We start from the raw sequence: 68,636 nt of genomic DNA, 5'->3' as shown, positions 1-68,636 counted from the left end.
TGTAATTAAGTTGGTGCAGATTGTGAGGGTAGAGGAGCCGGTAATGGAGGTTTTAAATCTTTGGGGGCATTCGAGACCTAAGTGCTACATTATTGATTTGATTATATGAAAAGTAGCTGGTGATAACAGAGGATGTGTTGGAGCTGGAGGAGGACTGACTGATGATGATGGCGGTAGTGTAGCTACTGCTGCACTGCACTGCCAGGCTGGGAGCTGCAGTGTGTGTGTGTGTGTGTGTGTGTGTGTGTGTGTGTGTGTGTGGTGTTTGTGTAAACGTGTGTGAGTGTGTGTGTGTGTGGTGGGGGTGTTTGTGTTAGTGTGTGTACGTGTGTGTGTGTGTTAGTGTGTGGTGTTTGTGTAAACGTGTGTGAGTGTGTGTGTGTGGGGGGGGGGTGTGTAAACGTGTGTGTACGTGTGTGTGTGACTCCTGTTTGTCCTCTCCCTGACGAGACTAGTTTGCATGAGGAGGTCAGAGGAAGGGGATGTTGACAGCCATATATGGTCAACACTTTGCGAGAGGGAGAGGCAGACCATAATGACAACATAATCACTCGGCAACATCCCTCAGATGCCTCAGCACGCATACATCTTCGATATAAACGGCTGTGGCCGACTTGCGGGCGATGTGCTTATCTCTCCATGTCATCCCACGGAATAACACTTTCAGATTAGACAAATAACAGTTTGCGTACGTCTTCTGCTGGTTACATCGGATTTACCGTGAAGAGAGGAATGCGTTTTGGGGGGGATTTACAGAACATCTAGGGATTTCATCATGTGAGCGGTCTTCAATGTGATCACACGATTGTGGAACACACACATAACATGTTAAGAGTGCACCAAGGAAGCAGCCGGTCTTAGCAACAGCGCGACTCGACTAGAGGTGGAACACATTAGCATGATGTATGATTGTCCGCAGACTCGGTACATTTTCATTAAACGAATAGATTTGTGGAGTCTATTAATGACCTTCTATTCTTGACCTTTTCTCTATTATCTGAAACTGCCGACCATCCATAACTCAGTTGATCTCTATCTATAAATCCTTGTTCTTTAGCTGTCATCTCCCTATCGTGACAATTAGGCTCAATACTTGACATCATGTTTGCTAAATCCTGATTAACCGAACCTAACATTTCCCTAGGATATTTGAAGAGGATTAATGAATTCAATACTTTCTATTATATTTGGGAATCGTATTGGTCTCTTCCAGAATTCCAGGTCTTAAGTACTGGAGTCAGTACTTACTGTTCGTAGCTATTAAAATGCTAATGGAAATACTGGTGTACACTTGAATGTACCCCGATATTACAGCAGGCCAATACAGAATGAGAAAAAGGTAGACTGTATGTCTTATAGAAGAACCACATTATAACTGTGTTTATGTCTATTCTAGCAGCATGTCTTTGCCCTCACAGTGAATTTTCTGTCGTTGTTTATGTGTTACACTTAAGAGTAGTAATATGATTCTAGCCAGAGCCCCCTTCAGCTCCTGAAGCATTATTTCTTACCTAAAATATGATCAGAAAGATCTAGAATGAGTACAAATCCTTCTTTATACTCTATTACCCCAACCTTACCACGAGAACAACTGTGAATAATATCGTTATTATGGTGTCAACACGGACACGAGACAGATTATTGAATGAACGCACTCATTAATAACTAATGAACAAAACGATTTGACACAGGGGATGGTCAGGACCAAGCGGCGTGAGTTAAGGACTATAGCCCCCCCGGCCTTGGGGGGGGGGGGGGGGGAAGGGGGAGACCTCCAGGGTTGAGGTCCCCCCCCTCCAAAGTAACTCGGAGCCTCGGACCTCATTTGCAACCAGACAAGCCCCATTGTAACAGCGAATAAAACATTATTGATTTCGCTAGTGGCCACGGTGCCGTGCGTCTTATTGATCAGGATCAAGCACTTATCAGTCTCCGGACCCAGAGTGTGCTGGAGTTAAGCACGGGTCTCAGGTCTTAATTACGACAGTGGCCTTTACGAGGTTCCTGGGCCTAATGATGCTACGGTAATGCTACTGCATTTGACCTTCGCTATCGGCTTTTTGGGGCGGACGGCAGGAGATCGGATTATTCTCACCCTGCCTCCAGCTTCCTGTTCAATATTTTTCGGCCCGAGCTGAGCCGGGCCGTGTCTGGGCCTGAAGAGGAATATGATTTAGCATTTTGTCCTCCACAAGCTGTTAGTCCTTCCTTGTTTACATGTGCCTTACGTGGCTCAGAAGCAGGTTAGTAGCCGGCCGTGGTCCACAGATACAGCATCTATATGCGGGTTCATTATTTTCTATTCACGTTTTATATCAAAGTGGGTGGTGTGCTATTGTGTTTTAGTGGCAAGTTGCAGAGCCAAAAGGCAATTGCACAGATGTTTATTCCAACAGAACCGCATGCTGCCCGACATACAGTACAGCTTTCGTTTGACAGCTTTTGTTTCTGAATGTAAAATGTATCTTACTGACACACTAAACACATTATAGAAGAAAACCATCTTTATCTCATGAATATGTAAATTCAGCTCCATCCGGACTCCAGACCCCTGGAAGAGCAAAGAAAACATTTCAACACAACTCATGCATGTCCAACCATTATTTGAACCGGCGAGAACATTTTAGTTCCACAGGAATGTATTACCATGCTCAAGATGTTCCTGTTGGCCTATTCAGTACGACACCAACATGTTCCGTGCCAGCATCTTCTTCTAAGCTTCACAGTGGTTTCGATGTGGGGACTTTTAGTCCTATCCGCTGGCATTGACAACGCTGAGCTACTGCTGTGTACAAGGCTGCTGGTTATAGACTGGGGTTGCTAAGAGGGAGCGTATTGTATCTCAAGGTTCTGCTGTCAATCCCTGAAACCTCCCGACCAGGTCAATCAATGGATCCTCGCTCTCCTGTCTCTCGCTCACTCTCTCCCTCCCTCCCTCGCCCGTTCTCCCTCATCCCAGATCAGTGGAGGCGAGGGGGGGGGGGGGGGGAAATCAATGGCGTAAAGTAATCACTGGGCGGATGATACAGGGGAAGGCCCGAGGCCCCCGGGCTTGGCTACCTGAGCTCCATTTCACGCCTCAGCAGCCGCGACACAAACACACACACACAGCGCTCCTGCCCGTCCTAAACCTGCCCGTCTTAAACAACACCGGCAAGCCCCCGCCGCCGTCGCTCCTCACCCCTGGTGACCACCTCCCCCCCCCCACCCCCCTCCGGAGGAAACTCCCAGAGCGCACTGCAGCACACGCTCAGAGTCTACCTGCCTACCCTGCTATTGATCCGCAGTCCTACACACGCCCCTCCCCCGCCCGACAACGCTCTCTCTCCCTCCGCACCGCGGCTCCCAAACGTCAAAAAAAACCTGCCGCTCGCCGTGACCGCCGCTCTCTCTCTTTCTTTCTCTCTCTCTCTCTCTCTCTGGCTGCTGACATCATCAGCTAATGTACAGGAGACAATCTATGCTGCATCGGGTCCATACGGCCTCTGTTCAATAATGCAACGGTTTTACGGCCCTGTCCACAAAATGGTGCAGTGAGCCATTTGACAAATTAAACAAAATGGCTCCACATAAAATGAGTCATCACCCTCTTCACTTCAGCTGTTCCTCCACACACAGTCCATGACTGCGCCGCGAGCCGTGGTGTGTCTTCGTTTGGTGTCGGGGCACTTTATCAATCTTCGGGATCATCCGGTAAGTTTCCCGATGAATCAAAATATCTTGCTCTTTCAAAGCACGCCGGCGGCACTTCACAACCCAAGTGTTGAACGTGTCCACTTTAACCGAGGGCGCTTTTGCACCAATTCCTTTCCGACACCACAACTGTAATACCAGTGCTACTGACTTTAAACAGGAACCTGTTTCACCTTTCGCTGACCTGAGAGTGGGTGGTGATGGGAGGGTTCACAGCAGGGGGGGGCCCCGTGGGAGAGCCTTTGGTGGCTGTTTGTTTAACAATTGTAAAATGCAAATGACAGCATACACACCGAAGCACTGCTGTACTAACAAAAGACCCAAAGGAGAGGTCAGCGTTGTTTACAAGGGGCCAGGGACTGAAGAAAAAGACAAGGCTTTGCCCATTGAACCCCAATGAGATGGATTTAACCGGGAGGTGAAAACAGTGCTTCCGCACGTGACGATTCAGTCCTCGGCGGAGGAGCTTTACCACGTGTCCCTGCGGTGACCCCTCGCTCAACCCCCGCCTTGTCACCCGTTTGACAGGTGACCGGCCTCTTTGATGCTCCGAGGAGTCGCCTGCTTCCTTCGCAGGAACCCTAAAGGCTCTTTCTAAGAGGGGCAGGTGCACGACAGGACGCCGTGCCTCTTTAATCTCGGGTGCCTGTCAGAACGGAGCACTTTTAATGAGCGTTTGGCCGTGCCGCTCAGACCCGAGCGGTCGTTGGCGGGCAGAGGGAGCGACAAGGCCCCTCGTCTGCAGAGAAGGGGTTGCCATCAAGGCCGTCTCCCAGGGTTGTGACGGCGGCGAGATTAGCTTCTGTGGTCGTTTCGACTTTTTTTCCCTGGGCTTTGGCAGAACATGTTCCCCGAGCAGCTCAGGGTCACCCTGATCTCTGAAGATTCTCCTCCTCCTCCTCCTCTTTCCTCCTTCGTTCTCCCCTTGTCTCTCTGTGGTTTTTGGGGGGGGGGGATGTTATCTTTTCACTCTCCTCCCACTCACTGCTGTTCCCTGAAGCTGTCTGAGGATGAACAACTCATTGTTTTTGTCCTTGTGCTGTTTCCCAAAACGCTATGACTAGTCTGGGGTGTTGAATGACTTCCTGCAGAGGCCACCTTTCAAAAATGAGGACCCATCGAGGCCAGACCAATGCTGACTTGAAGACAACCACCCTCTGAACCAAGGCCGTAATCATAATACATATTGGGGGGGACACATGCCCCCAATATGAAATTATCATTAAAACAATTAGTTCGTCCCCTCCAATGTTGACTCCATGGCTACGGCCTTGCTCTGAACACTTGGCTTGTGTTTGACACGCTTTGTTTTCCTATCTGGAGCCAAGCTTTCCACGCAATTTATGTCGGTCGGTGCACTAAGCATGATGAGATATTTCAGTGTCTGTGCACAAAACTCCATGACCCTCACTCGTGGGTGAAACACCAGACTCGAGCGCATCTGTACGTGTGCGCTCAAAATGGCGTGATCGGTTTGAGAAGCTTTCGTCCCATTTCCAACAGAGAGACGTGCACGACTGGCCGTCGTCAGTCGCCCGCGCCTCATCTGTTTACACAAACTTACGTCTCTCTCCCTCTTTATTGCGAGCATGCACCTGCGCCCGCGCGTTCCACAAATCAAGAGCGCCTTCAGATGCGATGAGAGTCGTTTCTCCACGGGGGGACTGAGTGATTGAGGAGAAGGCATGTTGCTCCTCGCGAGGGCTCTAAAATTGATGTGCCCTTTCGGCTCCGTCGGGGGTGACCTTAAAAATCGGAAAAACTCCCGACGAGACACACAACCACCGTCTCCGCGGCGGATCAATCTCAATGCTCTCCTCAGCCTCCATCTGCAGCGTTCAAACACTCAAACACAAAACAACACACGTGCTCCAGGCCATTGTAATCACGGGTAATCTGGAAAACCGGTGTGATGCTATCATTAATAAGAGTATAGCTACATGAAGAGTCCACTTTTTTCAGATTGTGTGCTGCTTCATGCTAGTCAACCCCTGGCGGTTTCCTGGAAGGTTTGAATAAGCTATGTGTTCCTGTGTTGCAGTGTCACCTCACAGAAACAGGTCTGATGTAGCCAGCAGGCTATTAGATAAGAAAAATAGGCGGCAGCACCACATGTTCACAGCAGTTAAACGCAAAAGGCCACTGCCGAGATTGACGAGCAATGGGACATTGCAATGTGCAATTATTCCTCGGAAGGAGCAAGGGAAAAAAGTATTTGGGGAAATGGAATCTCTTTCCAGCCATTTCTCTCTCCGGAAAGGAGGCAATGAAATCCTTTATCTACTACGTGCCCAAGAATAATTATCTTTTTTTTCCCCCCTCTCCTCGGCCTTGAGTTGCGTTGTTACTCGATAATTACCGTGGTCCCTGAAGGATTCTCATTAGGGTGCTGACCTTGAGGAGCCGCATGCACCATTGACATCTTAACTAAAGACCGGAACACACTCGCAGAATGCTCACGCAGGGACACTCCGATCACAGTGTCCGCTGCGAGCCAACTGGAGCGGAAAAGCCAGTGGAAGTTCAGGAAGCGCGGATGGAGAAAAAAGAAAGGAAAGAAAAAAACTTGGTTTGTGATGAGGTGCTGCAAGGGCAAGATGTCTTCAACATCCCCACACCCAACCCCCCACCCACCCACCCACCCCCGAGCCCGTTTCCACCATCTCCACCCTGACAGTCTCTGACCTCCATCTACCCCCCCCCCCCTCCCCGGCCCCCTCGCTGCCCGTCTCCCGCGCTCCGGTCCTGCAGCCCTCCTCCACCTGTTCCCCCCCCCCCCTCCCCGGGCGCGGCGGGGGCTGAGTAATTCTCGCCGTGATACCTCCTCCTGACCTTTCATTACACCTGAAGGAAGGAGGGGGGGATGTTTCTCCCTTCTCCTGGCGTCACTCCCCATTGGCCGTGACGGCTCCCAGTGCATTGCGGGGGCCCTTGCCTGCCTGCCCCTTTTACTTCAGCGCTGGGGGTGCGTGTGTGTGTGCGTGTGGGATCCTTTGCTGTCACAGTACAGAGCATCAGGCTTGACCCCCTCCAGGTTGACAGCCGACAGACCTGCTATTTGTTGGCTGTAACACCTCTGAGGAAGATGTCACGGGGCATCAGGACAGACCATCGTCTAGCCTCCTGGCCCTGAAGACTCTCTCAGCCTGCATCGCCGCCGGATACAGTGGCAGCCAGATGCTTCACACCTATACGCCCCATAATATAATGAACTCCGTTTGGACAGTCAAGTCGATGGCTCATTTGTTTACGACAAAGACGTTGGATCACGTGAAAGAAATCCCGCCCAGCCAGAGTTCACGGTGCCAAAAATCATCGTGTCTCTGTCTGGATTCTGCAACCACCGTGTTGACTATTTCAACAGTTTATTGCGCTCCGGTGTAACATTCTTTGGGAAGTGTTTTGATTCCGTCGTGACTGAAAACGTGACTGTCTCCAAGCTGCAGGTTAAGCTGTATCTTTTTAGCTAAATAACCAATCACCCACAGCCAAGATGGAAGCACACAGGAGACTCTCTCTCTCTATCCCTCTCTCCCTCCCTCCCTCTCTCTCTTTCTCTCTCTCTCTCTCTAGTGTATACATACACAGAGAGAGAAAGAGAGAGAGCAAATGAGAGAACGTGAGAGAGAGAGAGAGAGACTTGCTCGCCAACTAGTAACATCCCAACATTGTTGGGGGGGGGGGGGGGGATTGACACGACCGTGGCCGGGGCTGTATATGTGTCACAGTCATAAAAAAGGCAGCAGTGTTTAATTCGAGGCGCTGTGTACCCTACCCGTCCCCCTCCCCTCTCAAAGCCTCTTTTCTGCAGCTTTTCCTAATTTACACCGAGCCAGAAGAATGGATAATTGCTGACCAGAAAACAGGTTTATTTTGCTATCCTATTAAAACATACATGGTGACAATGTTGTCCTCTGTGTGCTGTGTGCTGTGAGTGTGATCACAGAAGCGACTCTAATGCTGTCGGCTTGACACATCTGAATACGCACGCAGGGGTGGGAATCTCAAAATTAGAACTGGGATCACATTGGTGGCATAACAAACGGCACTTTGTTTTTTTTAGGACGGAATTGGGATCCATACCCCCTCTTGCTCAGGAGTCATAATGTCCTCCTGGTCCCTCAGTGACAGACCCTTTGTCAGTGATGGAGGCTTTGTAGATATTCCTGTGCCTGGGGAATTAGAATTTATTTTTTGATTATTCGAAACAATGGGACTCAAGCTGAGACTGAAATGGGTCACAAATGGATTATGAATTTTTTTGTTTGTTTATTTCCTGACACTACTTTCATTTGCTAATTTTAGACGTGGTAAGTGTTTCATTATTCGTCGAATCTGTGACAAACCAGGGGTGTCGTTGTTAAGCTTCAATAAACTAGGTTGCTTTGTCTCGAAACGAGACCACACACTGATGTTCCGGGATATGTCACTCTGACTTGAAGGAGAGCGCTAACCTTGCCGTCGATGTCAACACTTACTGACTGTCTGAGCTTACGATAGGTATGCCATGTGCGTTAATGAGGAAAACATCTCAGACCCACTGCATGGTAACACCTTGCGATGAAGTCAGTCACGGTGTCGCTTTAACTAGCCATAAGTGATACGCTGAAGGCCTAATAAACGTATTAATAATGACGGCTTCGGGGATCAAATGTGTTCTTTTCCAGAAATGTTATGCTTTTACGTTGAAGCGCACACACACTTGGGTATACACGAAGGAATAATGCATCCACAAGAAGTGGCGAACGAGCGAAGGAGCACAAGCATGAAGGTGCTTAGTCATCCTGGCCGATACAGGAAGTACTTTTACAGCCCTCGCAAACACCCACACCGTGTGAGAGTATCCGGGCTGTCGCCACGGCGGTTGGAATTGAAAGGGTACTTCATGACCCCTGGGGTCACAAAGGGTCAAAGGTCACTCTGGGGCCGACAGGGAAAACGGCTGAACGCCATACGTAGGCATGGGGCTGAAACGCACATACAGGCACGCGCCAAAACAAACTCACGACGAAATACGACCCCAATATTTGTTCTCATAACTCCCAACACGCCCATAAGCACATTTCCATGATACAAATCCAGCGATGTTCCCATGTACGGTAGCACCGGTTTAACGGTTAGGTGTCAGGATATGTTGTGCAAATTGGCTCAAGATTCTTGTGAGAAGGAGTTCTGATGGGCCTCTTCTCCTTTGCAGTGTTCCTTGGAGGTGGAAAGGTCGATGTGTCCCTGAGGACTAGGGGGAGGGGCAGGGAGGGTGCCACGGCGACGGGGATTGACATTCAGAGGGGGGGGGAATGACATTGAGTGTGCCACTCGCATGCCCTGTGGCAATGCACTGCGTGGAGGCAATGTCAGTGTGATCTGACTTTGCCTCTCTCACACACACACACACACACACGTTACTGTCAATCACCTCTCACGTCAACTGCCAGTTAACAAGACGCGCCATCTTCCAGATGTACGCATGCAATGTCTCCCACAGGGCAGATTTAGCCGGGAGACGTCGGGCGCAATTCCTTTGTTGCGTTGTTCGCCTCGAGATAGCTAACATCTGGGAGAAATCTCGCTTTGTAACACAGTTATAAAGAAGCTAACCGTTAATGTAAAAAAATAGGTACATCATTTATTTATTTTTATCTGTGTGAAGCCACACCACAACAGTGTCAAGGGAACACATGCAGAAGTGGTTGCTTTCAGATCAAGTTAGGCTCTTCCTGTATGTCTAAAACAAGATATTCCGCATATGGTTTGGCAGAACTGGAGGGGGAAATAAATGTGGATGCCAAATCCTAATGTGTAAAACCAGTTAAAGCAGTTATTGTGCAACTGACATGTATAGCCATATATTTAAGACAATATGGAAACACATTACATAGAAAAATAAGTTACAACAGTTATGGGATGCTTTTCCCATCCCCGATAACCTTACAATGTCAACAAAACACAAAATCCAATTATCTTATTCATACATGGAACAATGACCTTTGACTCAACATTCAAATGGTCAATTCCAATATAACTCATACACCAGAGAAACTGTAAGAAATTGTTTTTTCCCCCTCCAAACCAGAGCTTATCTAAACTGGGGACTATATTTTACAAGATATCTGTATTGTGTCCTACATAAGTCATCTGAACTACAACTCCCAAGGAGAGAGGAGATCAGATACTGGGGTCTAGCGTCAAGGACAGAGAAGCCATTTAGAGGTGGCATTTCAGTCACCGCAGCAGACACTGCCAATCTATCTTTCTTCCACTCCTCTCCTTCCATCCCTCTCTCTTCCCTGCCATTTCAGGCGTTTACTCTCTCTCTCTATCTCCCCCCCTTTTACCTCTCGCTCTCTTTCCACATTTTTTCCCTCTATTCCACCATCCCCCTCTTCCTGTGACTTGCTGACGAGGCAGCTGGGAGGAAGCTGTGTAATAAAAGGAAGAGCTAATGAAAGGTCACCCGGGGTCACCGTGCTCACATACCTCCACTGGACAAGGGGATGAGAGGTCGGCCAACTCCAGAGGGACAAACTGTTTCACTTTTTTTGACTAGAGGGCGTCAAACATTCAAAAGGTCACAAGTAAGGGCACGGGGCTGTGACCCCTGGGTTCAGATTCTGAGCAACCTTGGGGTCAGAGGTCGAGTCAGGAATGCTGGGTAAAGGAGAGGTTGGGGGTTGGGTCAAAGGTGTGGTCTCCATCCTGTCTGGCTGAAGGCTGCTGTGTTAATGAAGGTTTTACTTTGTTTTTGGTAAGAGGCAGGGCTAGGCTTACCTGCGGCAGTGCTCATTACTCAGAATCAAAAATACGCATAAAGGGACTAATGTGATTTTGATTCCGTATAAAAGGAATGAATAAAATATGGAGAGAATCAATACATACCATTAATTCAACTCATACCATCAATTCATAAAGTGTAGTTCAGTCAAATGTAAATGATGAAGTGGGATTTTCAAGTGAAAAAGGGAAATCGCCTGCAGGTCAGTTTACCATTGCTTTGGAGACTCTTGTGGGGATCGACCACACTGGAACATTCAAGCCCCTGACTGAGAACGCTGTACCACACTGAGGTGAACACAAACTGTAGAATAAGTCAAGACAAAAAAAACGATCTCTGCTTCAAAACTCGCTCATTTCCTAACCAATTTACCGTGGGGCTGACTGTAGCGTGCAGTCGATTGAATTGAGAATGACAGAAGAAATGAGTAGCTACTGCAACTAATTCATCTCACTCGGGAGAAGTGAGATCCCTGTGACACAGCGGAGTCGATGCTGGTGTGAGACTGCCACCATCAGGAGAGCAGTCAAACTGAGCTCACAACCACAACACGCTCTGGCACCTCTGAGCCTGTTACGATGACTGCATCCCGACTGGCACGTGAACGTCACAAAGCACACTGTGACGACACACAGCAGGAAAGAGGTGACCTACTTCTAGCCGTTCACTGTACATCCCGTCATCGTTAATCCAGTACTTCTCCGGTGGGGAGAGTTTTAAGACCGAGTATCATGATTGCAGGACAGGAAACCCCCCCGTAGAGGGCACTGCTGTGCAACCGCAAACTTCAACCCTGCCACCATCTAAATGTCACCTTTTTTCCTCAGGCTATTTCAGTCAAATGTGTTAGAGACGGGGTGAAATCAGTACACGTGCAAAGCGACACCAAGAGGCATATGACACCTGGGAAAAGTACAAACTTTCCTGTCATTCCTTTTTTCATTGGCCAGTTGATTGGATCTCTGCTGCTGTCGGTTAAAGCACTGACCTTCTCCAATTTTCCCGCCTAACTGCACAGCTACCCCTGAGCTTTCTGAATCAACCACGGCAGAAAAACAACAAAACAGACGGCATACTAGACCATTACACTCCATGTAGACCTATTGTGAAAACCAGGTCTGCAATCCTGTCAAGGCGTTTAATCTGATAGAGGGATTAAATATGCTGCTGTGTGTATTAACGAGGCTACTAACCGTATTAAGGTTAATTGGGCCTGTCACAACGAAGACAAACCCATCAAAATGGAGTCCGTATCCATTCAAGATGAACACGAACCGTGACTAGAAGAGTACCTTTGTGTGTTTCTGCGTACGACTGACAGGGCCCATCTCAAAGCGTATTGCAGTGTGGAGACACTGCAGCTCCGTGTGTCTACGAGTGAGAATGATGACAAAGGACTTTGAGTCTTGCTCCAGCAGAAACCTAATCTAAATCACCCCCCCCCCCCCACACACACACACACACACCCACCCACCCCCCCTCCCGGGCTGTGAGAGCCTAGCGTGAAGGCCAGGGCGCAGACAGACATGCAACACTGAGAGAATCCTCCACACATCCTCTAAACGGCTCAAATGGAGCTGCATGTCGTGGCGGTTGGAGAGCCGTTTCTCACAGCACGCACACCTGACGCGGGGGGGGGGAGGGGGGGGAAGCGCGACCGGCAGTTTGTCGCAACCTTCAAACGTTGACAACAAGCCCCGCCGATAGTTTCGCGTTTGACAAACAGATCCCGCACCGTGCCTTTGCGGCGGCCACTGTAGCGAGGTGCACCTTTCCAAACTAAAGAGGGTGCCACGAAAGGCAGAGCCTTTTGATCGGGTTTAAGCCTGCTTTTAAATGCGGCCCATGGACATTGTTCCAAGAAGAAATTCTGTGTGAATGTCACATCCACCCAGACAAATGACAAAGCCCACTGAGGCCAGGCCTCGTCTGGAGAGCAGCGTTCCAGCAGACTAGAGTCACCAGACACCTCAGTCACCTGGCAATTGTCACGGCTGGTGGTCAACAAGAAAACAAAGGTCTACCAACGGCACAGCACTACAGTAGATGCAGGACAATTGGATATATGAGTCAATGTGTTTTGCTAGTACCTATCTTTGGTAAAGGTTGCCCGAAAACCGTCGTTATAAATGTATGTCGTGAGACAAAAAAAAAAGCAACAACTACAATGCAATATCTGGGTGTTGTGGTAGGCGGTATTCATGTTGACTGTTGGTCTAAATCTTTCAGACTTGACCTAGTTCTGTAGCGGAGCCGCTATGACAGCAGGTTAAGAAACGTGAGGTAAGACGAGGAAACAATGCAGGAACAGAGGAGTCAGGCGAATGAGGGGCCTAATCCTCCTCTCGCTCCTCTGCCCTGTCTCGACACGCGCCAGGACAAGACAACAGACTGGCTAACAGACCGGAACGTTCTGACAAAATCACATCTGTGGAAGGAGAAGGTGCGCTAGACGGTGTGCGCAGGGCAGAGAAGGGAGGAATGGGAAGGGGAGGAGGGGGGCGGGGGGGGGGGGGGGGGGGGGACATATAGAGGACTAAGCCTCACTTCAATTATAACAATAACACTGTTATTATCTGAATCCCCCTCACTGGCATCCCTGCTTAAGCCACAGGAGAGCCCTGGGAATCCAAACCCATGTGAGTCATCTGTCCATGGAATGACAAAGAAATCACATCGGTATAATACCCACATTTGTATTTATATATTGAATGGATTTGTTTTGCCAAAATATGGGCCCAATATGGCAAGTAATCTGAGAAATTGCTTCTCTGAAAATAGGTCAATGGGTCTGTAAATCCCGCAAGAGTTGGACTCTTACTTTGAATGGAGTCCCCTTAAACTGAAGGTGTTCATGAAAGTAATACATTTCAAAATTACATATAATTTGATGATTAAATTGATGGCAGAATTAAAAAAAAGGTTTTTGGTGTGCCTGGTAAAGGTTTTTCATGTCAACTTCAGAACACTTTCAAGGTCTGGAAGAATATATGTACGTACATCAAGTCACACTACTACAATTTCTCCTTATTTCTACATTGAATTGTAAATCTCACTTTGACTTCGCAGTTCGTATTGCACATCTAATGAAACATTCACAAAGATAAGGGACAGAAATGTGCATCTCCCACGAGCAACTCATTCCTTCACCCAATCATAATGATGACAGGGTGAGGGACAATGATAACAGCACCCCCATAACAAAAAGAGCTTGAGAGGTTTGTTTGTTTTGTCGTCGTGTGCAGCCCCTGCTGGGAGTGTGATTACGGGTAGTTGTGTGAGAGAGGCGTCTTGGACAGTAAACGCTCGCTGCAGCTATTGTATTATGTGAGGGTTTTAAACTGGAATTAAGCTGAGGCCGTAGCAGCCTATTGAGCCGGGGAGCCTGTGTGTGCATGTGCCTCGGGTGGGCGTGTGCGAACGCGTGTTTGCGTGTTTGTGTGCCGTGAGTGTTCACACCACGCACACGGTCTATTGTCTGTCGCCGGAGATGGCAGAGTAAGGGACAGCGTGGAACATGAATTTCTTCTGCTTCTCACTGGTAAGACACAACCTCTTTAAAATGGGATTGTCTATTTCCATGTTTGACGCAGTCAACCGGACAACTTTTGCAAGTCAGTTCGTGAAGTCAGCCTGCCAGCGTTCCCAGGGGTGTCGATTGGAGGCTGTCGGGCTGAGCAGGGTCAGACTGGACACTTAAATGCTGTTGACAGCTCTCTGAAATGGAATCTTCCAGAAGAGAGACATGAAAGGGATTTACCTTTCACTTTGGTTGAACTTCAAAAAGTTAGCAAGAAATGCTGGCATTGTGTGTTTCTCATGTTGCATTACATTTTAGTGGACAGAAACAATGACATGAAAGAATGAACTAAAATCGATATTATATCAGTTTATTAGTAGAACTGTTAGTGTAAGACGTGATGAGGGTTGTGTATGATGTAGAGACTGAGTTTTAAGCAAATGCCTATTTGCCAAACTATCTTTCTTTGAGGCAAGCTGGGGGTATCATACAAAAGTGACTCATATTCAAGAAAAACTGCAGAATCTAAATGAAACAGCTCAGTAAAAAGGGGACACGGAGATATGGTAATATATCATTTTTTATATTATTATATTCTTTCATGGATGAACGTTTGTGCCTCTGAGCTCCTTGGAGCAGAATACATATCGCCAGGTTACGCACAGCAGAGAGCAACACGTTCTATTCATGGATTAAGACAAAATCACGCTGGGTCAAGAATAATCCCCAATGTTCGCAGTGTGAAGTGAGAGGAATGCGACTGCATGTGTCTGTTCCCTAGACATTAGAACTGTGTCACAGCACAGGAGAGAGCACTAAATTCAGTCAAGGCCAGCACTATGGTTTCCAGGACAACCAAGTCAGGACAACCGAGACATAAGTGAAAAAATTAATGTCACTCTTAAGGAGTTTCCATACGGTCACAGAATGTAACTACGGAACACACAGCCACTAATTCATGTGTCAGCGACAGCCCATGGCACCAAAACAGCTCAAGGGGTCAAAGGGCAACTCCCACACTTGAGCAGCGTCTGGGTGATCTGATGAGATGGTCCATAAACTCACCCAGAGATGTGATGGCCTGGCTTTGATCTGGAAACGATACGACTGTCCTCTAGAGAGTTCTAGAGGAGCAGGAGCGATCAGTATCATCACCTGTTCTGTTGTCTGTGACAGGGATTTATGGAATTTATGTCTCGGTTTTATTTCCTCCACAACTTTACTTTATTCACTGTAGGTTAACTCTGGCAATGCAAGACACTGGATAGTGTTGCGGACTAGCTGAGTTGTGTGGTCTAATCCAGTCAAGTCTGTACCGATAAGGTTTCAAGACTTATCTCAAAAAACACATGTTCCAACAACATGCAACCCACTCAAGGACTGGAGGCAAAATCAGACTCGACTAGAACAGCTGCTTGTTCTACATTGTCCCCAAGCAGATGGTTTTAGAGAAAAATAAGCTTAGCCATTTAAAGATTCAAATCATCTACCATCCAACAGGGCAACGACAGCTCGTACAATCAGAACCGGAACATTCCCAGAGCCTTTGTGAGCTTGAAGTGTAACCTCTGCTAACGCTACTGTTCCCAATTCAGGAGGGCTCCACCGACAGCCTGTACGAACCCAATCAAGGCAGGTCTCTCATCAGGGACTTGATCCCCACCCGCACCAGAAGTCCATCTCTCCCGAGGAACAAGGAGAAGTGGCGAGGCTCCGATCCCGACCTCTCCTCGGTGAGTAACACGACTTTGTCGCACGGCCAAGCAACCACTGGCGAGGAGTCTTCCCCTGGTGACCTGGAACTGGAGACGGCCGGGATTCCTCAGGTCAGGGGATGGGTGCACCGGCGTGTTCCGTAAGCCGTACGTCCAGAAACCTCAGAGGGAACCGCTGAAGCTTTTCATTCGCAGGAGTTACTGTATGAGCCTCACAGTGTATTGTTTAGCTCTTCAGTCTTTCTCAAAGAGGTCCCCGTCATTCGCACCGTCGTGTAAACTGTAAACGATTAGCATTTCTGAACATGCTCCACCTTTTGAAGTGCATAGACCCTGACGCTGTGTTGATGTCTAATATTTCTCGGTGTCTCCCAGGAACAGCCTCAGGCACACCCAGCTCATTCAAGGAAGAAAAAGACAAGGTAGGGGAGCTTCCTGATTCATCTGATGAACTTGGTCCTGTCCCCTGTTTCAAATCAAACTGAGGGCTTACACTTCAAAATACTCGGATGCTGAGTTGTAATCCTGCGGATGACAACTTACTGTAAGAAGGCGCTCTCAACATGGTCACTATCACCACACCTGTGATTAGGGTGTTCCCTCTCAAAGCGTTTGCCTTAAAGTGTATTTTGGATGAAGTAGCCTCCGTTAACTATAGCTTTCTGATGTTCCACTGAAGGTTTTCAAGATGTGCCTTTTTTTTCTCTCCTAAGATCAACAAACAAAACTCGTGAAAAAAACCCTGTTCATCTACTGTAGGTGGAAATCTGTTTCATCTAGTGCAGTAGTCTAGCCGTGCTAAAGAGTGGTTGGATTATTGTGCATTAAGTGTTGTATGTTGCGGTTTTGCAAGACGTGCAGGGGATTGGGATTAGATTGATAGGAACCAGAGTTAGGATTTAATCACTCCTTTGACCCGTATTCTTAACTTGCGGTTAGTCAGAGCCAATGTTAGTGAGCGCGGCCTTTGTTTCGTCACGCATTTGAAAAACGGGAAGATTTCTGACGGCCCTGTTGGTTTTAGTAATTTTATACAGAACACTGAAAACCTGGTTCCTAGAACAAATTCGGCAAAGTGTGAATACTGGGAAGAGCCCAAAGTGTACAGTTTGTGAAACAATTGGGTCATAACAAAGTGTATTAAAAGAGAGCTAACGCTTGCTGTGTGTGTGAGTGACTATAGTATCATTTGTGATGTGAGAAACCATGTCAGACATTTCAATGATTTAGCTGTTTGAAAGTAATTTTGAGGGTATTTGCATGTGAGAAGATGTCGGAAAAATTAAGAATGTAGCATTTTATACTGATTACAGAAGACAACCTTTGTCTGATTGTTTCTGTGTCATAACAGGTCACACGTACCAACATCAACACTGGAGAATGAAACAAGAGGTTTGTAATTAAATAAATCAGTTTAGTGTCTGTATAGTGTTTTACACAACAATAAACCAAATATCATTTGTCTGTTTGATTTGATCTGGCTTTTTTTTGTTTTTTTTCTCGCCTTGTTACTGATACGAATCCATTAATGGAATCTTTCTCTCTGCTAAACCCTCTGTTGCAGAGAACACAGACAGAGATCCTCTCTACTGGCAGACATCCAGAGACAAGAGAGATTCTGTTTTCAACCATAACAATCACAACGAAGGTACAAACATGTGTCCAGTACATGGCTGGATAAACAAAACATGTTAGCTAAAGCGGAAAATTGTCATCAAATCCGAAATGGTGTGGCAAATGTGTGTTCTTTTCCCAAGGCAGCAATGAATAAAGCGACTATGTTTATGTGTTATTAACGATGTTATGTAAAGTGATGTAACAGTGATACTCTAAATGATACGATATAATTTGCCCTACATTGGCGCAGCAAAGCTGCAAAGCAACGGCAAAGCTGCATACCAAGCGATTGAAACTAATTTTCGAGGTAGAAAAGTGTGTCTGAACTCGACTCTGTCTGGCCAGAGGCGGGCACAGTCTCCTGCCAGAGCTTCGTGCCATCTGCTGAACACAGAGAGGAGCAGCTGAACCTGGGGAGAAGACAACAACACCCTTTAACACAGGTAGGCTACGACTGGGCACATCGACGTCATCAAATCGATTCAAATGAATGTATTTCTATTTCTATTTGACAGATGGTTCAAATGGTTAGGCATTTCCTAAAACAGCACTCTTGCCTCCATTACCTTGATAAACACTTTTGGGTCAACGTCATGTAGCCACAATCCTGATGTACTGTCAGTGTTCATCATGAGTGACACAGCGTGGCCCTGTACAAGTGGCCCAGAAACTGGGTGCCATAAGAGTGTGTACAACGGCAGTCTGTTTTCTAACTGGTGCTTTGTCTGTGAAGGGAGTCAACTTTGAAGCATGGAAACCAAACTACGAGCACAGTGACTGCAATCGGCAAGATCTGGTGAGTGACATATACCATCAGAATCTCCCAGGATCTCTGAGCTGTCAGTGAGAAACGGACAAATGTTTCCTATCTTATCTTCTTTCAAACCACTTCAAGAATCTCACAATTCGCCTAGCACAAGGGTTACAGTGATCTTTTCGGGATATCTAATCTTTGCCAGTCCCGTGGTGACCAAAAGCAAGATAGCTTTGAGCTATCCCAATTTGGGTCTATCGTGCATGTAGCTTAGCATTCCTTTACAATGGTAGCACGCACCGCTAACTACAGAGGTCCACATGACCGTGTGTGATTCAGTACAGATGGCAGAGTGCGGCTTTGGTAATCCCTCATCCCCAGTACCCGTCATCTCACGTGGGTCTGTGTGGATCCACTGTGAGTGTCTGGGATCTGGAGGGATGAAGTGTACAAATTCCCCCTCATCCACAGTACGCACCCACCAGTCACACCAAGGCCGTAATCATAATACATATTGGGGGACACACATCCCCCCCCAATATTCAAATCTGGTCAAAATGTCCCCCCCAATATATTGATATAAAAATATAAATGTGCTATGCTAAAACAGGCAACCATGCACGCTGTCCGAAATTATAATAATTTAAAAAAACAAATCCCCCCCAATGTTGACTCCATAGCTACAGCCTTGAGTCACACTAACCTCCAAGATCTGTTTTGACCTCTATCTATTGTACTGGGCCAGTCACCACGGTGACGCCTGCTTTGGACTAAATCGGAACGTTTTGGGACAAATTGACATTGGCTTCACATTTCTAATGACCTGTGCTATGAATTGTTGCAAATAGCAACCATTTCTAATCATGTGGTACTGGCCTACAAGCTTTCTTAAAGGGTTCGCCTCACTTGTTGGCCCTTGAAGAAGCACATGAGGTGAAACAAGGTCATGAATTTAGCTTGGAAGTGTGCATGGAGGCTTTATTAGAGACACTTCATTCTGTGTATCTGTTAGAACATGGAATCAATTCCTTAATTAACTGACAGAGCCGTGGCCTTGCAGCAAATCGGTCACCCAGCAACCATAGGACCACCGAGTCGGCGTCTAACTTGTGCTAAGCTAAAGCTACAGAGAGAAAAAAAAAACCCAGGGTAAACATGTTCGTTGGGTACAAGCCGTAGTGCTTTCTACTGTATCACTTCAGCAAGCTACTCAGTCTTCGCATGACGTGAATATTAACCGTGGTGCCTGATGTGGCTGAACGACCGTGGGTTGTGTTGCAGACCGGGGAAGTGGAGGAGGAACTGAAGGGGACGTTGAAGAGGATACAGAGGCTGGTGAAAGTGAAGAGGGGCAGCGGTGCGGAGGAGGGGAAGACCTCGGACAGCAGTGGTGGGTAAACATCAAGACACCGAAGGCACGATTCGTTTGGGGAATTCTTGTGTGCGGTATGAATCGAAAAAACCCATCCTCCGTTCCCCTTGCTCAGGTCATTTGGCAGACAACGTCTTCACAGAGGACAGCCCGGTCATAACCTGCATTGGGCTGAGTAAGAAGACAGACAAGAAGCCGGTCAAGGCGGCCTCGTTGCCGCGGCGGCAGCCGGCCCAGGGGAGCAGAGGAGGAGCCGGAGAAGGAGAGTGGTCCTTAGGGGCTCACGCCCACCGCTGGAGCCCCACCGAAGTCCCTGCGCCCTGGGACCCCCCGTACCATACCTGCCCCCGTCTCCGGGTGGAGCACCGGGTCCATGGTTTGGACTTTACTCTGCCTCGGGCCACAGACTGGGAGCGCTTCGAGAGCCTGGTGCAGGAGCTGGACGGCAAACAGGCCGAGCTGGCCCCGCCTCCCCGGGTCATCCGCTCCATCACCGACGTGGACATCTCCGACTCCATGGTGAGGTGAAACGGGAGGGGTTGACGAAACAATTTGTTTTTTTGAACAGCATCACGTTTCCGAACACAACATCACCTGGTCTCTCCTGCCAATGAAAGAGGTCCCTGCTTCCATAATGTTCAAACGGCCGTGTAGCAGATTATCAAAGGGAAGCCCACAATGATCACTGAGATGAATCTAAGCAGGGGACCAGTACGCAGCAGTCCATTGCTTCTGCACAGTTTCATCTTTATCAATGCTCACTCCGATTATGATTTCACACAATAAAGATAGTGCAGACAAGCTCCTGACCAATTTTAGAGAGGGCTTTGGCATGAACAGGCCTAGCATGGTATTTCCACAACAACAGAGAAGTAGTAAGTGCATTAAAACTGAAAAACAAGGTGACATAACTCACTATATTTAATATGCTCCGTTTTATTTAAAACCATTTTTGATAACATTTCATTTTATCTTTATTGAAGCGAATGAAAAAGGGGCAGTATGACATAATCCACAGCTCAAAACACTATATCCAGAACGGCAGAAGATTAGAGAAACTGTCTAGTATGTCTGCCTGGCAAATACAGACGGGAGTGTTTTTGTCTGCCTTAAAAATAAACACAGATAACATTCCCGGCTGAGTTATCACAACACATCCGAACCCATTTGAATCCGTAATCTCTCTTCTCGCCCAGCGTTCCAGCGGCTACGGGAGACTCACCGGCCCGACGCTACACGCATCGCCGACGAAGCCGAAATACGGAGGGACGCTGGTATGCGGAGCGCCCGTACCACGACGTGAAACTCCGAATGACATTTTCGAATTCATTCGATTCGTGAATGCATCGTAATTCCTCGGGAGGAATGCGTTGACGTGTTCCTCGTGTGCTTGCAGTCTGCAGGGAGAGAACACGTGGGGAGTGGACAGACCAGTCCAGGGAGTTTGGGGAGGAGGATTAAAGCCGTTTCCCACACCGTGTGCGAGAGGACGGGGAAGAGTCACGTCACAGCCCTGTCCGGAGAAACGGTCAGTGACAAAGACGACAGCAAACTCTTTATCACCTCCCGTACACAAAACACGACAGGCCGTTGAACGAATAGTGGAGCTTTATCCCAGAACAGCCTGACGCCTCATCCTAACAATAAGATGCTCAGGCCACCCAAGGTGACAGACAGAGAGAAGGGGGATTAAAAATTTGACAAGCGAGTTTACGACGCTCGAGAGCTTTAAGCCCAGAGACCTACATGCACGAGCCCAAAAGAGACGGAGCCCACGTCTACGTCTTGTCACCCTATGATCTGTTTACCAAGCTGTTCATGTGTCTGAAAAGAGACAGCTCTGGTGTCGTACCGCAACAGGAGGTGGAAAGCCTCCTATTACGAAGCACACAGGAGCAGGTATAGAGAGATTAGATCCACCTTAGCTATAAATGGCAAGGAAGCTCCCCCCGGATTAAAGACTTTGCTTGGCAGAAGAGCTCCGTGCCCCGGCATGAACCGGGAAGCTGAGCTCCTTCGGCCCGCGAGGAAATCAAACAAGGAGCAGCTTAGGGGTCCCGCCGCAGCCTCCTGATTGGTTTTAGGCTCTCCTCGCTCGCCCTCCCGCGACGGAAGTCGAGCGAGGAGGTGAACGGGAAAGGGTAAGCAACTAAAGTAGGTTTGTTTTTGTTCCCCTCAGGGACGGAGCGGGGAAACGGAGAGGAGCGAGGGAGGCCGAGGAGGGGCCGACGGGGGTCGGTCGTTCGGGAGCGGACGCCGGACGTCCAGTAACTCCCTGGGAAGCCTGTACAGTCTCAACAGCGGGCAGAGCTCCTCCAGTAAGCGGCCGCGGCGTCGAGCCAACGCACCCTCCCGCTCCATCTCCACACTCTCCTTTTATCGTTACGCAACTTTGGTTTATGGACAGAGGTCGACGTTGACACCGGCCATGCCTGCCAGATAGCTAAGCAATTACGCTGATGGCACCTTCGTCCCAAATATAGTTGTGGTGGCCTGGATGGCGGGTTTGGATTGGACACATGAACCCTTCAGTGTGTTGCTGCCCTTAAATGACTCTCTCTCTCCTTCTCTCGTCTGTGCCTACGACTGATACAAGGTGAATGAATGAACCTGATGACGGTGAGCCATGCTCTTTGTGTGCTGTTATACAGGTGGAGTCACCAGTGGGTCGGATGGCTTCAGTAACAGAGACAGCCTCAGACTGGACGAGGACCATCCCTACCCTGGCCAGTTCTGTGGTAGAGCCAGGGTCCACACGGATTTTGTCCCCAGTCCATACGACACCGAATCCCTCAAACTCAAGGTAATCTAGCGGGCGTGGGTTCTCGACAATGCAAGGGTCCTGTTTGTGTTGATAAATGAGAGTTATCATGTGACATTTTTCTGCTTTCCATTAAAGGTAGGCGACACGATTGACATCATCAGCAAGCCCCCCATGGGAATCTGGACTGGCATACTAAACGGCAAACTGGGTAACTTCAAATTCGTGTATGTGGACGTCCTGGTGGACAAGGAGCCCGAGCTTCCCAGGAAAATGAGACCACCGAGGAGAAACCCGCCACCCCAGCCAAGAACTTTACATGAACTCTTGACACGCCTTAACCTGGAGGTACCCTCTCTTTTCCCCACACACGCACGTTTTTTACACATACGGGACTGTGCAAAAGTCTTAGGCACAAATAAAAGATCATTCAAGTATTATAATTTAAATATTTCTGTCAGCATATGGAAGAAAACATGTCAAGAATCTTCGGTGCCCAATACTTTTGCCCAGTACTGTACGTCACTTCTGATTTGGAACCAGGAAAATACTCAGGAAAAAACCAACACCATTGTTCAAAACACCTGACACCCAAAACATTGGTCTGTTCTGGGGACTGAAGTAGAGTATTTTTTTGGGTGTTGTAGGAGTACGTCTCCCCTCTACTCCTGAATGGCTACCACACCGTCGAGGACCTGCGACAGCTGAGAGACGAGCACCTGATGGAGCTCAACGTGACTGATCTGGAACACAGGCATCGCCTGCTGGCTGCCTTCCACTGCCTCGAAGAGCCCCAATGTGAGGAAACGTGGGAATTACTGGGCCTCCGAAGCATCCTAGGGGCTTCTGGCGGAAGCCGCGTTAAAAGTAACCGCAGATGTGATGGAGGATGAGTGAACAGGAGTGTCCATAACGTGGTCGGTTTTGACAGTGCATCGTGTCAGACTGTATCCTAACTCTTCCAGGTTGCGCGGTCACAGTGGAAGGGTTACATTTACATTTAGTCATTTAGCAGACGCTCTTATCCAGAGCGACTTACAGTAAGTACAGGGACATTCCCCCCCGAGGCAAGTAGGGTGAAGTGCCTCGCCCAAGGATACAATGTCATTTTGCACGGCCGGGAATCGAACCGGCAACCTTCTGATTACTAGCCCGATTCCCTAACCGCTCTGCCACCTGACTCAAAACCATGCACTGGCCACCAGCACCAGACCAGCCCCCCGAGGAAACATTCCTTGGCAGCTGCTGCTGCAGCTGCTGCTGCTGCTGCAGCTGCTGCTGCTGCTGCTGCTGCTGCACCACGCCAAGGTTAACCCCTCCTCTTCCTCTCCTCCTTGCAGGGAACGATCAGAAGGGAGGCGGGGCTAACCAGGAGGCTGGCTCTCCCACGGCGAGCATCACGACCAACCTGAAAGACCATCCCAGGGACTCCGGTTGCTACATGCCGTCCGACTGCTGCGACGCCGAGCGGACCGAACTGCCATCCGGTTATCCTTCCCTGACCGTCTCCTAATGATCGGTTACTTCACTTAATATACGTCCATCCTTTGACGATGCGTTTTTACAGTGCAGCACAGCCCAGTAGTTTTAGGCTACGTGTAGCTGAAGGCGAAAAATTGTTTCATCTTGTTTCAAGACTGTTGAAGGTGTGTTCTTTGTGGTGAAGTGTCACTGTCTACCTCTGCTGTTCCTTTGTTAAGCAATATCCGTTTACATGGTGAAGTGAATATGTACAACGTAAACTGAGTCAGTGAGTGACTGTATATGTTGGAAATATACAGTAGTAAAAAGGAATTTACAACTTTATCTCACTTGGATTTAAAGGATACAATTATTCTTTTTTACCTTTGTTAACTATAGATTTAGTTCATTGCTGGTTAATTCGTTTTTCAACAGTAATCCTTAATGTTAAGTCATACCACAATCATACCTCAATCTGGCAAACAGAATAGGCTACTTCATTGAAAACCAACACATGTTTTTGCAATCTTTATTTCCAAATTGTCTTGACATTAAAATCCAAATAAGCAACCATAAAAAGGGATGCCTACAGGCATGCACACAGGTGCCACGTTCCTTGGCCCCACTTTCCTAAAACGAGTTTTTATCCACCATTTGCATTTGCACTTGACTTTACCTGGTTATATTTTCGCCGCGGAGGTGAGATTGATTGCCTTCAAGACAAGGGGTGGAAACTGCACTTTGGGACATAAATGTCAAGTTGAGTTGTGTCTACTGTCTCGTCAGCCCAAAACAAAATGTCAAAAGAAACACATTATTTAAAATCATAATATGGTATTAAAAAAAAAAGCTTGACAATCATGATACTGTACAGAGAAACATATACATTTTCATCATGGGGAAACATTCACTGTTTTCATTCAAGTTGAGCTATGTGCCATATACTGTATGATAACCTTCTAGACACTATAAGACACAGCCCATATATTTATATCGAATTAATTTTCTACCCAATCATAAACTAAGTGAAAAAGGCAGCCATGTGAATTTTTGGGAAAACAAAAATACCTTAAGTGAACCAACAATGGCATGCCAGTAAAGTGGCAGAGGAAATTTGACTAAAACATCGACTAAAGCAAATACACCTGAACTCATTTAAGCACTGATGTCCTAACCTGATAAACTTCACAGCAAGAACAGAGGAAGTTCACTCAACCGTAAATATCCGAATTCTCACATTGATAGGAGAGCTCACACCTCAGAATGAGAGTGAATTTATATACCGTACGATTCAGAACTCCAAACCATGAAAATCCTCTCAGAGGGAAAATGTCAAATAAAAAGTAAAACGACCCATATTTACAACAATGTACAGCAGCATCTTCCCCTCGACTTTAAGAAAACGAAAGAAGGAAACAGTCGTGGAAAAGAACAACCGATCGCTTCAAACACAGAGATCACGCCACCGGAGAATGACAAAACATTGGAGAACTATGAAATCTCAAAAACACTCCCCCCCCCCACCCAGTCTTCCAGTCTTTTGCACGGATGCAACAGTATCCGAGTTTTCAGTGGGTGATACCTCCCTGAGAGTAGCTGGCGTAACCGTTCTGTGGGAACAGAGACAACTCCTCGGCGCTCCCCACCCCGTTGTTGATTTCTGGAGAAAGAAAAAAAAAAAGAGGGAGAATAAAACAAAACAAACCCAACCGTCACTCCTTCCCCCCTTTTCCCGCTTGCGGCCGCTCCGGGGGCACACCTGAGAAAATGAGTTTCTCCTTCATGACGTTGACGTCGCGGCTGGGCCGGCGCGCCACGGCGCTCAGCATGATCTGCTCCGGGTTGTAGCTCTGCATGCCGCTCATCCTCCACCTGCCCCCGCCGCGGCACCCCGGGAGAAACCAGAAAGACACGTCACGACACGGGCGGCTAGCGAGAACCCCTCCGAGAGAGGGCAAACAAGAGGGCGGCTGTCTCAAAACCGCGTCGGGGGGGGGGGGGGGGGGGGGCGAACTACATTTACACGGAAACGCCGACGGGCGGCGAGAAAACACAACAAAAAAGAGGGGGAGGACACCCGAGGGATGCGGTTTCGGAGGAGAATGGGAAAGAGCTAGCGTGTGACACACAGAACAAGGACTCGGAGGAGGATGGGGGGGGCGGGGGGGGGGGACGACGACACGGGAGGACTGAGAAGGGGCAGCACTGTGGGCCGGTTACCTGATAACGTGATAGCTGGCAGATGCCAAGTGGCATGCAGACCAGGCAGAGCAGAGGACACAGAGAAAAAAAAACGAGACAGAGAGAGAGAGTAGGCAGGTGAGACAGCAAGGAGGACAAGAGAGACGGGGGGGAAGAGAGAGGAGGAGAGGAACGGTCGGTTTAGAAGCAGGCTGGACGGCAGGAAGCTCGGCCAAGGCCCGGAGGAAGGCGTTTCAACAGCATGAGCCCTAACGAACAGCTCGCACAGACAGACCACACAGACTAGACCAGACACCTGCCATTACACTGTGTTCCAATCATCGTTAGACAGGAGTGAGGACTACGCCCAGCATCAATCGAGAAAGCATATTTCAATTTCAAATGATATCACGTGTGCGTGGTGCTGAAAGAGTACTTACTTTTGAAAAATAAAAACTCCTATGACTACCGCGACGGACACCAGGTCGGACGTCATCCAGATCAAGGAGTACACACCCGGACTCTGCAACGAAAACAGACACGGTCAACACCAGCAGCCGCCACTAGGTGTCAGCGTCACCCCGGCAGTCAGACCCAACAGCCAGGCTGCGGCCGCGCACACCAGAGCCAGATGCTGACTCGTCGGGAATCCGAGCCGCCTGGTCTCACGCCGAGTCCCCTAGCTCTCCGGCCGCGACCTTCATCTTGTACTTAAGGTTGTTCCTTGCTGCGCCCAGGTCTGCTGCTCGACCCTGCTGAGGGGGAGGGGATGAGGGGGAGGAGTGAAGGGGCTTACCATGATCCAGACGGGGTAAGGCACCTTCCGGAGGACCTGGGGCACGTCCGTGGAGACGGAGGACACCCCGCTGCACCACAGCACCGAGTAGAGCCACGGCTCGTTCACCGGGTACACCGTCACGCTCATGTTGTTGGCCAGGTACTTCCTGGAGGGGGGGGGGGACAAAACGAGAGGGGGGGCGGGGTTTGGGGGAGAGCGAGTTCAGACGGGGGCTCTCGGTCGCGAGCCGCGGTCGGCCTCGAGGCGCGGTCGCCCTCGAGGCCGACGGCTTTTTTTCCGGGGGCGACTAGAGCCGCTCTCCACCCCTGGCTCGCTTCATATCGCAGCCCCTCGCTTCGCCCACGCGTAAAGAGGCCCTCGACGGGTTCCGAACGAAAACGGGCAACTTTCATTCGATTTTTTGCTTGCGTGGGTCAATCCGACCACATCCTCATTGTAAAATTTGACACTTCAAAACAATAACCTGACTCCCTGAATCCATGATCAGGCTGGGCGGGGGGGGGGGGGGGGGTGACTGGACTCTTACTGGATGTCTTTGTAGCTGGCCTGGCTGTAGTGCAGAGTCAGGCTGCTAATGCCCCTGTGTCGGAGCTCCTCCACGGACGCCTTCTCCAGGGACGTCTGCTGCAGGCCTCGCACCCTCCCCCGGTCCGTGTCGGGCGTCCACGTCACCTGAGGAAGCACAGCCGGCACTGGAGTCACTTTCTAGCGGTTTGTGTCTTTTGTTTTTGCACTTTTTGAAGTTGCTAACAACCACCCCAAAAGTGAAAAGTCGCGATGACGACTGTCGGTGTAACAAGCCTGGTCTTAACCCCTGTGTGACCTTCGGGTCATTGTGACCCTTCAGTCATTGTGACCCACCGTCGTGTTGTGACAACTTTACCTCATACGACAATAAAGTGAAGCATTTTCTTTGAAACGTCGCGCTGACTCACTTTATTTTTGTAATCGGTAAAGTTGCCGCAACACGACGGTGGGTAACAATGACCCCGTAGGCAGCGCAAGGGTTAAGGAACGTTTCTCCTCACCCTCTTCTGAGAGATGCCCGACCTCTGGACGGCCCACAGAGTGTCCATGATCCAGGTCTTGTAGTGCGGGTGTTCTGGGGGCGGGCGGCGCAGGTTGAGCAGGGCGGAGCGGTTGGCCCGGCCAGCCAGGCGGAGCATCTCCACCAGACTGCACACCGTCTGGTTCCCTATCCTGGTGCGGTCCCTCTCCGTCAGAGACCGGGCCGTCCAGTAGGGGTCGCTCTGGAGCGGGAGGAGAGGAGAGGAGAGGGAAGGAGAGGAAAGGAGAGGAGAGGTGAAAGGAGAAGAGAGGAGAGGAAAGGAGAGGAAAGGAGAGGATTCATAGACTGATAGACATGAAGCATTTATCCCAAAAGTGTATTGCTTTTGAAAACACAAAAACGGTCTGGAAGACCCCTTCAGCAGTCCCCGAGTTTTAAGATTCCGCGCGTGAAGAGTGGAACCCTCCTTAGAATTCCCTCAAAACGCCACAAACGCGCCACGCCGACAAAGAGAGAGATCGAGAAAAACACCCGGAAGAGAGGGAACGAAGAGAAGAGGTACCTTCAGAAACCACTTGCCGGCGTTGAGGGAGCGAATCTCTGTCCAGTTGAAGAAAGAGGCGTCGTCCAGCTGCCTGAGGGGGAAGACCTTTCCCACGTCGGTGGTCCGTCTCAGGGTGTCGTCGCGCATCAGGAAGGGCACGCCGTCCACGCTGGACAAACGGGACACCAACAGGACAACACGTCAGCTCTCACGGCTCGGTACCCCGTCTCAGAAGTCAGAGTCAGGTTTTCTCAAATGTGTTCAATCACTGTAAGCTTTTGCGTTAGGTGGAGTGGAATATTGTAACTTCCCCCCACCCACAGCGTCTACAGTACACAGGCATTCCGTATAATCACCACAAATACATTTGTAGAAAGTGCCAGTGATGAATACTGTAATCTTGCTTTGAACAAAAGAAACTACCTAAAATAATGATATAAGGTGGACTTTGACAAGGACATCTATTTTTATCCAAATATTCGTCATTTGGATATCATACATCTACTCACATAGGGAGGCAGGATTAATCAGTTAAAGTTGGCTTCCTAACCTATAACATGCTGACTGTGGAATGGCTTTTCTATGGGGAACTCATTAATCCAGGACCTTTGGGCAAAGGAATCGCAGTAGGGAAGCTCTGTTGGCTGCTGTTCCAGCTAACTTTACAGTACAGTCAGCGCCTCGAATTCAATCCAACGGTTGCATTTTAATAATGGACCGTTGGACTCAATTCCTCCCATCGCCTGTGTTGCCAGTAAACACGAAAACAAGAGCCTGTTAGCGGGTGGGTGTCCTGTGGCACAGTAACGCCTCCACCACAACGCTGCCCCGCCTCGCTGGGACTGAACGGGCGTGAGGTGGGTCGAGCTGCTCACCTGACGGTCACGTCCGCCTCCAAGGAGCTGACGCCCTGCTGCAGCGCCTTGTTGAACGACATGAGCGTGTTCTCTGGAGCCAGCTGGAGGAGACAGACAACAGGAGGGAGAGAGAGAGAGAGAGAGAGAGAGAGAGAGAGAGAGAGAGAGAGAGAGAGAGAGAGAGAGAGAGAGAGAGAGAGAGAGAGAGAGAGAGAGAGAGAGAGAGAGAGAGAGAGAGAGAGAGAGAGAGAGAGAGAGAGAGGGACAGAGGAGAGAGAGAGGGAGGGAGGGACAGAGAGAAAGAGGGAGGGAGGGGAGAGGGAGGGAGGGAGAGACAGAGAGAAAGAGAGAGAGACAAAGAAAAAGAGAGAGACAGAGAGAAACAGAGAGAGGGAGAGAGAGAGAGCGATGGTGAGAGAGGGAAGGGGCACAACCGTTTGAACGATGACAGTACAGCACTGTATGCGAGCGCTGCTCTGTGGAGACCTGATGACCGTAGCTCATAAAAAAACAAGTAGGTCAAATCCAAGTTTTCCGGACGTCAATGGTGCAATCAACGGGGGCTTGTTGCTTCTGCATCTGCCCACATGGAACCTCGGATAAAGCTATTGATTGGTTTACAAACATGACCTCACAAGTTAGCCACAGGAACAAACTGAAACCATTCATTGGAGGGCATCTGGCTGTGCCATAACTTCAACGGAGCTGAACGTGTCAGTGTTCATTGAACACCAGATGTGTTCATTTCGCTCGAGTGTTTAAAAAGGTCCGTTCACATGAGATGGGGTTAAATGAACACTGTAAAACGTGCTGATAGATATTGACACCGGTGCAAAGTTCAGTGTAACACATCCTTTTTAATGCTTAGAAGGGCTTTCTTTGTTATTAGGATGAAGGCCTTCGGGGAGGAAGTTCTCTACTCTCCTGTCAGAAAGGTCCCTTAGCTTCCCCACAGCGGGGATCAACACCTTAACATGTCTTGACAAGTCAGAGGTAAAAGAAGAGTGTGTGTGTGTGTACGGTGTGTGTGTGTATGTGTACGGTGTGTGTGTGTGTGTATGTGTGTATGTGTGTGTGTGTGTGTGTACAGTGTGTGTGTGCGCGCAGCGATTGCGGAGGCCAGGTACACACCCTGGGTTGGCCACTATGCGTGTAGATAATGTGTTTGTTTACGAGAAAAGTTTGTCTGGACTGAGTGTCTCTCGACCAGGACGCGAGTCCTCGTTTTTATCTATGGATTGAGTCCAATCCGCCACACGTGAGATATAAGGTCAAAGATCTGTGTCCTGAGGCGTGACACGCGGCACACTTGTTATCGAGCCTTTACGATCTGTTGTGTCCTATTGTGTGTTCCTGTCCCGTCCTTATCTGACACGGCCCGCCCTCTTTCCACTCTGTTTTTCGTCGGAGGGTGAGCCCCGCCCAGCCTCAACACGATTGGGCGGGGGGGGGGGGGGAGCTACGACTCACCATGGGGGCCCCCCGTCGGCCAATGACGTCGGGCCGCGGTTTGAGGCCGCCGCGGTCCATGACGCAGGGGAAGGAGAAGGTGAGGGGCGCCGTGTAGAGCGCCAGCAGGACGCCCAGGTACACCAGCAGCACGGCCGTCTGCAGCCCTGGGGAGGGACGAGCAGGGCGGTCAGTCAGACCAGCAGGCGGGCAGAACGACACAGGCGGACCAGCAGTTCTTGGGGCAGGTCCCCAGGAGTCGTTCTACGTTGTGATTCTACACCACAATAGAGGCAGTACGTTCACAGAGCATGTCCGGACACACTTACTGGATCTCTCTGTGCGGATCACATGACCGGCGACAAGCCAGCTCAACGCTGTCATTGCTGCCAGAGCTCCTATATGCAGGAACGGCCCTGTGGACTGAGGAACAAGCAAAGTCAAGTCAAGTATAACTTTCATTTGTCCTTACAAAGGACAAATAAATACCAAAAACATTACAAACAGCAATACAGTATCACAATCCACACACTTCCAGAGAGAACTCATGTACTCTATCTTTTACTACTTCTACTACACGACTACTACTAAAGTTACACTTAAACTAACAAAGCAAACTAAGCGAGGTCCAGTTGAAAAAGGTCGCCGCGCAGGGTAAAGAGAGGCCGACCTGTAAGGAGATGAGGACGATGTCCCACTCGTTGCCCCAGATGTCATCGATGGAGACCACGCCAGAGATGGTGGTGAGGAGGGCAGCCACCACACCAATCTGGGGTGACAACACACACACACACACGGTGACAGAGATCCTACGGTACTGATCCTCCAGAACTCCCTGGACGATCGGTCATCGTCACGACTCCTTGGCGCTCATAAATCATCCGGGCTCAATACGGAATTCAATTGAGTTGGTTTGAGTTTGTTCGGAGGAGGTGTACCTTGTGGATCCAATAGAGATTTAGCTGCTGCCCCAGGGAAATGTGAAAAAGCGCCAAGATCTGCAAGATAAATAGAGCAGCGGTCATTGCACGCAGGTTCTCATCGAGACAAAGCGTGACAATGTGTCGATGTGCTGGTGTGTAAAGAAAGATGCGTATTAACATGAATATGTGTCATGTGTGCAAGGGCAAGAGTTAGGGAAAGGGTCTAGGTTAGTGTTAGCTTCACGTGAGATAAGCGTTTACAGGCAATAAGGCCCTAACAAGATGCTTGTTTAGCCTTAATATTTGTTAATAAGACTTACTAACTTCCCAAGGCCATATCACATATTAACTGAGTCTTATTACCAGCACCTGAATGGAAAGTTTTACCAACTCACCATCAGGAATGTAATGTAGCTGAACCCCACGGCGGTGGAGGCGAGGATAGGCACCGTGCCATCTCTCCATTCCCCCGAGCGGTTGTACAATAACCTGCAGAACAGGGGAGGAAACGAAAGGGGGTGGGGGGGGGGGGGGTGGGGGGGATTAGGTTAGAAAGACGCCAGGCTCCAGGCCCTTCGGAGGACACTCAAAACGAAACGCATTCCGTTCGCACTGCCTCGTCCCACGCCAACGGGGGACGCGAAGGCTCCGACACATAAAGGCCAGCGTTGCCGGGGCGACTCTGGGTCCTGTCGTCTGGCTCCCTCACCAGTTGAACTCGTTGTAGTCATTGTGCGCCTCCAGCCAGAAGTACGACCAGAACAGGAGCAGGAAGAAGCAGATGCAGAGGAGGAAGAACCAGGCACGCTCCCACTGAAAGACACAACACAAACAAGAGTGAGAGACAACGCAGAAAAGACACAAACAGTAACACCTCGACCACCCACCCCCCCCAAAAAAACGATGCATTTAGCAGGCCAACACACACAAGAACCCAAGAACCAGAAGACCACAGTTCTACCAGAGCCTGTTCACACCTGCGCTGTGACCAGGGCCTTGACTCCCTCGAGCAAAGGCAGACTAGTGCGCAAGAGTGGAGGTCTGTACAGAGAACAAGGACACTTCCTCCCTCGGTCACTAACAGGATTAGAGTTAAGACCGGTCGGCGCGCAGGATCTGTTGACCACTGATCAGCTCGGCTGACCATGATGCGTCTCCACATGCACCTGTTACTCATCCCCCCCAGGCCCGGGGGGGGGTGAGGCTCGAGCGAGCCTGGCGCCCGGCGGAGAGGGCAGGTTAACTTCCACTCTGTCCCCCTCAGAAATATTGTCTTGGATTCGACCCTCCTTCACGTCCGCATGCGTTAGCATAACCAGGTGACCTGAGCGTGTGCTGGTCATGTGATCAGCCTGGTTGATACACGGCCCCCAGAACCCGCTACACAAGGAGGATTTCGCTCACACTTGAGTTCATGTGGTCGAGGGGAAGACTGGTGGATGTACCAATTGGAACAGGGGCAAAACCACGTGGGAATCGTAGTCCCACGAACATCCCACGTCATCAAGCCTACGAGAAGGTCTATCTTGATTAAGTCTAGAGATCAGCGGAAGGCCAGAAGGTCACAGCTGAGAGTGAGGTCACAGCTGAGAGTGAGGTCACAGCTGAGAGTGAGGTCACAGCTGAGAGTGAGGTCACAGCAGAGAGTGAGGTCACAGCAGAGAGTGAGGTCACAGCAGAGAGTGAGGTCACAGCAGAGAGTGAGGTCACGGCAGAGAGTGAGGTCACAGCTGAGTGTGAGGTCACAGCAGAGAGTGAGGTCACAGCTGAGAGTGAGGTCACAGCAGCCCACCAGAGAGAGGAGGCTCTGTGGAGAGGTGAACAAGGAGAACATGGATCAAGCTACTGAGTTGGGTTCTCTACTTAGGGTTTCAGGTCGGTGATACATTAAGGGATGAGAGCGTTAATTCCCTTAAATTGCACTGCAAACAGTCCACCACTGAGTAGCTCAACACTCTGTGGCACTACTGAATAGAAAACCCATTTTGTATCAAGACAGATTAAATAAAAGGATCCCGAAACAGTTTAAAATGACTTCCCTGCTTTTAATGATGGGTTTTATTGCTTCTATTCTGAAATCCTTTCAATGGAAAATGACTGAATTCATAATAAAGCATACTCTGAAGTGCCGGTGAAGATTGCCAAAAGAGAATGTATTACGTCCGAGCACTTATTCAGTCCCTTTGTGAGGTCTGAGGTTCTTTTTGAAGGCCTTTCCACCCAGTGCACACAGCAGGACAGTCACCTGGAGACGACAAGTCATTAACTTCCGGAAGTTTCATGACGTCTAAGAGGTTCCACCAGAGCGGTAGGAGAGCGACTGACCAGACTCCCGCTTCCCGCCTCCGCCGTCTCCATCTAATAATAACACGCCTGTGAAGAGCCGGAGGATTCTGAAGAGATCCGCTGACTCATCACTGCCTGTAAACCTCTTCTGTCACACGTGTTAGAGACAGATGACACAACATAATTTGTGGCTAGTTCTGAGCAGGTGCACTGAGGTGTAGTTAAGGCTGTAGTACGATACTATTTCCGGAAACGCATGGTAAAGATGTTGGAAAAATATGAAACACGTACATGTAGTTACCACATATTGTACTCAGTTACAAGACAATTTTGTTTTTAGGTTTAGTTTAGGTAGACATGTACAAAAGCCTAGAATTGTACAATCGTACACCTGCAAAACCTTGTTCATAGTGTGAGTTTCCAGAAGCTCTCTTAGCAGCAGAGCAACACTGTAATCTGTTTCGAAGAACACTAAGCTCTTCAGCAAAGATACACAAACAGAACAGGTCAATTTAGGACTGGGGGTGATGTAGTAAGCATGCCACGGCCAATCGCAAAACCCCTTTCTGCAGCCAATCGCAAAACCCCTTTCTGCAACCAGTGAAGCTTTCAGATCTTTGATTTAAATGGCTAACAATCCAGGCAAAGACAAATTGACACTTCATTATGGTCAACACACTTTGCTTTGATAAACACAATTTTCTTTATAAATAAGTTACTATAGAAGGTGTTGGCTAACTGTATTTTCATACTTAATAGTAGATTATTTGTTTACCATACCTAAATGCTGTACTTTGGTACAGTTACAAACCTGTGGTAAATAAGTTATTAATAGCACAATAGGACATTATTTTGAAAACCAAGGTCAATCATTTGTCAAGTTTTTACAAATTTACAAATAATAAAATCCATATACAGTATATAAAAACACCTTCTTAATAAATGATTTCCATTGCAGTTACAAAAAAGCGTTTCCCAACAATTAAACGATACGTTTGTGTGTGTGCACTTGAATCCTTTCAGTGTGAAAGCAACTGGGGTGATGTAGGTCGGCTGTGGAAAGTATGTGTGTGTGTGTGTGTGTGTATATGTGTGTGTGTGTGTGTGTGTATATGTGTGTGTGTGTGTGTGTGTGTGTGCGCTCAGGTTGTGTGAGTGTGTGCCCTCTGCTGCTTTGTTAATGGAGTGAGGGAGACCAGCTGTGTGCTTGTCCTGTTCCTCTGGGTCAGCACATCATTAGTGCCCAGCTCACACATTCTGTAAGAGGCCTAATTTATGGCCAATCTATGGGCTCTTTGTATGGAAAAGACTAGAACAGCAGTTTGGACCTATAGTCCAGAGAAGAGCACATCAAACTCAAATGAAAGAGAGAAAACATCCACCAGTCTTAAATTAGTGGGAATAAAAAAATACCTGTTCAGGTATTAGTTACTACAAGAACAAAGTGTCCTTCAGGCGTTCCTGCCTCCCCCCCCCCGTTCTGCCTTCCCATCTCCTCTTCCTCCCCTCCTTTCCTCCCTCCCTCCTCTCCTCTCCCCGCTCCTCTCCTCCCTCCCTCCTCTCCTCTCCCCGCTCCTCTCCTCCCTCCCTCCTCTCCTCTCCCCGCTCCTCTCCTCCCTCCCTCCTCTCCTCTCCCCGCTCCTCTCCTCCCTCCCTCCTCTCCTCTCCCCGCTCCTCTCCTCCCTCCCTCCTCTCCTCTCCCCGCTCCTCTCCTCCCTCCCTCCCTCCCTCCTCTCCTCTCCCCGCTCCTCTCCTCCCTCCCTGTCCCCTTCACGTTCCACCTCCCCTCCTTCCCTCCTCTCCTCTCCTCTCCTCTCCTTCCCTCCTCTCCTCTCCTCCCTCCCTCCCTCCCTCCCTCCCTCCACGCTCCACCTCTCCTCCCCCCTCCTCCCCCAGCCTCCCCCCCTGACTCTCTGTCCTCTTGAACTTGGCCTCGCGATTCGTCGAGTCACAAATCCGGAATCCGGACAGACACACACACAAACACAAAAACAAACAGTCACCCAATTAAAGTGGCAGGATTCTTTTTTTGTACTATTTGCCTGTGGTGCGATCTGTGGGATCTGGGATTGCCTGACCGATTTATCTCTCCCTCCCGGGATTCAGACGGATGGAAAAAGGTTGAATTATTCCTGAGGATGTGATCAGGTTTCATGTTGCCGGCTCATCGCCTCTGCTCTGTCTCCTGAATTCTTAGCACATCCTGGTTTGCACACAATGTACTGAAGTTCATACTGTGACACAGTATGGATGCATGGCACATTCTAGAAATGTTGACAACTTATCTGAACTCTGTCTCTGAGAAATCTTCTGGTTTACCACACAGACCTCGAGCCCTATCACTCCGTCAGTCTACTTTTGTCACGGTTCTACCCCTACCGGTGTCATGTCTCCCTGCCTTTGTTGTGCTTACAAACAATGCACCATATACGATCCAATCTCACTGCGGCCTCCACAGAAACCCAGCCCGTACTCTAACAACCGTTTCACACGCTGACATACATCAACTCACATCTAGGCTGCAGTTTAAATAAGAGATCTGCTCTCACTCTAGTTTCCCCATTTGTTTAAGCGGCAGCATTTGACCCGAGTGAAAGAAAAAAAACTGTCTTTAACAACTCAGCAAATGACCTTACTGGAATGTATTACAAATGTAAGACGACAGCTAAGCTGCCTCAGTCTGAATCCAGGTGTGAGGTAAGGTGTGAGGTGAGGTGTGAGGTGAGGTGTGAGGTGGGGTTCGTCTTCCGCAGAGTGAAACCAACCCAGCCTGGCACGAGAACAGAAGACTCCGATTTGATTGTGTCATTTTTTGGGGTGCCCCCCCGTGAAAAAAACCTCTTCGATCCGCATTCATCTCACCTTAGTGCTGTCGTCATGGGAACGCTGGTAGCGTTTCCAGCGGCACCCGTAGATCCCAGTGACGAAGGAGAGACAGAGCTGCTTCTCGTATACCTGGGTTGGTGCTAAGGGTTGGTGCTTCACCATGCTCCCTCAGCGCCTCGGGTCGCCCACCAGCACACTAGCATCCCACGCTGGACCAGGAACCCTGCTGGAGAGAGGGGGGGGGGGGGGGGGGGCGGGACACACACACACGTTCACAAAATCACGCTCGGAGAACATCGTCACGGGGACGCTGGAAACCTCCCCAACTGGAAGATACCAGAAACGTCCTCACCGTGGAAGACACTCGAAAACGTCCTCAAATGGAGATACTGGAAACGTCAAGCACAAGCTGTTAGCATACCGGGGAGTCTCCCGAATAGAAAATAACTGAAAATGTTTGAAGTTGGTTGCCAGAATACAACATCGTACTGTCTGTCTTTCGTATGTGACTCACAAAGGGAAAATCCCGGGGACAAAACACTGCATTTCTCCCCATGTTCTCCCACCCACGAGTCCCTGTACACAAACAATTCCACACACCTGGCGGCCAAACATCAAAGCTAATTTCATTCATTCATTCATTTCAAGGCCTTTAAAACACGGTGGAAGTGGGACAGTCCCTTCACCTTCCCTCCTCCTCTGGTGTGTCCGAATGGGAGTTGAACTTGTGTGACCTTACAATCAGCTTTAGCCAGCTGTATCTCTAAAAAGCTAGCCATTTATTGGCACGGGTGTGCATCTAAACCGAGGAGTTCGTTTAGAAAATTCAACTACAATGGCTATACAAAGACAGGTGAAGAAAGTCTATCCTATCTGCTAAGACCTGTTCTACGAGCAACATAATCTGTGACTGGAATCTAACTATTCATAGACAATACTAGTGAAGTTGCTTTCATTTAAAGCCAATTAAAGAAATTGTGCATTTCTTTCCTCAGGTTGATGTCCTAGACATTGTCCAGACAATCCTCCTTTACACAATAGGTAAGTCTAGATGTTACATTTTACATTTAGTCATTTTAGCAGACGCTCTTATCCAGAGCGACTTACAGTAAGTACAGGGACATTCCCCCTGAGGCAAGTAGGGTGAAGTGCCTTGCCCAAGGACACAACGTCGTTTGGCACGGCCGGGAATCGAACTGGCAACCTTCAGATTACTAGCCCGATTCCCTAACCGCTCAGCCACCTGACTCCGACATGGTCAGTAGATGACGTGTTTGTGGCTTTGGTCTGCTATCTCCTGGAAACACAGAGCCACTGGCCTCATGTCTGCCTATTCAGTCACAACAGGTCTATAACACATGTCCTGCACATGTCTGTCAAACCCAGATAAGCCTCCGCGATTTACTGTCCACCAACTACCACTCCCCACAGGACAAGGAAAGTAAGTTGTGCTGGCTTGGGTGATGCCAAATACAAGTGTTTTATAGAGAGAAACTTCGGTCGACAGTATGTTCTCACCGAGGTCCAGGTTCACAACAAGGCATCCTTCATGAATGTCATATGTCGACGTGTATATGTCCTATGCCTTTTCACATCGGATTCGGATTAGTCCCATTCATTCTGTCAGCGTGAACCAGATAAGCCTAGAAATATTGATTCGTCTTTTTCATAAAACGACGCTCGGGGCTGTCAATTGTCCCTCAGTGAATAAATACTGTCATGGAAAAGGACAAAAAGCAATGATGGACATGGGCCCATTTCCTGGACCGTCTTGTCTAGACAAAAGCGAGTGGAGAATGTCCATCATATCTCCAAACACGCAGGCAGACGCTAGGGACAGACAGGAAGTATAAACGCAAGTGACTGGCTGCTGCTGAACGGTTACCTTAGAGTTAGAGTTGGTGTTCAGCTACTGGATACCGCAGTTTCCATAACTACCGTAGCTACCTGTCATATTTGTACAGATTTAGCCCAATGTCATATTTGTACAGATTTAGCCCGGACAAAAGCAATGAGACGGGCATCTTGTCTCCAAAACAGGCATGGTTTGAACAACAACCTGCTGTTGTTGGGAAATAACTTGCGGTCTAAATCTATATCGCAGCACGCATAGGACACAGACAGGAACTGTTTCAGCAACAACAAACAGATAAGTGTCTGGTTGTGCATTGTTCTCCTGGTCTGGGGGAAACTCCCCAGACTAGGGGAGAGGTTTCCCCCCGACAGGAGCCTGGAACACTGATCTCTGCGGCCAGCCAGCTCATCCACGTCCTGGACGAGCCCCCTAGGAGATGGGTCAATCAGGGCCACCCAGGTCAGTCTATTGACAAACCGTGGCAGTTCAGAACAAGCAATCTGATGACATGCGAAATGTTTGTCCTGCACAGCTGGGCTGTTGGCTGGGGAGGTTCAATAGAATATAGTCGTTGAGATGAGACACAATAGTCTTCATTTGGCCCTCTGAATAGATGTCAGCTCGACAAAAGCAAAGGTGACTTTGCGAAAGGGTTGCAGTGACAGCAAAGAGCGACATCGTTTTCCATTTTTCAATTTACTCTTTTCAGATTTCACATTTGCCACCAATAACAGAGGCACTACTGGCTGAGTTTAAACGTAGCATTGTCTTAAAAGAACTGTGGTTCTGAAGAACTAGGAAGAAGTGTAAATGTTAATTGACAAAAGGCCCATAGGGCAAACGACTAAAGAAACCACACAACACAAATTACACCACCAATCAAGTGTATTCCTAAACATACCCAACTCCTAATTATTCTGGGACAGTATGAAATACTTAATGACTGTAAGACATGAAGGTAGCAAAACCAGCATCACTTTTAAACATATGCAACAATGACAAATATCATTCAGGGACAAAAACCCTTTTATAAATTCTATGCCATAGGTATGTTCTCTATAAATCAACATGACTGTCACTTCATGGCACGACTGAGCTCATTTTTATGTGTTCACCTGTTGAGGCAGATCTGCCTAGCTGTCTTCAGTGAAACCAACAGCCACTGTTTCAACAACATCCTTCCAACGAGGAATAGATTCTGAGGAGAGGGGGGCCACCCAAAATGGCCTAAACGTCCTTTGAGACATTCCCTTTAAATAACCTCCCCTGCTGATTTGGGCCTGATCTGTCCATGACCTGAGGGCTTGAACTGGAGGGAGAAGATTTCCTGTGGGTGTCATCTGACCTCTCCATGAGGGACGGGTCTTAACGGTCTCAAAAGGCTTCCTCTCCGGTTCACTCCATTCCTTCTAACTCAGTGGTTCTTAGATGTTTCCCTGCTCCAACACACCTGATTCAAATGAACGGTCGTTAGCAGGCTTCTGCATAACTAGATAACGACCCATTCATTTGAATAAGGTGTGTTGGAGCAGGGAAACATCTAAAACATGCAGGACAGGGGATACTTGAGGAGCAGGGTTGAGAACCACTGTTCTAACTGATGAGATGTAGGCTAACAGGTCAGAGTGCCACCCATGTCTTCGGCTTCACCTGTCTAGTGAAAGCTAGTGAGTGTGACAAACAAGTAGGGCTTTTTCATTTGGGAGCGTCTATCTTTTTCTAATAATAATAATACGCTACAAGTACCGTACACAACAATGTGGTACAAGATTTAATAAACGCCTAACACTGAACAGTTTTCTGTTCTGAATGACGCCTCAACCACCTGAGGGAGCATCTCTCGCTAATCTGCTATGGACTAGCGAGAGATGGCCTTCTCAGTGTCCATTGCATTGTAGTTGAGTGTTGGCAGTGTCATTCGAGTTTTTCAGCCCCACTGTTATTCATAGAATAATCCACAGAGTCTCTGCCATGTATCTCTAAAATTAGCCTTTTATATCGGTCAGTGTCACTTATTTCCAGGCTGTTCCATCATTTATTCCTTCATAAAAGATGTATTGCGCATGCATTATTCAGCTCTTGATTCCTCGTCAAGCCACAATAGGACTTTTATTAGCCACAGTGTTCTCATTAGCCTTGTGTCAGAGAGTGTAAAATGAGGAGACCAACGATGATGACAGCCATTGTTGAACCCCCGAACAGTCCACTGGGCTTGCTTGCTGTGTGACTTCCTGATGAGAAATGGCTAGATGAGGTGCTTCTGTTAGGGAGCCTGTCAACCCGCTCTGTTCCGGCATTTTCTACGCAATTTGTTCTCCATTAAGAATGATTGAGTCCAGACAGATAATGAGTTAGTGACTCACACTTTTAAGGCAGGGCAGGATGAAAAATAATTTCTTTTTTTTACTGTACTTACCAGCATGTCACTAAGCGAATAAACGCAAAAATGTAAATATAACACGAAAGGGCAAGAACATTATGTGAAATCCCTTCAATTTGATGATTATAGGGTATTTAGCCTATTGTATTTGCTACATTTTCCAACCATCTCTTTTTTTCCTAATGTGATATTCAGAGCTGCTAAATTATGGGTCATGGATGTGGAGGTCAGTCTGGATAGTTGTGTCTCTGCCAGATAGTTGCTCTGGGTTACTCAGACAGAATGCAATTATTTCACCATGTTCAGTAATTGCAGATGCCACACATTCAACAGGGCTTCATTATGGTGACAGTAAATCATTCCCCTTCAGTTCCTTTTATGGCGCAGAGTTTGTGTAAAACACATATATGTGTTTTACACAAACTCATATATATCATTCAATATCAACTGAACTCAATATCATTTTCACAGAACTACTTTGTTGTTCATGCAACCAAGCCCAACTTGAGACCGATAACTAAAGTCATTTCTCGACCGACAGGAACTTGTTGCCATGGTGAGCAGTTGCCTTCCCTACCATCTCTCGCAAAGAACATAGCAGTCAACAGGAGATCTATTGATCAATCTCCCTAACGAGCCATAAAATGACTCGTTTCTTGGCTTCCCTTACATGTCCTCTAATAGTTTAGAACACGGAGGATTGTTGTCGCGAAATCTATTTCCCACATCAAAACTATTTTTGCCGAACTGCACATTCAATAATGGATTTTGCATTTAAAATGACGATGATGAGGATGTGACAGAGAACTCTATTTAACTACGGCTAATCCAAATGTTTGAAGTTACAGAGCTCATTAGACAGTTGAGAAACGTAACTGTTTAAAACTCCATCAAACTGATCCAGGTAAACCCAGTAAGTGACAGATGCAGACAACTACACATATTATATCAGAGTTAAAATGATGAACTGCGCACAAACGTAAACACTCACCTTCCCTCCACGACTGTATCTCTTCTGATCAAGATATACAAGTAGTCGCTTACAGTGACTGTTATAGTCCCATGTTACCAACACAATATTGTTGTTGTTTCTTCAGAGTAGAGAATTCCGTGAGTTCAAATGAATCAGCAAAGTTTGTAGTCTTTGGTAGAGTGTCCCCGAAAACCATCTAATAAACATCCTATAAAACAAAACACACAACCGTACAGAAATAGATTTCCGCTGTTACAATATCGAAGGTATTATTTTTTAAACAGCGGCAAAAATTCTCATAGCTCGCCGATGGTTTACACACGGAATTAGAATGAACCCTAATCCCGACAGACACGGTGTGGGTGGAGCTGTCTTGAATCTCACCACACTGGTTAGTCGCTGCAGAGGGCGTTCAGTTCTGACTCAAGTGATTGACAAGGCCTATACCTTTGACGTCCTAAAAATTAGTCAAATAATCCATAACCAAGGTCTTGTCGTTTAACATAATTTTCAGTGGGGACGTTTATTTGACTAACTCAGTAAGCAAGTGTATTTTCCCTAAATGTTATTTTGCAAATCCTTTCACACGTAGGAACACACACACACCCTCCCACACACACACACACACACACTATTCCATTGCCTAATAATATTTAACCCTTTTCACATTTACCATGCCCACATATGCTTTTAGGGAGGAATTAAGTGGATGACACATCCGAGGGCCACTGATCTCCCACCCTTACACCCAGCTATCAGACAGTGAGCCGACACACCGGCTACCGGCATCTTGGAGGTGATCTATTCTCGGATGCACAGTCAGAGATTAACTACTGGCTTGGGAGAGGATTGCGTCAGGTCTCCTAATCTTGTGCAACCCAGCAGTGAAGCACATTTTCTACAACAAGGCTAACTAGAAAGATCAGAATCAGCTTTATTCGTAAGTTTGCACAAACAAGGACTTGACTATGGCAGGAAAGGTGCGTACGGTTAACATGCAAGAGTTGTAAAAGGGTTAGGGTGAGGGTGAGGGTTAGGGCTAGTGTTGGCTTCTCTCAAGCGCTCTGATTCGGATAAACTGTGTGTTTAAAACACTATTGGTGGCCACCAGACATTAAGATGTTGTTACATCTCAACTAAGAGAAGACACTCCCAGCCGTGATGCTCAATTTACAACGCCTCTCAAGCAACCCATTCTTGGGAGAGACTGTAAAAGTGACTGTAAAAGTGAGGTGTTTCAGCGTGTGTGGGTGTTTATCAATGAGATCATTGGACTTTCAGAGAGTTACAAATCACTGTAAAGCGTCACTATCAATGAAAATCTTTACTGACAGTATAAAACATGAAACTGTCCTTGTCAAAACATCACCCAAGACTATCGTGCATGCAGAGCTCACCAGTAAACTCAGTCCTCTGTAGAATACACAAACACCAGCAGCCCCTGGTGGGGAATTAGCCTCTCCACGCTCAAATGGATTAACAAACATATCCGGGATCAGCTTGTCCTCCTTCAAAATCCCCCAACTCCTAACTGAATCAATCACAATCTGACCCCAGGTCAGATCTTCAATTTAACGTCACACCTGTTGCCATCAATCTTTCATCCACCAGAGGGCGCCATTGCCTTTCACCGACCGGCTAAAGAGCATTTAGTGTGTATCTGCATGGAGGGGGCGGGGGGGGGGGAGAAGTAGACATGTGTTATTATAGATAGATTAATGGGATACTGAAAGTTGTGCCAGAGGAGTAATTTACGTAACTGAAACCAGATGTCATGTCCAATTTTTTTTCCCACGGATATTGGATTTTTCCTCTCGTGTTCTCCTTTCCACAAACCATGACCTCCCAAGTCTCCACCCATTGCTTATTATCATGGTCTGGAGTTAAAACCAGGGAAGGCACTGACCGGAAGTGACACGCACATCCTGTTTATTGTCTCTTTGTTCTTACTATATTTTAACATGTGTCCACACTGCTTTTTTTGCTGTTGATTTATGAATACTGCTACTCGACATTATTGTCAACACATTATAATCCACCAAGCTGAAAAATCCTACTGACAAAGACTGTCCCTGTCAGGTAGTGGACTCCTGTTCTGCTGTGAACTCTACTATGACCGTGAGATGTCACATGGCAGTCAAACAATCAGGGCATTCAAAGACCAGCCTGCCTTAAGATGTTATCACACTCCACAAAGGGAGTCATTACCATCATCTAATACATTTTTCGACTTGACAATAAGTCAATCTGTAATGAGTAACCGAAAGCCTCAGTTTAGGAAAACCATTAACGTTTCTAATCAGTTTTTGACCAGCTGTTACATGCAAAGCCCGTCCGACACTGCCTGAATGCTTAGATGAAGCAAATGGTTATGTGATAATAAGCACACTAATGCATGTAGCCAATGGCTGTCCTTGGTGTGTTCATGTTGCCGTGGGTCAACACAACAGGGCGTTGTAAAACGTTCACGCTGGTTCTCCATCGAAGCTAGGGTTTAGCCCATCTAATGTGACCTCGTTTAAAATGCCACGTTGTAAATCCCGAGGCACAGTCCTGAACTTGTGTTGACGCAGACCACCTCTCAGATGCTACGATACTGACTCAGCGTTCCTTCTCTCTCTCTGTGCAGAGTAGGGAGTCAGATGGCTGAGCGGTTAGGGAGTCGGGCTATTAATCAGAAGGTTGCCCGTTTGATTCCCGGACGTCCCAATGACGTTGTGTCCTTGGGCAAGGCACTTCACCCTACTTGCCTCTGGGGAATGTCCCTGTACTTACTGTAAGGCGCTCTGGATAAGAGCGTCTGCTAAATTACTAAATGTAATGTAAATGTAGAAGAGAGATAACCAGCGTGGAACCCAGGATTATTTCCCCCCAAAACTGGCATTCAGTGAACAATACACTTCTCCAGCCGGTTACACCTCCCTCCCCCCACCCTTCTTGCAGTTCGGAAAAGGTTTCGGATTCACCTCCAGTAAATACTTGTCAAGTATTCTATTCTACTGAATGGTGTGCCATTCCATCCAGCACAATTTGCATGTAAGTTAATGAATGGCTACCCGGACATTCTCAGTGTCTTCAGGGCAGTCTGTGAGTCCAGGCTTTAGGACCCTGCGAGAGCAGTTCTGTTCCAGTAAGGGGACACCAGTGGGAGGATCAAGCCGGCTCACTGGGCATGAAAATCCCTGCAAGTTTGAGGAATTCTCCTTTCTCAAAGTTTTGTGTTTTACCCTACACAGTTTTCTAGACCATCTCAAGGATTTGTCAATCGAGGAGATTCTCAGATTGAATAAAAAGCAGTTGGCCGAGCCGTATAAGGTAAGGATGTTGTGAGGGGGAAAGAGAGGGAAGAGGGGGAGGGTGGATTCACTGGGCAGTATTAATTGCAGTAAAACTGATGGGCAGGAATGTGTGGAGTCCCTCCATTTTAGACAGACACAGAAGCCATGAATTTGAGAATGACAACACAAAATGTCTCTTTTATTTACAATGTGTGTGCATGTACGTGTTTTCTGTGTTAGACGTGTTGTAGGCTCAAAAGTGTCAGAAAGGAAACCATTTACTCACAAAGAAAATGGTTGACTTGAACCTATCATCGTTGTATAGTTGGACAACACAATCGATAAAATGATGGATTAGATGACCAAGAATGGTTCTTCTGCTCAGCAATTGTTCCTTTTCCTCACCCCAAGTGACGGTCACACCCTGTAGGAGCCTATTTCTTTCATTCATTGTAACTTTATGATCATTTGGAAATATTCATAGGATCAAGCATTATTTGTAATACAACCTTAAATTTCACACATATTCCATTTTACAGCATTTACAAAAAAAAGATTTCTTCCTTCAACTTCCTGTGGAAATCCTGATAGGACAAAGCCATGTCCAATGAATGCATTTTCTTGTGTTCATACGTGACAGGATGTCTCCTGGTCATGACATATAAGGGCATGTTGCCCTGCAACTTATTTAACAGTGCTAAACCAAACAAACTCCCTCAAATAGGTAGGAGACGTGAGAAAAAAGAGGGACCTAGAAATATGAATCTTCGTGCTTGTCGACAGGCATTTATGCCTTGGGGGGTCGCATTCCATCCTTTTGTTTAGACTTCATGCTAAGCTTTGTGCTTGTTTCTGCTTGTCTGCTATGTCACCTCCAAGGACATAATCCTCCAGTAGATAACCTCACAAAACACACCTCATCAAATCGAATAAGTAGATTTAGCGACAATTTCATTGACCGATCACCCTCGTTGATGCTGATAAACGAACCCTTAAGGCGGATTTGGCATGGATGTGTTTAACAGCTGCTGACGTGGCTCTTACGCAAGAGCGTGCCTTGAAGTCTGCTTGGCGGGTTTTCCCTGCCGTTGGCATCCTCTGCTCCTCCAAGAATCCAAGTCTATAATTACATTACACATCGCACAATATAAACTGTATACCCCTAGCATGAACTTCCAGCTCCGAAATCCACACAGAGATGGCTTGAATTGCTTTGAGGGAGCTATTCGGAGTACGGGTCACTGCTAATAAGTTGGAACAGGCCAGGAACAGCGCTTTCAAAGAAACTTGTCTTTGCCTTTCATCTTAACGTCATGAGCCCCTTTTTAGACGCTCAAGATTTCTGACGATGCTTGTCTCCGTGTCTCTTCTTCAGGTCTCTACACATCCAAGCAGCACCATGTGGATGACAAAAGTGCTCGCTGTGGCCTTGCTGGCCACCGTAGCTTCCGCCGCCACTGCCGTCCCGGCCGACAAGGTCCTCAGTAACCACGCCACCATTTTGGCCGACAACAGTGCCAAACTGGCCTTCAACCTCTACCAAAACATGGCCAAGGAGAAGGGTCTGGAGAACATCCTCATCTCCCCAGTGGTGGTGGCCTCATCCCTGGGCCTGGTGGCCCTCGGGGGCAAAGCCTCCACGGCCTCGCAGGTCAAGACCGTCCTGAGCGCCGAGAAGGTGAAGGACGAGCAGCTGCACGCGGGTCTGGCCGAGCTCCTGAAGGAGGTGAGCGACCCCGAGACGCGCAACGTCACCTGGACGATCAGCAACCGCCTCTACGGGCCCAGCTCGGTCAACTTCGCCGCCGACTTCGTCAAGAGCAGCAAGAAGCACTACAACTGCGACCACTCCAAGATCAACTTCCGGGACAAGAAAAGCGCCGTGAGCTCTATCAACGAGTGGGCGGCCAAGTCCACCGACGGCAAACTGCCCGAGGTCACCAAGGAGGTGGAGAAGACCGACGGAGCGATGATCGTCAACGCCATTTTCTTCAAACGTATTTACACATCAACACCCACACGTTGAACATACTCATATTCCCTACCATGTCGCCAACCTTCTTCAATTTTGTCGTCTAATCCCCAAAACCCATGTTCCTTCCTGGTGTGAACAGCCCATTGGAATGAGCAGTTCCATCATTCGATGGTGGACAACCGCGGCTTCCTGGTGTCTCGCTCTTTCACTGTGGCGGTTCCCATGATGCATCGCACAGGTAGTATACCCCTCCGGCAGCTGAAGTCAGAACAACCTAACATTTTAAATTCGATGCAGGATAACAGTTTAGTTTGAGGAGTCAGGTGGCTGACCGGTTAGGGAAGCGGGCTAATAATCAGAAGGTTGCCAGTTCGATTCCCGTCAAATCAATGTCCCTGTACTTACTGTAAGTCGCTCTGGATAAGAGCGTCTGCTAAATGACTAAATGTAAATGTTATTTCCAGGTATGTACGGTTACTACGATGACAAAGTCAACAAGCTGTACGTCCTGAGCATGCCTCTGGCTCACAAGAAGTCCAGCCTGGTGTTCTTCATGCCCTACCATGTGGAGGCCTTGGACAGGCTTGAAAAACTGCTGAACAAGAAGCAGCTGGACGTCTGGATGGGGAAGCTGGTGGAGACGGCCGTGGCAGTGTCACTGCCCAAAGTCAACATGGAAGTGAGCCACAACCTGCAGGTAAACACGAAGGGTCCCAATCGACTAGCTAAAACAATCACAACATAGCTTTTTATTTGATGGAAGTGAGGAATAAATAAAATATAAAGGGAGTTCAAATGTCAAATGAAGGAGCTAGAAAGATACACAGGTTTTATATATATATGTAATTGGACTATAATTTGAATTTATATAATTTATATATACTATTTATATATTTGACTAATATTCAGACTTTTTTCATTTGTAGAAACACCTTGGAGAGCTGGGTTTGACTGAGGCTGTGGACAAAAGCAAGGCAGACCTGTCCAACATCTCCGGGAAGAAGGACCTGTACCTGGCCAACCTGTTCCACGCTTCTGCCATGGAGTGGGGCACGGACGGCAACCCCATAGACCACAGCATCTTCAGCTCTGAGAAGTTGAAGAATCCCAAACTCTTCTACGTGGACCATCCCTTTATCTTCCTGGTGAAGGACAACCGGACCAATTCCATCCTCTTCCTCGGCCGAATGGTTCGGCCCAAGGGCGAAAAGATGAGAGATGAGTTGTAACCTCGCGACTTGAGTCTTAGGTTGGCTGTTCACGGAGAACGTGAGCCGGTTCGATTGTGTTGGTGTGTTTGTGCATTTTCTGTGCAAATAGAGGAAGAAAGGTGGGAAATAGTTGTACGTCTTATACCTTACAACGCATTCCTTTTGATCATCAATATGCCAAGATTCTTGTCTGTTGTTCACAAAGCATGATTCAGAGATGTTGTTAAGACCAAAGCATTGTGTGTTATAAACATCAACATTATCTTGGACATGTTGGGTGAAGGTGGCACATTTGACAATTTCCTGTCAGATCACAGAATGGACTGCATACTTACATTAAGTATGACCTCCCAGAATATTGCCATAGATGTCAAATCTGCTTTTCTCTCAGGTTCTTCTTTCCTGTGTCTTTCTTTGCCATGCTTTCTGTGTCCATTCTTCATTTGTTCGATTTAAGTAATACGTTGTGAAGTTGGTTCTTGTGATATCTTTAATGTTTAAAGCTCAACGTATTTGTCGCAATCTTGTTGCAAGCTAATCTGGTGCTATTGTCCACTTGCTCATGTGAAGCACATTCCTCGCCAGTATAGAGGCCCCATGTCTGTCTGGCTAGTTACTGACCCACACCGAAAGCATTGCTCTGCACTAGCTAACCCATATCTACATAAGTGGCCTTATTCTGTGGAGGGCTTTTGACAAATCAGATGTCTTTAACACTGTGTCTGAACCTATTTTGCCACCCAACATTTTTTTCTAAGAACAACGGTATGGTATGAGATTGTTACACATTTTCTCCTTTTCTAATAAAATGGTAAAACTATAAAGAATCTTTTGGGATTTAATTATATTTTTAGTAGTGGTTGTAGTAGCGCTGCCAAATGTTCCATACACGGCACTGATGGACCAAACTATCTCAAGAAATGAATGACACGAGGGAGAAATGCTGCATTCAGCCCTTCTGGACAGCATACAGTCAAGTCATGGGTGACATTGGGTGGATGAGCTGATATGATTTTCCAGCTGAATTTTAGCTCTGAGTTCAAATGTGTTTCAACAGAGAAATTCATGTTATTATATATTATACTTTACTTGAAACCATGAGCTGTCGATGCCTTCGCAGTTTTCTTGTGATGTCATAGGCATCTGTTTTGCATGTCTGGTGTCCAATACTGCCTCCTGCTGGTGAACTCTTGACAGATGGCCACTGCAACTGTTAGGTCTGAGTGAAATAGAACCAAATAACCTCCTCTACAAATTAAGTGTTTAAATAGAAGGTTACATAAAAAATTTCATTTGATAAAGCAACTTAGAGACTTTCTGGGAATATCCGTTAATTACCTAAAAATTGGTCAATTTTGTCCATGACACTATAAAGTAGCATCTCGAGTTTACAATCAAGTCTTTCAGACTGCCACACTAACGCTCACCCCAACCCAGAATCACAATGTGAAACCAAACCTTTTTGTTTTTGCCAAAAGGTTTTGTTTATTTAATCAAAATAACAAAAAATAATTTGTTTTGTCAAAATATTGTAGGAACACGTGGACTTCCTAGAATGGACTGAAATAATATGTTGCCTGGGCAACTACAAGAGTTCTTTGTTTTGTATGATGTGTACACTCTGGATTTTTCTCTCACAACCACCTAGAATAAAACAACCTCACACCCATTATAGTGTTTGTAATGTTAGTCTTGTAAAAAATGGTCACACAAATTCTCACAAGCAATCAACAGTTCAATAAGAAATGTTGATTGGTTTCCCGCTCTTAAAAGAGACATTTGCTTCATGTTGATAACAACCACAGCGTGTGTGTGAGCAGTGACGCCGGAGGCCCCGCCCTCCCTGTATAAATACAGTGTGGCTCGCCTCATCTCTCCAGTCTTATTGGTCAGCTGGTCCTCGAGGTTTGGTGGACATGCTTCCACCCTGCGTAGTTTGGTTGCATTCCGTATCACGCACAATGAAATAGGTGAGTTTGACTAGTTCTGTCTTTGTGCCCGTGTATTCCTCTCTGAGGTTGCTAGGTGATGAGGAGGGAGAGGCAGGGATTGTTTACCTTAAATGTGGAATGGGAATGCAATGCTGGTAAGGTGTTTTGTGTTTGTATACGTACGCACACAAATGTGCAAGGTCGTGTGAATGCATTCGATGAGAGCTGGACGTGTCCAGTGCAGACCATTATGTGGTGTCGCATGTGGGGTCGGTGTGGATGCGTTTGTGTCGGTGTAAGAAAAAAAGCGTGTGCGCGCGCGCGTGTGTAAGTGCGTCCGTGCCCTGTTCTCCGGTTGCACTGTAACACAAGCTCCATCTGTTCACCCGGGATGAGATGGGGTTACCATGGAGACAGGCTCAGCACTGTTTCCCTGGGCTCTCTCGCCAGTGCCTCTCTCCAGCCCACTCTTAAAGAAATAAAACCACATATGCGCCATGTGAACATTTGTAAATATAGTAGATCGTATGTAATACATTTGGCATATATAATACTCATATTTCAGTCAAATGCTGTAACATTTGAATCCCCCCATGTGTAAACTGATCGTTATCTTTTCTTTCCTCCCCTCCTTTTGTTCTCTGAATGCTGTTTGCCTCCACGCTCTCCTCTCTCTCCTTCCACCTGTTTTGTGTTGTGTCGTAGTCATGCGCCCCCATCCCAGACCGCAGACCAAAAGAGCTCTGCCCACCATCAGGGAGGGCTATGAGGAGCTGGTCCATGATATGAACCAGGCCAACAGCCTTCACACCCCTACTCAGCCCCAGGCCCAGCCCCAGTTCCATCCTTTGTCAACACAGGACTACTTCCGGTCCATTTGCCAGCTGGCCTGCCCAGCATTTGGCCAGAGTGTGCCTGACTTAGACATTCTAACAGTAGGCTTTCTCGACTCGCTCGGGCCTTGCCTCCGACTCCACAGACCCAGAGAGACAACGCCGTCCCCACGACAGCCCCTGTTCCAAACAGCCACTGTGCCGTTGCAAGACGAGGGTCCAAGCCAGGATTGCAGGGCCCAGAGAGAGAGCAGAAACCAGGGGAGATTGGCCTCGAGCCTGGGGGAAAGCCCCACCGCAACCAGGCTCCATGTACCTGACCCCTTGGAGGTTCTCTACGGTCATGGGGATGCACTCGCTGCCCGGCGTTCTCCCCAGAGGCGGTGGAGGGACGCCCCCCCGCTTGGAAGCGAGGCGCAGTCCAGGCTTCGAGCCGAAAGCTTCCCCACCATGACCTGCTCCTCTTCTCAGACCCAGCGCAAGAGTAGCTGCCCTGAACTCTGCCTCAAGGACACACCTCCATTAGAAGGACGCCCCATGGAAGAGCGTCGTGATACTGCCGTGCCAACGCTTTCCTGGAAGCCCCAAGGGCAGCCAGAGAGTGCCCCTTGCAGTGGGAATGGGATGAGCATCCGTGCCCGAACACACACACATGCTGTTCCACTGGATCGCTGAGGGGTTGCAATGTGTGTCAAGAGGCCAGATTCAGGGCTGCATGCTGCCCACCACTGCCAAGATTTAAACCGTGTTCAAACTGAGGGAGGGGGCAATCAGTTTAGAGGACCCTTCATTAAGAAATGACCTTGGGGGGGGTCGTGTGACCTTAGTTACCCGTCATCCTACCCATCATCCACCTTGAAGACGACCCTCCAGGACCTCCAATATGATTCAAACACTGGATGGAAAAGTACAACATTTTGTGACAAAGCCATGCAAAATAAGGTTTGGGTCAGTTCTGTGTCAATCCAGTCATTTTAGTGTGAAATGTTATGAAATGTGAAAGCAGCTGGATTGATTTGAAACAAACAAAAAAAGATTATCAATGTAAAACATGTATACGTAAATGGTGGTTTAGAAATTTGAGGTCAGGTGACAGAGTGTGCCTATATATTTGTGTATTTATAATTTTAACAGGTTAACCTGAAACCTGACACACTGCACAGGAATGTACAGTTAGGTCCATAAATATTTGGACATTGACACAATTTATCATTTTGGCTCTGTATACCACCACAATGGATTTGAAATGAAACAATCAAGATGTGCTTTAAGTGCAGACTTTCAGCTTTAATTTCAGGGTATTTACATCCAAATCAGGTGAACGGTGTAGGAATTACAACACATTTTATATGTGCCCCCCCCCCCCTTTTAAGGGACCAAAAATAATTGGACAAACTAACATAATCATACATCTAATTGTCACTTTTAATACTTGGTTGCAAATCCTTTGCAGTCAATGACAGCCTGAAGTCTGGAACCCATAGACATCACCAGATGCTGGGTTTCGTCCCTGGTGATGCTCTACCAGGCCTCTACTGCAACTGTCTTCAGTTCCTACTTGTTCTTGGGGCATTTTCCCTTCAGTTTTGTCTTTAGCAAGTGAAATGCATGCTCAATTGGATTTAGGTCAGGTAATTGACTTGGCCATTGCAGAACATTACACTTCTTTGCCTTAAAAAACTCTTTGGTTGCTTTCGCAGTATGCTTCGGGTCATTGTCCATCTGCACTGTGAAGCGCCGTCCTATGAGTTCTGAAGCATTTGGCTGAATCTGAGCAGATAATATTGCCAGAAACACTTCAGAATTCATCCTACTGCTTTTGTCAGCAGTCACATCATCGATAAATACAAGGGAACCAGTTCCATTGGCAGCCATACATGCCCACGCCATAACACTACCTCCACCATGCTTCACTGATGAGGTGGTATGCTTTGGATCATGAGCAGTTCCTTCCCTTCTCCATACTCTTCTCTTCCCATCATTCTGGTACAAGTTGATCTTGGTCTCATCTGTCCATAGGATGTTGTTCCAGAACTGTACAGGGTCTTTTAGATGTTTTTTGGCAAACTCTAATCTGGTCTTCCTGTTTTTGAGACTGACCAATGGTTTACATCTTGTGGTGAACCCTCTATTTACTCTGGTGAAGTCTTCTCTCAATTTTTGACTTTGACACAGATACGCCTACCTCCTGGAGAGTGTTCTTGATCTGGCCAACTGTTGTGAAGGGGTTTTTCTTCACCAGGGAAAGAATTCTTCTGTCATCCACCACAGTTGTTTTCCGTGGTCTTCCGAGTCTTTTGGTGTTGCTGAGCTCACCAGTGCGTTCTTTCTTTTTAAGAATGTACCAAACAGTTGATTTGGCCACACCTAATGTTTTTGCTCTCTCTCTGATAGGTTTGTTTTGATTTTTCAGCCTAACGATGGCTTGCTTCACTGATGGTGACAGCTCTTTGGACTTCATATTGAGAGTTGACAGCAACAGATTCCAAACACAAATACCATACTTGAAATGAACTATAGACCTTTTATCTGCTCCTTGTCAATGAAATAACGAACTCCCATGAGGGAATAACATACACCTGGTCATGGAACAGCTGAGCAGCCAATTGTCCAATTACTTTTGGTCCCTTAAAAAGGGGGGGGGACACATATAAAATGTATTGTAATTCCTACACCGTTCACCTGATTTGGATGTAAATACCCTGAAATTAAATCTGAAAGTCTGCACTTAAAGCACATCTTGATTGTTTCATTTCAAATCCATTGTGGTGGTATACAGAGCCAAAATGATGAAAATTGTGTCAATGTCCAAATATTTATGGACCTAACTGTATAATGCTCCAAAGGACAATATGTATGTACCAATAAATGTAATATCATTACATTTACATATAGTATTAAAGTAGACATTGAAGTGATTAGGCTACATTATTGTGTGTCTGCATAAAGTGTTGCGCAGCAATGTGGAAGTGTGCAGGATGAGCAAACCTTGTTCCACCTATGTGAAGGGTAATGTGGAGTGTGCTAAAAGCTATGTGACATTCATATCAAAGTATTCATTTATATAAAAAATGTCGATAATTACGTATGTGTGACATATTTGTCAATGACCTTTTGATTGTATCTTGTGCAGGACAATGATAATCACTTCATTGGAAGTGTCATAAAGGGTTGATAAGAGTGATATCATCCTGTACTTCTTTAAAATTTATTACTTTACTTTATTAAAAGTTAATTAATACATTATTTATTCATTTTATTCCTTTATTTATTTAGTAATAAACATTATTTAGTTGATTAATTGGCTCGCGCGATTGCTTTTGGTGCTTCTGGTTGCCAGGTTTCTCGTTGCAGTGACATAGGGGGCGACTGGAAATAACCTGGCAACCCCAGCCGTCCACCACCACCATACCAAAACATAATGGGTGCTATGTGGATCAGTTGTTCTGAAACCTCTCAGACTAACATTATATCTTTCGTGTGCCTCTGTCTTTATCTTTCGTGAACATGACAATATAACGAGGCATTGGAGCGTTTGATAAGGTAAGTACAATCAAAATGGACTTAAAATGGACGGTGTTTGTTTCTATTCAATCTATTCAAGTTCCAGTGATGCCCGGAATCAACCGGAATTGTTAGCTTTTACTAGCCTAGCCAGGTTCAAAATGAACCCAGTGGTAGCTAACACCGTTGCTAACTATATGGCAATCAGACAATCTTAATTTTTTGGAGGTGAATTGCGAACAATTGTAATTTTTTTTTATAGAACCATGAGCAACAGAAGCATCTCGCCTGTTAACTTAATCTAGCTCGCTCGTATTTATATTACATAAACGTGTGCAGCAACGCGAGTCTGTAATCCTGGCTTGACTGAAACGCGGAGCACTGCTACAACACACTACTAGTGTCACTAGTGCCTTGGTTTTTTTGGCGACATATTTGCATAGCTACAGCTTGACAATCATCATATGTGAATGAATTTGTGCCCATAACGATCATTATTTGTGTTCTGTTGTGAGTGTTAATGCTGAAATACTAATGACTGTGCTTGCCGATCATTGACATCACCGCCACCACCAGCACCTCACAGCTGCATAATGAATGATACCGCAGGGACCAATGATTCCCTAGCAGCAGCACCCCTGTGCAGAGAAGCAAATGACGTGAAAGTCATACAAGCCCCGTAGTTACCCATCAGAGGAGGGGTCATGAAGCGTCAGTCAATGAAGAGATAAGCCTGTCACATCCACGGCTTCCAGTTCCTCTCCAGCTATCTATACAATGCCTCGTCAGCAGCAGACCAGTCTGTCTGATAGCGAGCTAGTGCAATTTAGCAGAGAGCAGCCTCCAACCATTTCCGCCTGTTCCTCCGACCTCAGCATAGTAAACGCTGCTCTTTCAGTCCATCTCAGGAACACATGCTTGTTAAGAGATACCTAGCTTAGTCCGTAGCTCGTGACAGCAACAGGTGACACATTATAGTGACCTTGAATCCCACTAATAGAATAGATCTATTGTTGGAGCAGTGTGTGTGTGTGTACTAGTGATGTGTGGTAAATAGCCTACATGTACCAGCCTACAATGCAGGCAAGAGCCATCATCAAGTGCTGGCTGTTAAACACCTGTTGGCCTTCATACCTGAAATTGTAGATGTGCTACACATACATTCTTTGTGTTTCCCAACTTTACACTGGTTCAAGGTAATATTGTGGGGTAGTCGAGCAAATTGGAATGACTAGCCCCTGCCTAATGCCCAGGGGCACAAGTCGAAAACGATCTGATCTAAGCAACATTAGAGCCAATATTAGCTAAGACGTTTGAATTACATTCAGATTCTACAACTTTTGGCTACTTTTCAGAACCAGCCAGGGAGTGTGTGCGTTAAGGACATTCGACACCACAGCCACAGCCAGGTGCTTTTCTGTCGAGGAAGTTACTCAGTGACTCGCTTCTGTGGCGTCACCTGAACTGACTTGTTTCGACCGCGGTTCCCTGTCCTTAGGACGAACTCAGCCCAGCTCCATTCCTGTGAGCCTGACTGATCATTAATCAGCCTGCTCAGTCAGAGCACTGTTCGCGTCCAGAGATTATCGCATACCTCCTTTTGCGACAGCTTGATACTTTTGCCAAAACTGACAAAGTAGAGTATGGGGTTGGATTCAATTCTAATTGGACAGTATACAGAGTATTTATTGAAGAACTAACATCAGTTGTCATAGTACCGGTCGTAAAAGCCTAATGTGTGGATTTTGCTACATGACAACCAATGTCAGCTCGGCTACTCAATACATTTACAGCTAACATTCTTGGGTTTCCAATGTATCAATTTATACTTTTCGCACCCAGACGTTGCACCTGAAATGAAGAACGATTGTGTATTTATTTATATTTTTATCATATCATATTCTTATCCTCTCTGAAGGTCCAGTCCTCACCTGGCTTGGTTGACCAGATCGTATTCCATCTCCAAATTTCAGCTTTAACAAAACCTACCCTCTAGAATCATGTCTGGGCCAGGAGATCTACCTGGTAAGTAGTGTGTTGGGTGCTGGACCAGGAATCCAACACCGTGTCGTTACAAATCAGGAATGGTGCTTCTTGTCTGGAGAGCCGTCTGGAGAGCTGTTGGTATGTTCTTGTCCCAGCCCTGGAGTCTGGGATGGGGATGGGAGGCATGTCTCTGCCTATCGGCATGACCCGGCGAGCCCTCAGCTACGACGACAACCTGGAGGCCCCCATGTCCCCCCCGCCCTCGGACATCAACATCAACAACCTGTGGAGAAGGCCGGTAATCCCTGATAGAAAGTTCCAGCAGCTGGCTGAGGTAACACACACACACACACACACAAACACACTCGCTCATTCAGGGGTGACGTTCAGGATTTGTGTGAACCTCAGTTGTGTGCCCTGCCTCAGGAGGACGAGTCTGGAGGCAGCAAGACCCACACTGCCTCGTTCACCGCCGGCTCCGCCAAGCCCCATGTCCCGGTAGTGAAGGCCAAGGCCTCCTCCATCATCATGAACTCCCTCATGACCAGTAAGAACCCACCGCTCACCCCAAACTGACCCCCATATCTTCCCGCGTCGCTGTCTACATGCCTGTGTATCCTTATGGCTGACTCTGTCTCTCTCCCCCCCCCCCCTAAGAACACACTCAGGACCACATGTACAAATTTGAGCAGAAGGCAGGGCTAACTGACTCAAGCTACACCCCCCACAAGGGGCTGACCGCCGAGGAGACTCGCTACCACCAGCGAATGCCGGACTCCCTCCAAGTAAGTCACAACGAGCCCCATCGAGTTGCCGCGGCAGCAAATCAGTGACATTCCTTCGCGGGCCAGATAGCGCCATCGAACGGGTGAGTCACGCGTTCACGGGTGTTGGTTTGTCCACGCAGAAACTGAACGTCCAGAGTGCGGAAGCGAAGGACGACAAATCGACGTTGTCGGCTCAGTCGACCCCTTCCGGAACGCCCCAGACCTCCCCCAAAAACACACGCAGGTAATGCAGCCATCGCCGCTCTGCCCAGACCTGTGTTCAACCGTATAAAACCAATGTGCCGGCCAGCAGGCCATCCCTTTTCGTGTCAAGTATGGTGGATGTATGAACGGCCAAGCTAAATATGAAACCGCCGTGCCCAACCCGTACACTTTGTACTTCCCAGCGATACGCACTTTTATCTATATGATTGATTGGTGAATGATTGCAACACCTCACGAAGCTGACTTGTGTTTGTGTGCATGTTATTCGTGTCCTGTGCGTGCGTATGACAGGGGCTGGTTTAACAGCCAGGGGTCGACAGCGTCCCTCACCGGCTCTGACCTGAGCGTGAGCTCCAGCAGCAGCCTGGACATGGGCCCCGTCGAGGCCGGGGGAGCCGTGGAGCGCTGGGGCGCGTTCGGGCCGCGGCCCGGCGTCCAGAAGCCACCGCTCGACCCGAGCACGGAGCCAGGCTCCGGCGGCGCAGGTAAGCTCTCAGGGAGGTTTCGATGGCGGTATTTAAGAGGGAGCAAATTCCCCTCAGGGTTTTCGTTTGTTTGGTCGTGCTTGGAGAACTTCCTAATTGGAGAACCGATGTAGTCATGTAGCCGAATCGTCTCATCTTCGATGTGCAGGCTGTAGCTGTTTTGATAAAATAAGAAGATGCTTTTACCAATACTAGTATGTCGTGCTACACTGTGTGTTACTGCTTTGTATCGTGTTTCTATAAGGAATTTTGCCTTGGGAGACCTATAGTTTCAGTACTTTATTTGTTTTTCTTGTGAGGAAGAAAGTCTTATCTCTCTGGTGACTGATTATCTGTCCTCTTGTTATGAGCCGTTGGTGTCAAGGTACACAGATAAACCAGGCAGCGTTGCCTAAACTTGGCATCTCGTTCATTGATGCACTAAAACCTTCAAGTGCCCCTGTTTATGAGATAGTCACATTTTTACAGTATTGCACATGCTTTCAGACAAATACAAATATATATACTCCAAAATAAAATGCAAAATGAGCTTCCTCTTATAGATACGACTTTAATAGGAAGTCAATTCAGAAGTCATATACTTGCTGTAGGACCAATCTTGATTTCCACCCACCTGGTCTATGCAGTGGACCAAAAAAAGGCATGTGCATTCCAGAGAGGTCAAATGTTCTCTCTCCTCCAGGGGGATTTGCCCTGCAGGCGTACCGTGGTGCCCAGAAGCCCACCCCCATGGAGGTCATGAAAGCCCAGGCCACGCGATTGGCCGAAGACCCCGCCAGTAACAAAGCCCCGCCCAAGATGGAAATCCCCAGCATGGATGGACGGAGGCAGGGCGGCCGGCCGGCCAAACTCAAGCATCGAGACATCAACATTCTTACGCCTTCCGGCTTCTGAGACACCATGCACTCCCATATTTCTAACACACACACACACACTCTCACTCACACACACACACACAGATGCATAAACACACATTATAGGGATAGTGTTTTATCCTAGATGACAGCTCAGGGAGAACCTCACTCTGGAGGGTTGAGTGGTTTGCTGGTCTTACCCTTTTCCAGTTCCTGTGCTACCTGTTCACTCCCTTTCTCTCCCCCAGTGATCCTCTGTGTCCTTGGAGACAAACGGAAAATGTTTTTTGTTTGTTTTGTTTTTGTTCTCCTTCCTTTGCACTAAAATGTGTTTTATAGATTCGGTAATGATAGTGTGATCAAATACATGTGCTGGTGCCATGTCTTTTGTTGTTTCTTGTATTTGCTTTTCACCTCAGTGTTTTATTTGCCTTTTTTTGTTGTTGTCGAGATTCAAAGGTTTTGTGTTTCTGTGTCATTTCTGTTAAACGTTTGAAAGTTCTGATGGTGCAAAAATCCTGTTTTTCAGTTGATTCAGTTATTCCATTCTGTATTCTATTTCTATTTTGATCCTGAAAAGGAAAAGGAGGGGGAAAAAACACACTGGAATTTTTACATCACTCCGTATTCTTCAAATTAGTGTTTGCTGCTTGGAAATGTGTCCTTGTTTGATTTCATTAGCTGTCATCGATTGCTGTCATTCCCCAAATGTACTTTTTGTGATCAGAAATGTCACCAACATGATGGTCCCTTCATTCAGTCTCGTTTTGGTATTTGTCTGTACCAAAAAGATCAAACTTATAATGTTATGTATTTAATATTGTGGTGATTGTTGTTCACCCTCAATGAAGTGTACTGTTATTCTCATTCCTCTTGTATGGATTTGAATTAACTCTTGTAGATTATGTGACACTAACCCTGTTGTCAGCAGTTCTGTTTTTGAAAGAAATATCCATATATATGGTTGTATCCATATATATGTCCCCTGTGGACCTATGTTGTGTATATATTCAGAATAAAAAATATTAACAACCGCACTGAACTTCCTTTTTCATTGCATTTTTGACAAGCTGGACAAATCACCAGTAGGTGGTCTATAATGATGCAAGCCCTACACAACTAAAGGATAGTGGAAATATAAACCATATAATGACCCAGTTCAGGTTCTGGATGTACTAAAGCGTTATTCAAATTGCACCCTGCGTAACCTAGTTCAGTGACGTTTCAACATGGAAATGGCATCCCTAAACATTGAAGTGGGACCACTATTTCCGAGTGACCTTCCACAGCATGTACTCACGGTGACCACTAGGTGGCCCCAGTTCCACAGGCGTTTCTAAATCATTCAGGGACGCCCTGATACAAAAACGCCCCGCAGTCGGTTCGACTTCTAGCTACCGAATTAGCAAGGCTAGCTAGCTCAGCCACTAAGAGCGGACATGTTGAGCCGGCCCCTCCGTGATTGAACACCACTTTACTAAGAATTCGGCTGCTTGGGCAAAGAGTCGGCTATTCGGGCAATCATGGACGCCGTCAATGCATTTAATCATGAGGTGAGTAGGGCTCCAGAATGCAGAGATTGCAGGAATTCGTCTATAGATTAGGTGACTGTCATGTGTGTGTGTCTCACTGTGGACTGAGGACAGGCGAGGAAGGCCAGGATACACAGGCCTTGCTAGCTACCTGCAGTGCCGACATAAAGTGTTCCAATTTGTGTGGCCATATCCGCTAGAAAAATACAGTGTGCCACAAATTTCTTGTATGGATTTCACAGTACAGTAACAGGAAAAATGCTATTGCTGGCTAACATTAGTCGGCAGCTAGCCTGTGGTAGCTGAATAGCAAGCTAGCTTGCTTGCTTGGCGCCCTGTGGCAGCTGGCTAGCCTGCTAACTAGTAGCTATAGTTCGCTAATCATCACAACAACAATTGAAGGAAAGCTAGCGTGCTAACGTGGTAGACTGATCGTAACTGTCTACAACAATAATTCAGGAAACAACTTGTTTTACTGATGGCAAAAAAACATCTAGTATTATGCTAGTTAACCTAACTAGCAGGAAGCAACAAGGACATGTCTTAATACTTCTCCCTCTCATCCCTGCTTATGTTGCCTAGCTAGCTAACTCTGCACCTCTCTCCATCTGTACCGCTCTAGTTATTCTCATTGATGGACACGAAGCCCCCGATCTCTCGAGCGAAGATGATCTCCATTACTAAATCAGCCATTAAAGCAATGAAAGTAAGCATGTCGGTGTTTTAGTACATCAAGTGATGTGTGTGTGTGTGTGAGAGAGAGAGTGCGTGACAATGTGACAGTAAACTTGGGTGGGTAAATTATTGTTCATGGTGTTCCTGTGTGTCATGTAGCTTATTCAGACCTGTTTCCTCATGAAACCACTAATAATCTCTCTCTCCTTTTGCATCTTAGTTGTATAAGCATGTTGTCCAGATTGTTGAGAAGTTTATCAAAAAGGTAAGGGGCGGGTCGAGGGACCTTTAGTCATCTGTTACATTTGCATCAATACTGTATACTTCAGACAGGAGAATGGGAGGATCCTGTCTTCAGATTCCCGTCTCCTGTAACCTGTGTGTCACATGTCACTTCTGAGCACCTGTTGTCTTGTGCTTCTGTAGTGTAAACCAGAGTACAAGGTGGCAGGCCTGTATGTGGTGGACTCCATCGTCAGACAGTCTCGACACCAGTTTGGAACCGACAAGGATGTGTTCGGCCCAAGGTTCACCAAGAACATCACCGGAACCTTCCAGAACCTCTGTCTTTGTCCTGTGGAGGACAGGGTAAGACCATACTGTGGATGGGGATGGGGATGATTTCGGTATAATACAAGTTTCAGTCCAATGGCCTAGACGTGGTATACTTGGCTAAGCCCTGCTCTGGGTCTCCCTCCCCATCTTCTGTGTGTAGAGTAAGATAGTCCGCGTGCTCAACCTGTGGCAGAAAAATGGGGTGTTTAAGATTGAAGTCATCCAACCTCTGTTAGACATGGCTGCCGGGTCCGGCAGCTCTGCGGCCTTCACCGACATGGACGACCCCGACACAGGTATCTACCGTACACGTGTGTGTGTGTGTGTTTGTTTTGCCATACGAGAGTGTGTGTCAATATCTGTTGTCCTCGTCCCTTAGGTTCGCCCCCGTCGCCAGAGAAGGAGTCTGTTGCCGCGGTAACGACTAACTCCATTGTCGCCGCTGTTCCTCAGCTGCAAAACTCTGATGCCTTTGCTGCTGTGGCACAGCTGTTTCAGTCTTCACAAGGACAACAGGTGGGTGTGGGTGGGGGTGTTTGGCCCGGGGCACTTGAGTTTGCTCGTCCCTGACAGGAGGACCATTTGATATGATGGAGTCACCTTGTTGATAATGTAACAATTGAATAACCGAAAGGCTGTGGGCCAGATACTGTGAAGAGGGTGATAAGAGTTCAATTGTTCCAACAGGGGTGAAGGAAATTCTCCCTCCCTTGTCAGCAAATGAACGAAGCTGACCCAAGTCAGCTTGGGCCTGTGAATGAATACAGCCCTACTTGTGGTCATTTAGGGGGCCTTAAGTTTCCTATCTTTAAAAAAAAATCACTAATCCGATGTCTCAATCCTGGGTTCAGCCTTTCGGCCTTAATTCGGTGCCTTTCTCTTCCAGCTCCAGCAGATGCTTCAGACCTTCCAGCAGCAGCCGGGAAAGCTCCAGACACACGCGCAGCCTCCGGCCAACCTCCACCACTCACAAGCCCAGGCCCAGACACATCCCCACCTCCAGCCCCAGAACCTCACCCCTGGCCTGGGCACGGTGGCTCCGCATCTCCCCCTCCCCACCCAGCCCATCCAGCAGAAGACTGCTTTTGACAAGGTTGCTGTGAGTACCTCTTATTCTTCCATAGCGTGCATCAAAGGAGACCCTCTTCGGCAGTTGGCGAGGAGGGTTTATCACAGAAACGCCACCAGACAACCAGATGTTCAATGCAGGAGAGCAACTACTGACATGGATGTGAAAGAAGACAAATTAGTTGTACTCAAGCTTCAGCCCTATGCAGTCATATAACAGTTAAGCCTCTCGTGGCACGGTGACATTTAGTAAAGCTTACAAACTCAACTCTTTCTTTCAGACGTTGCTGGACCGCTTTGACTACGACGACGAGCCAGAAGGCGGAGAGGACTCCAAGAAGGATGAGACCTCCTCGATCCAGTCCTTGTAAGCTCCTCTACCGTGTCATGCCAGAGACTGTTTCTGTAGACGGGAGTGTGGGAACTGTGGGAAGTGTGGGAGTGTGGGAAGTGTGGGGAGTGTGGGGAGGGGGGGGGAGTGTGGGGAGGGGGGGGGAGTATGGGAGGGGTGGGAGTGTGGGAAGTGTGGGAGGGGTGGGAGTGTGGGGAGGGGGGGAGTGTGGGAAGTGTGGGGAGTGTGGGGAGGGGGGGTGTTTCCTCCCTCCTTTATGGCGCTGTATGCTTTTGACCTGTCTCTGACATATTTGAACGGTGTGTGTGTGTCTCATTGACAGTGGACAGCAACCTCCAGGGTTCCCTCAGCACATGGAACACTTTCAGCCACACATGATGGGCATGTCACAAGACCCTTCACAGCAAGTAAGAACAACGCATTCAGACTTAAAAATCCCCCCTCCATCTCCTCAGCTTCAGTATATCAGCTAGCCATTCTCCAGTTGTCTTTTTCTGACTAGAAGTTACGTCTTTTGGAAAAAGAATCTCTGCGCTGATGGGTTTCTAACGGCAGATTTTTCTCTAACCAGGTGTCCCTCCCTCCTAACGGGCAGCTCCAGGGCTACGGGCTGATGCCGGGGCAGGCCTACCCAGGAATGATGCCTCCTCTGGGGCAGGCTCACCCTGGCCAGTCCCTTCCTGGCTCGGTGGGTCCTCCAGGCTTCCCAGGAGGCTACCCCCATCACAACGAGGCCTTCAGCCAGCAAATGGGCCAGCCGCATCAGGTGAGAGACCCAGGGGCTTAACCTTCACCTCAGCTACTTAACCCCCTGCCCCCACCACCCTGCTAGCACGCCCAGCCTTTAAAGTGGCTGTCGTTGTGCTAACGTGAGATGTTGTCTGTGGCGTCCCGGGCAGGATATGTGCATGGATCTGGACCCCGCGTCCATGAGAGAGGCCCGCCAGCGCCCCGACGGCAGGAGATCGCGCACTGGATCCAAGTCAGTTCCACCAACTTCTATTTTGGGGCGGGGGTGGCCCTGTTTTTGAGTGGGTCCCATTGTGGCACCGTCACGTATGTCCCCCTCCCTCCCCCGCAGGTCGCCCAAGAGGAGGAGGTCACGGTCCAACTCGCGCACGCGGCGCTCCCGCCACCGGCGCTCGCGCTCCCGCGACCGCCACCGCCTGTCGCCGCGCTCGCGCTCCCAGGAGCGGCGGGAGAGGGAGAAGGAGCGAGAGCGCCGGCAGAAGGGGCTGCCCCTGCTCAAGGCCGACACGCTGAGCGGTGAGGTTTCATCTTCCTTTCTTTTTTTTTTCCTCGTTTCACTGGGTCATCTTTTCGGTTTCCCCCACGGGAGCCTCAAGTGAGCCACACTTTATTTGCTCCCTCCCCCAGTGTGCAGCACCACTCTGTGGGTGGGCCAGCTGGACAAGAGGACCCAGCAGCAGGACGTGGCCTGTCTCCTGGAGGAGTTCGGACAGATCGACTCCATCAACGTGAGTACCCCCCCACCCCACCCTCTCCCCCCCATAGCCCGGCCCATCACCTGCTCACGGCTACACTGACCCCAAACCTAGAGGCCCTAGGGCTTCCACCGTCCACCTTCCCTTCCCCTCTGATTCCTCCTCTTCCTCCCTGGTTGGTCCAGATGATTCCACCGCGAGGCTGTGCCTACATTGTGATGGTGCACAGGCAGGATGCCTTCCGGGCCCTGCAGAAGCTCAGCCGGGGCTCCTACAAGGTCAACCAGAAGACCATCAAGGTGAGAGAGCAGAGCCCCAAAACCAGCCCTAACCCTGCTAACCTGACTGTTACACATAACCATCCGGCAAGTCGTCCTTGGAAATAGTTTGGGAGAAGAGCAGGCACGTCAAACAACTTTTTGAGCAGAGCCCCAAATCTAACCCTGCTAACCTGACTTCAGGGGCTCTACAGTGCGCCCGTTTTACTCGCATATGCGAGGAAAAATATGTGTGCGAGCATGGAAAAGTATTTGGGGCGCACGGGTGCGAGCGAGTTTTAACCGTAGACATACAGTCTAGATGGATGCTGCTGTTGTGGTGGTCTCACGAATCCAACTCTCTCCCAAGGCTAGATAACCCCTGCTGCTGACGAGAGCAGGAATCTCTTGAGGCTTCAGTGGGGGGGTGTTCTGTGGGCTAAACATGCTGCTTGCGGCTTCTCTGCAGATCGCCTGGGCGCTGAACAAGGGCATCAGGTCGGAGCACAAGCAGTACTGGGACGTGGAGCTGGGGGTCACCTACATCCCCTGGGCCAAGATCAAGCAGGACCAGCTGGATGGACTCCGCGAGGGGGGCATGCTGGACGTAGACACCCTTTCCCCCGGTGAGAGCTCAGCCTGGCCTCGCTACTAACAGATGCTAGTCTGCTGGTTGCTGGTGCATGAGGTTGTTTTGACTGTGTGTCTGTGTGTGTGCTTTCCACAGAGTGGAGGGGGGTTCAGAACAACCTTGAGGAACCAGAAGAGTCGGCCCAGAACGGGCGTTTTGAGCCAATGCAGACCGAGGAGGTCCCTCTGGGGCCGGGGGCCACGCCCGCGCAGGTGAACAAGGCTGAATCTCCAAGGGGCTGTGTGGGGGAGTGGACGGGCCCTGGCAGGATGTTGAAACCACAGTAATATCCACTTCAAGCCACTAGACGGCGCCACAAACGTCATTTGGCACTGACTGTTGCCTGTGTCTGTCTCTCTCCCTAGGTCCCCCAGGGGCCACCCATGGTGGGTGTGGGGTCCCTCGCGCCCCCTGCCTTCCCGGGCCCCATGGGTATCCCTCCCCCATCCTTCCCCCCTGGTGGACCCCCACCCCCACCGTTTATGAGACCTGGATTTAACCCCATGCAGATGCCACCAGGTAAGACTCCCAAAGTCGACTCAGTCATGTCTCTAACACACACACACACACACACACACACACTCAATTTGGGCCTATTGAGCTTTAAAAAAAAAAAAAGAAACGGATCTTGTTAAACATTGTCTACCCATCCCACCCTACTAGGGTTCCCACCTCCAGGAGCCATGCCTCTGGGCCCCCCTCCACCATCCGCTGGCATGGTGGACGACCCATCTCTAGACCCGACAGGCATGGGCCCCCGGAACAACAGCGAGGGCCCAGAGGGGCCTCACCACTACGGCCACCAGGGGCCCCTGCCCCTGCAGATTAGCCCCATGGGTCAGTTGAGAAACCCCACTCCAGGCCCCAGACCTATACACAGACATCCTATAGACCTAGAGATAGTCACACCTGATTCAAATGAATGGGTCGTTATCTAGTTATGCAGAAGCCTGTTAACGACTTCATTTGAATAAGGTGTGTTGGAGCAGGGAAACATCTAAAACATGCACGACAGGGGGTACTTGAGGACCAGGGTTGAGAACCACTGGTCTATAGTAATATATGGGCAAGAATGCTATGTGCCATAACATATACTGGCCAGAATATTTGCTCTCTCTCTTCATATAATAAAAACCTAAGTGTCATATGTCTTTTCTTCATGGTCTTGTGTGTTTTCTCCTCAGGTAACCAGGTGGGTGGTCCCCCAGGAGGTCCCTCAGTCCACCCCCCCTCGGGTGGTCTTCTGGGGGCCCGGCCTGGCATGATGCCCCTACAGCGTCCTCCGGTCCTCCCGCCTCCGCACATGCAGCGCTTCCCTCCCCCGCACGCCCCGCGGCCCCCCCACCCCAACATGCCCCCCATGCCGCCCCACATGGGCCCCAGGGGGCCCCATCCCCAGATGATGCACCAGGAGCCGCCTCTGCCTCCGGGGGCCTTTGGGATGCCCCCTCTCCACAACATGAGGGGCCCGTTTCCCCCGCATGGCCCTCCCCCCGGCCCCCCTCCCTTCCTGAGACCGGGGGCTCCCCGGGGCCCCGAGGTGCCGGAGGAGATGGAGGGGAGGCCCTTCAGGAGCGACAGGCCTGGGTTCAGGGACCAAGACCCTGACTGGGAGAGGGAGAGGGATAGAGGCTTCGGGGGAGGGAGACGGCCGTTTGGCGACGGTGGTGGTGGTGGTGGTGGTGGTGGTGGAGGAGGAGGAGGAGGAGGTGGGGAAAGGATAGACTGCAGGGAACGGTTTGGAGGCTGGCCGGAGGAGGGAGGAGAGCAGAGAGGAGGATGGGAGCGAGACAGGGAGCGAGGGAGGGGGGACTGGCGAGAGCGACGGAGCAGCTTGGAGGGAGCGAGAGGGGAGCCCGGAGAGAGAGGCAGGGGGGAGCCCGGAGAGAGAGGCAGGGGGGAGCCCGGAGAGAGAGGCAGGGGGGAGCCCGGAGAGAGAGGCAGGGGGGAGCCCGGAGAGAGAGGCAGGGGGGAGCCCGGAGAGAGAGGCAGGGGGGAGGGGGGGGACCGGGGCAGGAGCGAGGGAGGCGATCGGGAGCGGGGGAGAGGGGACGGGGGCGACCGGGAGCGAAGCAGGGGGGAGGGAGGAGAGCGGGAGCGTAGCCGGGGCGAGGGAGGAGAGCGGGTGCGTAGCCGGGGCGAGGTAGGAGAGCGGGAGCGAAGCCGGGGCGAGGTAGGAGAGCGGGAGCGAAGCCGGGGCGGAGAGGGAGGGGAGCGAGGGAGGGGAGGCGAGGGGGGGGATAGGGAGCGGGCGAGAGGGCCCGACGGGGAGAAGCTGAGGCGGAGAGAGAGGGGCACGCGGTGGGACAGGGACGACCGGCGGGGCGACAAGGGAGCGGAATCGGAAAACCCGGAGCTCCTCCAGAACTCTAACAGCGCTGAGCAGCCAGCCTCCGCCGCTCCCCCGGTGCCTCCGACCCTTCCCAAGGATCCCAGCCCCGAACCCCGGAAAGACTCGCCCGAAGAGCCTGTCCAACAGGAGGCCGAGTCAGAACCCTTAGCCCCGCCCCCCGAAGAAACTGCTGAACCCCCAATAAGGACTGAGACTTCAGACACAGAGCCCACACAGGAGCCAGACGCATAGGCTACCCCCACCCCCCTTCCACAACACAGACTGAACTTTATCCACAAACCCTCTCTCCACCATCAGGCCTGGATGGATAAGGTCTGATACATGCCGTTGGTTTAAAAAAAAACAACTAAACTACGAAAAGAAAAAAAAAGAACACAAACTACTGCTATCCACGTCCGCCTGGCGCAGTGCTCGGCAGGCACTTTTCTCCTCCTTCAGGGCCACGTTGCAAAGAGGACTTGACAGGCCTGAGCAACAGAGTGAAGACAGGTCTTGAACGGATGTGGCCGTGAGACTAGGAAGGCCGAGAGCGAGGCCAGTGTACGCGTCCTCTCAGTCCTACCGAGGCGTTTTCATTTCAACTCGATTTGTGCCGTTTATTCTCACTAAGGATGTTCAGTTTATTTCCTGAATCTCAGTTCGCCTCTGAATAAGTGGGGTCGTTTTGTGACGCATCGCACCCGAAGGCACAATTCTGTAACTGTACGGTCGGAAGTCTTGTTTTCTTTTCAACCCATCTTCCCACTTGGTCTCAAAGTCCCCCCCCCCCCTTTTGGAAGACAGAGGAAAACCCAGTTGATGCTGTAAATATGCTTTTACCACTCAAGAAGTTTGGGCTCGAAAGGGGGATAATCAATGCTGTTTATATTTTGACTTGTACAAGATAAAAGAAAGGGCCCTTTTTGCTGTATTGTTTTTAAACTAAAAATGTTTACAATGCCTATGAAATGACATGTTTCTATAATTTGTAAG

General features: G+C 48.5%; 6 protein-coding genes across 8 annotated transcripts; 5 read left to right on the top strand and 1 right to left on the bottom strand.

The window, feature by feature from the left end:
• Positions 1–13,725: 13,725 nt before the first annotated feature.
• LOC134013548 (uncharacterized) lies at positions 13,726–24,010 on the top strand. Its single transcript, XM_062453054.1, has 17 exons — positions 13,726–14,006; positions 15,581–15,718; positions 16,076–16,122; positions 17,052–17,092; positions 17,265–17,348; positions 17,663–17,760; positions 18,051–18,113; positions 19,353–19,461; positions 19,559–19,962; positions 20,640–20,717; positions 20,840–21,011; positions 21,170–21,342; positions 21,623–21,761; positions 22,095–22,246; positions 22,343–22,552; positions 22,852–23,002; positions 23,545–24,010. Exons 1-17 carry the CDS (start codon positions 13,983–13,985, stop codon positions 23,715–23,717), a joined length of 2,256 nt encoding a protein of 751 aa, XP_062309038.1. The 5' UTR covers positions 13,726–13,982; the 3' UTR covers positions 23,718–24,010.
• A 589-nt stretch (positions 24,011–24,599) lies between these two features.
• Positions 24,600–42,102, bottom strand: gdpd5a (glycerophosphodiester phosphodiesterase domain containing 5a). 3 transcript variants are annotated; one of them, XM_062453375.1, is made up of 17 exons: positions 41,766–42,102; positions 36,576–36,765; positions 32,137–32,240; positions 31,823–31,916; positions 31,443–31,502; positions 31,175–31,273; positions 30,834–30,927; positions 30,526–30,671; positions 29,074–29,156; positions 28,217–28,367; positions 27,674–27,895; positions 27,172–27,317; positions 26,643–26,790; positions 26,287–26,369; positions 25,886–25,900; positions 25,425–25,537; positions 24,600–25,325 (listed from the first exon to the last, which is right to left on the bottom strand). In XM_062453375.1, the coding sequence occupies exons 2-17, from the start codon at positions 36,699–36,701 to the stop codon at positions 25,234–25,236; spliced, it is 1,776 nt and encodes a 591-aa protein (XP_062309359.1). In that variant the 5' UTR covers positions 36,702–36,765; positions 41,766–42,102; the 3' UTR covers positions 24,600–25,233. The 3 variants fall into 3 exon arrangements, with proteins under 3 accessions (XP_062309359.1, XP_062309360.1, XP_062309361.1); XM_062453376.1 differs by having other exon boundaries at positions 36,576–36,762; XM_062453377.1 differs by lacking the exon at positions 25,886–25,900.
• A 2,789-nt stretch (positions 42,103–44,891) lies between these two features.
• Positions 44,892–49,057, top strand: LOC134013726 (serpin H1-like). The gene is made up of 5 exons (XM_062453411.1): positions 44,892–45,062; positions 46,401–47,022; positions 47,140–47,238; positions 47,465–47,697; positions 47,927–49,057. The coding sequence occupies exons 2-5, from the start codon at positions 46,425–46,427 to the stop codon at positions 48,227–48,229; spliced, it is 1,233 nt and encodes a 410-aa protein (XP_062309395.1). The 5' UTR covers positions 44,892–45,062; positions 46,401–46,424; the 3' UTR covers positions 48,230–49,057.
• A 1,053-nt stretch (positions 49,058–50,110) lies between these two features.
• On the top strand, positions 50,111–52,139 carry LOC134013763 (uncharacterized). Its single transcript, XM_062453469.1, has 2 exons — positions 50,111–50,181; positions 50,848–52,139. The coding sequence occupies exon 2, from the start codon at positions 50,850–50,852 to the stop codon at positions 51,648–51,650; it is 801 nt and encodes a 266-aa protein (XP_062309453.1). The 5' UTR covers positions 50,111–50,181; positions 50,848–50,849; the 3' UTR covers positions 51,651–52,139.
• A 2,221-nt stretch (positions 52,140–54,360) lies between these two features.
• Positions 54,361–59,833, top strand: LOC134013755 (putative monooxygenase p33MONOX). The gene is made up of 8 exons (XM_062453460.1): positions 54,361–54,518; positions 56,398–56,504; positions 56,621–56,799; positions 56,892–57,012; positions 57,123–57,250; positions 57,373–57,476; positions 57,749–57,942; positions 58,625–59,833. The coding sequence occupies exons 2-8, from the start codon at positions 56,480–56,482 to the stop codon at positions 58,834–58,836; spliced, it is 963 nt and encodes a 320-aa protein (XP_062309444.1). The 5' UTR covers positions 54,361–54,518; positions 56,398–56,479; the 3' UTR covers positions 58,837–59,833.
• A 281-nt stretch (positions 59,834–60,114) lies between these two features.
• Positions 60,115–68,061, top strand: scaf4a (SR-related CTD-associated factor 4a). Its single transcript, XM_062453517.1, has 21 exons — positions 60,115–60,349; positions 60,951–61,034; positions 61,224–61,268; positions 61,430–61,591; positions 61,719–61,854; positions 61,938–62,074; positions 62,445–62,657; positions 62,908–62,993; positions 63,301–63,385; positions 63,550–63,744; positions 63,878–63,960; positions 64,060–64,244; positions 64,356–64,456; positions 64,609–64,722; positions 65,150–65,306; positions 65,408–65,523; positions 65,677–65,830; positions 65,975–66,148; positions 66,496–66,975; positions 67,015–67,132; positions 67,304–68,061. Exons 1-21 carry the CDS (start codon positions 60,320–60,322, stop codon positions 67,893–67,895), a joined length of 3,447 nt encoding a protein of 1,148 aa, XP_062309501.1. The 5' UTR covers positions 60,115–60,319; the 3' UTR covers positions 67,896–68,061.
• The last annotated feature ends 575 nt before the right edge of the window (positions 68,062–68,636 follow it).

This window comes from Osmerus eperlanus, chromosome 27 (assembly GCF_963692335.1).
Source record: "Osmerus eperlanus chromosome 27, fOsmEpe2.1, whole genome shotgun sequence".
NCBI lineage: Eukaryota > Metazoa > Chordata > Actinopteri > Osmeriformes > Osmeridae > Osmerus > Osmerus eperlanus.
Note: the sequence above shows the minus strand (reverse complement) of the source record. Positions and strands in the feature narration are given on the sequence as shown.

What these genes read in the sequence shown, in the direction of transcription:
- LOC134013548 (XM_062453054.1), top strand. Translation starts at nt 13,983, where the DNA reads ATGAATTTCTTCTGCTTCTCACTG. An exon ending in CGAAATACGGAGGGACGCTG is followed by an intron (nt 20,718 to 20,839) that starts GTATGCGGAGCG and finishes GTGTGCTTGCAG; the next exon opens with TCTGCAGGGAGAGAACACGT. An exon ending in CAGCGGGCAGAGCTCCTCCA is followed by an intron (nt 21,762 to 22,094) that starts GTAAGCGGCCGC and finishes GCTGTTATACAG; the next exon opens with GTGGAGTCACCAGTGGGTCG.
- gdpd5a (XM_062453375.1), bottom strand. Translation starts at nt 36,701, where the DNA reads ATGGTGAAGCACCAACCCTTAGCACCAACCCAGGTATACGAGAAGCAG. An exon ending in GACTACAACGAGTTCAACTG is followed by an intron (nt 31,917 to 32,136) that starts GTGAGGGAGCCA and finishes CCTGTTCTGCAG; the next exon opens with GTTATTGTACAACCGCTCGG. An exon ending in GCCGACGGGGGGCCCCCATG is followed by an intron (nt 29,157 to 30,525) that starts GTGAGTCGTAGC and finishes TGTCTCCTCCAG; the next exon opens with CTGGCTCCAGAGAACACGCT.
- LOC134013726 (XM_062453411.1), top strand. Translation starts at nt 46,425, where the DNA reads ATGTGGATGACAAAAGTGCTCGCTGTGGCCTTGCTGGCCACCGTAGCT. An exon ending in CAACGCCATTTTCTTCAAAC is followed by an intron (nt 47,023 to 47,139) that starts GTATTTACACAT and finishes TGGTGTGAACAG; the next exon opens with CCCATTGGAATGAGCAGTTC. An exon ending in AAGTGAGCCACAACCTGCAG is followed by an intron (nt 47,698 to 47,926) that starts GTAAACACGAAG and finishes TTTCATTTGTAG; the next exon opens with AAACACCTTGGAGAGCTGGG.
- LOC134013763 (XM_062453469.1), top strand. Translation starts at nt 50,850, where the DNA reads ATGCGCCCCCATCCCAGACCGCAGACCAAAAGAGCTCTGCCCACCATC.
- LOC134013755 (XM_062453460.1), top strand. Translation starts at nt 56,480, where the DNA reads ATGTCTGGGCCAGGAGATCTACCTG. An exon ending in TGGGCCAGGAGATCTACCTG is followed by an intron (nt 56,505 to 56,620) that starts GTAAGTAGTGTG and finishes TTCTTGTCCCAG; the next exon opens with CCCTGGAGTCTGGGATGGGG. An exon ending in GCCAGGCTCCGGCGGCGCAG is followed by an intron (nt 57,943 to 58,624) that starts GTAAGCTCTCAG and finishes TCTCTCCTCCAG; the next exon opens with GGGGATTTGCCCTGCAGGCG.
- scaf4a (XM_062453517.1), top strand. Translation starts at nt 60,320, where the DNA reads ATGGACGCCGTCAATGCATTTAATCATGAG. An exon ending in AGATCGCGCACTGGATCCAA is followed by an intron (nt 63,961 to 64,059) that starts GTCAGTTCCACC and finishes CCTCCCCCGCAG; the next exon opens with GTCGCCCAAGAGGAGGAGGT. An exon ending in GACAGATCGACTCCATCAAC is followed by an intron (nt 64,457 to 64,608) that starts GTGAGTACCCCC and finishes TGGTTGGTCCAG; the next exon opens with ATGATTCCACCGCGAGGCTG.